The sequence below is a fragment of the Heloderma suspectum genome, chromosome 4, assembly GCF_057233095.1.
Source record: "Heloderma suspectum isolate Gila_16-S chromosome 4, 16-S_ref, whole genome shotgun sequence".
Lineage (NCBI taxonomy): Eukaryota > Metazoa > Chordata > Lepidosauria > Squamata > Helodermatidae > Heloderma > Heloderma suspectum.
Window position 1 is genome coordinate 286,470,121 of NC_139461.1, and position 72,089 is coordinate 286,542,209.

A 72,089-nucleotide genomic window follows, 5' to 3' on the forward strand; every position below is an offset into this window, starting at 1 on the left:
GGTACTACATTCCAGAGGTTTCACTTCTGCTTGGATAGTTGACTCCAGAAGGTGGTGCTTGCAGGCTATTGCTCAGCCCCGTGGATTCTTCAGAATGGGGTTCCACAGGGGTCAGTTTTATCCACCATGTTGTTCAACATCTACATGAAACTGTTGAGTGTGGTCATCCAGAGTTATAGAATGTGTTGTCATCAGTACGCTGATGACATGCAGCTCTATTTCTCCTTTTCATCTTCAACAGGTAAGGCTGTGGATGGGTTAGATTGGTGCCTGGCTGCTACAATGGACTGGATGAGGGCTAATAAACTGAAGCTCAGTCCAGACAAGACTGAGATGCTGTTGGTAGGTGGTTCTTCTGATCAGATGGAGGGTGCTCAACCTGTTCTGGATGGGTTGCACTCCCCTGAAGGAGCAGTTTCATAGTTTGGGGGTTGTCTTGGAGTCATCTTTGTCACTTGAGGCTCAGGTGACCCCAGTGGCATGGAGTGCCTTCTTCAACTTCAGTTGGTAGTCCAGCTATGCCCCTATCTGGACAGGGATAACCTGGCTTCAGTCATCTATGCTCTGGTAACCTCCAAGTTAAAGTACTACAATGCACTCTGTGTGGGGCTGCTTTTGAAGATGGTTCAGAAGCTGCAACTTGTGCAAAATGTGGCAGACAGATTGATAACAGGGACAAGAAGGTCTGAACATATAACACCAGTCCTGGCCTGCTTGGACTGGCTGCCTGTATGTTTCCGTGTCTGATTCAAGGTGCTGGTTTTAACCTATAAAGCCTTACATGGCTCTGGACCGCAATACCTGACAGAGCGCCTCTCCCGGCAGAACCTACCAATATACTAATGCTCATCATCTAAGACCTTAATCTGAGAGAGGTTTGGAAGGTGGCAACAAGGGAGAGGGCCTTCTCGGTGGTGGCCCCCTGATTCGGGAATGATCTCCCCAGGAAGGTCTGCCTGGCACCAACATTGTTATCTTTTTGGTGCTAGCTTAAGACCTTCCTCTGCTCTCAGGCATTTGACAGCATATGATAAGGGTTTTGATTCGGGGCCTGGATTTCTTATTCCTGCATTCAACCCCTGGCATCCCCATTTAAAAGATCCACAGGGAGCAGAACTGAGAAAGACCTCTGCCTGATGCTGGGAAAAGCTGCTGCTAGTTGAAGGTGGGCAATACTTGGCTAGATGGACCAGTGATGTGACTCAGAATAGGGCAGCCTCAGTGGAGGCTGGTGGCTCCGAGGTCAATGGCGCAGTGAATCCACTCCAGGTTTCAGTCAGAACCAGTCAGAACTCTAAAGGAGCCACCCAAGGTGCGAACCCAGAGTGGATCACTGCCCCACTGACATCAGAGCTACTGGCCTTCACTGGGCAGCCTCATTGTGTTACAACAGCCTTCCCCAACCTGGTGCCATCCAGGTGTGTTGACTACAACACCCATCATCCCCAGATGATAGAGGGTTGTAGTCCACTACATCTAGAGAGCACCAGGTTAGGGAAGGCTGTGCTATGGGATTGGGGTTGGACAAAATTACCTCCTGGAGTTCCTTCCAACGTGATGGCTCTTGATTCTACAAGCCAAACTAGACTTTCTCCTATTCACACATAGTGGAACCATGCGTGATTGTTTCTTCTACTCTCCTGCAAGCATGCATGGCCCCAATTCAGATTGGGACCATGTCACTTCTGAAGAGGACACTTTACGTTCCCCTACCTTCCCACCCAGTTTTTTTAAGGAGGGGGGAGGAATTTTTTTAAAAAGGAAAAAGTATCCATGGTTAGGTAAATTAGAGGTGATACGTTGCCATGGGACCTAAAAATGGGATGCCTCTTTCCCTCTCCCCTCCCAGCTGGGGAGCCTGTGTGCAGAAACTGCAGGAAAAGGGGGCATGCGCAGAACTCAGTGTGGGTGCTGGAGTGGTAACGGCTCTTCCCCGGAAAGACTTGATGTGGGAGCAGCTGACTTTGGTGTGCTTGCTGGGGTGTGAAGCTGTGAGCCTCCATCTATGCTCAACCTATATATTTGTAAATAAACACAAGTATACAGAATGTCACTAAATTTTCAGTGACCTGTCTCCAGATGGGCAAAACCTGGGTAGACACTGCACTCCTGAGACTTCTCATCCCTCAGATGACACAGAGATCAAGGCAGTTAAGATCAAACCTTAAGAACATAAGAACGTAAGAACAGCCCTGCTGGATCAGACCAAGGGTCCATCTAGTCTAGCATTCTGTTCAAACAGTGGCCAACCAGCTGTCGACCCACAAGAAGGACACAAATGCAACAGCACCCTCCCACCCATGTTCCCCAGCAACTGGTGTACATAGGCATACTGCCTCTGGTACTGAAGGTACCACTTAGCCATCAGGAATAGAAGCAATTGATATCCTTCTAACCCCCTTTTAAAGCCATTCTTCATGAATAGAGAACTGTGAGAAGGAGGTGAATTTGAGATCTGTCTGGAATTTATTAACGGATTAAGTAAAAGTGCACAGAATCTGTTAGATCAACAAAACAAGCCCTCTATGGGATGTAAAGTTTCCTCTTTCAAAAGGAAAACCCTTCTTTAGGAAACATGCCTCAGATGCAACAGGTACAGAGAGATGTATTTTATACTTCTCTACAACAATGTGCAAGAATCTGGACCAAGAATCATCAAATTATTCTTTGGGTTATTATATTTATATCCCATCCTTCCTCCAGGCAGCCTGCACAGCATTCCCAGACAGTCTCCCATCCAGGCACAGACCACTCTGCTTAGCTTTATCAAGTTGCTGCATCATATACCCTCAGACCATGCCCTGCCCCAAGCTCATGACAGAACAAAATTCTAATGTTCTGCTATCTTCGTTGCGGATCTCAATGCAATAAATAAAAAATATGCAGCCCCATTGCCCTAATTGGAAATCATCTTTGTTTAGTTCTGCTCTACTAATTTCCCAAGCTCCAATGATTAAGAGCTGTGTTTTATTCCTCCTTGAAAACATTTTGGTGCATAGGTATGCACAAGCTGTAGGTTTGCACAAATTAAGAAAATATCAATAAATGATACCTAATGGATCTGGGGCTGAGAGAAAAACAGGGAAATCCTGAGATGGAAAATCCAAACTTCACCCTACCACCTATTATTAATTAACATGGCATTGCATAAAATGCTAGGTAGATCATCCTGTTCAAGCCACATTCATTCACTACATTTATGCCCCACCTTTCTTCCATTGTGGAACTCAAGGTGGCCACATGTGGTTCCCAGGTGGTCTCCCCTCCAAGCACTGACCAGACCCAGACCTGTTTAGCTTCAGCAAGGTGGCTGCCTCGTGTGCCTTCAGACTATGCCCTGGGACATTGACCAGAACAGGAGCCAGAATCCATTGCTGCCTGAATGCTGGCTCGACCCACGGAGATAGTGGTTCTGAAAACAAGTGGTAATGAGTGCAAACACTTGTTTCTGGAATGGGGCCAGTCAGTGGAGCTCACAGATGGGAACTCTTCTGATGTCCTGATCCAGAAACTAGTGTTTCCACTCATTTCCAGGCAGTGGAGGCTGGTGGCTCCGATGTCAGTGGGGCGGTAAATTTGTTCCAGGTCTCAGTCAGAAACAGTCAGAACTCTAAACCAGTTCTGACTGGTTCTGACTGAAACTCAGAGTAGATTCACCATGCCACTGATATTGGAGCCACCAGCTGCCACTGTTTCCAGGGCTGCTTAAGGAAGTACTAACTCCCCATTGTGCGAGTGGTGGGTGCCGCAGGTGCAACGGAATGAGTGGAAGCTCAGCAGCAGATCCTGCCTATGGCCTGCCTAAGACATGGTATTGTTCAAAGATCCTTGAGCTGCAGAGAGCCACATTTTCTCTGTGCTGAGGCAAGATTCCCCTTCTCATGTCCACAGATCATAGAATCATAGGGTTGGAAGGGGCCTACAAGACCATCGAGTCCAACCCCCTGCTCAGTGCAGGAAGCCTGATTCCCAGGCAGTCTCCCATCCAAGCACTAAGTGGGGCTGGCCCTGCTTAGCTTCCAAGATCAGACGAGATCAGGTGCATCCAGCCCTGTCAAAGGTAAGGCACAACAGCTGGTTATAAAGTTGGCTACTTAGCAATGCTGCATAGAGCTGTGCACAAATGGCCTCTCAAAATCCTCTGGACTATGTGTGGGCAGAGGAACTGGGGGGACAATTTCATTGAACTTCTCCAACGGGAGGAGAAATTCTCCCATGGTTTCTCACAAATAGGACTCTTTATTGGCAGGGGTTGTAGCACAGCTTTTTTCTTTTTCCCTAAAGCCCCCCCCCCCCCGCCACTACAAGTGGCAACACTATCAACTGTGTTGAGGCTTCCACTTTTCTGCCTCATTCTCAGGGCATTTTATAATTTATTTTGAATTTCTTTTGGTGGTGTTTTTGAGCTTGCCTAATCACTGTGAGATGACGAAGGATGCTGCTCATGTGTGTTTTCTTTCTATCACACACCGCTCCATTGCTCTGCAGCCTCCCAGGCTACCTGCATCTCCTGGATGGAAAAAGTACCATGGGAGGAATTACCTCATGATGTCTTCCCCTGGACTTTCTTTCTTTCTTTACAACATTTGTATACCACTCCACATCTAAACAGATGCTGGAGCAGTGAACAACAAGAGATAAAATGCACAAAAGATAAGAAGAATGAAACATGTTATTAAAATTATCCTTTAAAAAATGGAGTGCCAATAAAACCAAGGCTGGTTAATCCAGGAAGGCTTCCTGGAAAAGAGCTGTTTTCAGGAGGTGCCAAAAACAACCCAATGTTGGTGCCTGTCTGACCTCCAGAGGCAGGGAGTTCCACAGTAAGGGAGCCACCACACTGTAGACTCTTCTCTGGGTGGATTCCAGTCAGGCCATAGGTACAGAAGTGCGGGAAGCCAAGGAGGCTACAGGCTGCACAGAGATGATTGCACAATGAAAGTCAGGACACTCATAGGCACTCCTTGGCCACCTCTTAGGTAAGGTAAGCACATGAGCCCTAGACCCAACCTATGAGAATTTCTCCAAAATTTCTTCTCTTTTGAATTTCTATTTGAAAGCAATTTCTTTTCTATCAAATTGAATAAGAATGGTACAAAGAAAAATGGTAGAAATTTTCAGCACAATGCTAATGCTGCACTCCCACACAGCTCCTACTTATTTGGAGGTGGAGTGGGGGGTTGTGCAGGAGAACATCCCAAAAGATTGTGCCCCATGCATCAGATTAGTCTGTCTCTCCTACTCTGCTCACCCCCTGCTCCAATCTGACATTTCTGATCTACCACTGGGCTACCTCTGGTCACCATCCAATTTGCTTTCTTTAGCGTGGACACATATTTCTTGTACAGCCCCATAGCCAAGTTTCTGAAATTGTAGAATTTCTCCCAGGTAAATTTTCCCTGCTGCCATTTCAAACTTTGATTCGAAAGCAACAAGTATGGTCATGGTGGTGGCAAGGCATCTCTGTAAAATCAGGCTGGCCAAAAATAAATCCAGGAGATGAAGTTTTATTTCTGATAGATTACGTCAGATGTGTCCGCTTTTATGGTTATGCCGAAGCCATTTGTAAGGTGTTCATCCATCACTTCAGCTATTACAATGAAAGGCATGTCTGAATCAGAGTGATAGATGTGCTGCTATCATTAACAGTAAGGTACGCTTACTGCAAAGTAGTTGCGGAGAAACAAGGAGATTTGTCAATTTTGCCATTGAAGGGAGACAATAAACTAGGTCCTTTAATCTCACCTTGCACTGGACATAGGTACATCAAGGAAAGTTATATTCATCTTCCTGCAGAAAATGTTAAATAAAACCATTCAAGTATTTAATGTGCCAATTCTGCTATGTGCCCTTATGGTGGGGATTTATTTTTATTTTTTTAATGAGGAGCAGCCACTGCACATTCCTTTCTGACTGTTTTATGCCCTCCCCCTTTAAAGTGCTCATCCCACCTTCTCATTACCCTGCGCATTCAACTCACCTGGAAATCTGCTGGGAGAAATCAAATAGGGCACAGCCCTTGTGGGGGAACTGACCTTGATGTTGGTGCAAAGTGATGGAAATGGAGAACATGGTCAGAAGGCCTTAGGCCAATGTGCCTCTCACCACCACCTTTTCTTCATCCAAGCAGATAGATCCAAATGTCATTGGTTTATTTTCCTCCATAAATAGAATTGCACAGTGCTTCTGCTGCTAGCTACTGTTAAAGCGCTGACGTGTGTGCCAAGCATGAAGCTTCAGAGAAAGCTTCCTGCTGGATCCCAGAGTCTTCAACTTATGGCACATTAGCCAAAGTTCATAGACCCAGTGTGCTGTAGTATTTAAGAGCAGGCTTTTCCAATCTGGTGGCCTCCAGTTGCCTTGGGCTGCAGCTGTCATCATCCATAGCCAATGGCTATAGCTCAGCGAGAGAGGACATGCTTTGCATGAGGAAGGTTCAATACCCAGCATCTCCAGATAGGGCTAGGAAGGAATCCTGCCTGAAACCCCAGAGAGCCGCAGCGAGTCAGCACTGGCAATACTGGGGTAGATGGACCAAGGAACTGATTCAGTCTAAGGTAGCTTTGTCTGTGCCTAACCAGCATCATTCTCAGCTAGCATGGCCTTTGGCCATACAAATAAAAGTGTCAGAAACAAACTCACTCTCAATGGCCATGCTAGCTGGGAATTATGGGAGTTGCAGTTGGACATATCTTGAGGGCACCAGGTTCAGGAAGGCTGGTTAAGAGTGTCCAACTAGAATGGTGGAAACCAGGATTCAAATCCTCAGCCATGAAACTCACTGTGTGACCTTACATCATCATCTGACCTTATCTGCAGCAATGTTCATATACAAACTCTCTTGTTTCTCTCTATGACTGTTTTTTGCCTACCAAGCAACTTCTGTGTTTCACCTAAGGGTGGAGAGTAGAGACTTTTTGAGTAAGCGCTGGATTTTATATTGTCAAAAATTGCAGGGGGTTATCAACCATTGTTAGTTTGTTTCTTCTTCCCAGCAACCCTTGGGAGGCTCCCATGTGCAACCTGAAACCATCTTGGTATCCTGCAGAGCCTAACCTGAGTGTCTGCAGCCTCCTCCCACTTTCCATCTTAGGCCTGTAACCAAATGCAGAGTCCACAGTTTGGACATCAGCTACTTTTCCCATCTCCTCTCTCACCCCGCCTTTTTTTTTTGCTTTATTTACCATCTTGCACAGTATTTTGTGACTTTTAAGCCGGCCTATGGTGATCATGGACTTTGGACATTTTCTTCTGGGATTTTTCACTTGGCCAACACAGCTACCTTAGGTCAGTCACTTTAAGTCTTTAAGGCTACCCTAGCTCACATGCTGTTGGGGGGATAATGAAGGCAGGATAAAATTTAAAACAGAGCAATAATAACAAAGACCAATTTCCTTTCAATAGTCTAGCTGAAATGAGTCTGTGTGTATAAGTGCAAGTCTTAGTTCATATTCCACTGGGTGCACAAGATCACAAAGGCCAGAGGCAGACAACATTTCATAATGATGTTGTTATTTTTCCAAAGACCTCAAAGCACTACATATACATTGTTTTAGAAGCTTTGCAACAGTGCTGCGAGGTTGTTTCTTAATCCTTATACCAGTGGAGGCTGGTGGCTCTGAATTTGGTGGAGCTGTGAATCCATTCTGGGTTTCAGTCAGAACCAGCCAGAACTCTAAAGGAGCTATCCAAGGTGCTTTGCAGGATTCCTAACTTCTTTCACAATTCTGTATCTGGACCTCTGATTCATACTTTACAGTCCTAGCCACTATATAATGGTGCGTGCTCACCAATTTGAGGAAGAAATCAAACTCTGTACTCCTTTCCCACTGCTGCCATCATTTTTTTGAGATTTTTAAGACACTGTCTTGCCCATCCATGCAATAGGACTGTCTGTGCAGCACGCCACCCTGTTACAGAAGCAGTATGCACAGCTAATACCAGTGCTTCTGTATCCAGTGTGTCTTCTCCTAATATGAAATGTATGCTATGCATTTGGCAGTTTGAACTGCCTGGAAAACACATACACACACATTAAATTCTAGCAACCTTTAATGCTCTATGGGTAAACTCATTTTTCACCTTCCTTATCTAGCATATAACTGCTCCCATTTAAAGCAAAAACAAGACAATGCACAGCACAAACCTATGCATGTCTACTCAGGAGTAAATCCCACTGAATTCAATGGGACTTACTCCCAGGTTAGTAGGTACAGGATTGCAATGTACCCTGCAAATGTGCAAATTTGCTGATGGATTTGATTTAACTTCCTTTGCTCAAAGCGGTTGCATGAAGCGATTCACAAAAGCATTTTCCCCACCCACCTCTCAGTCTAAACACTTAAAAAACAAACAAAACCAAGATGAAGTTTTTCAAGAAGCCATAACTGCAGCTATTATGCTGGAGAAGCTACATGTTCTGGGATTGTGGTTGGCTTCCCAAATCTTTATCTTGGCATTCAACACATACACATGCATTCAGACAGAGTGCACCATCAATTTTGACAAACCATTCTGTGAAACTGGCGACTTCAGCTTTGTGACCAAACTATCTCCAGGCCCAGAGTTTCACAAATCATGCCCCAAGTTTGTTTCCAAACCACTGAGCTGAAAAAAATGATACTCAGTTCTGAAATTTGGCAGCTGGAATCTCAGTTTCATCTCAGCTTAGAATGACAAGTATCTCTAAAATGGGAGCAAGGGGGCAGACAGGGTCACTGATAAATCTCAAGTTCTGTCTTTAATAGAGAGTGATTTCAGTGCCCCTAGGCAGGGGAAAGAGGCCATCATTCAAGTGGGAGCAAGCACTGGTTTTGCACATAAAAGATTTTATGTCCAGTTCCAATATCTTTTGTTAAAAGGGTAGTAGGGCTAAGAAAGATACTTGTGTGAGAGCGCCACCTAGAAACGAGCTGCTGCCGGTTAGAATACACAGCACTGGTCCACAAAGACAAGTGGTCTGATCAGAAAAAAGCATCTTCATATAAGAAGAAGGATCTGCATTATGGTGTGACATGTCTACATAAAGACAAGCAATTTATGAGCACCCTATCTCTCCCAGGAGAATCCACCCATTCAGCTAATGACAGCTATTCTCTGGAGTGCTTTCTTGCAACAGTAAAGTCTGTCTACAATAGACCTGCAGCACTGAACAGTACACATACACAAACACAATGGACATATTCCACCCACCCAAGTTAAGATTTTTTTCTTCCACAAAAGTGTATGTTGAGGAGTAAATCTTGTTGTAAGGAGGACACCCTGGTTCTAGGAAGAAAGTATAGTGTGAGAACAAAATATCTGGTCTGGAAGCCCTTCCACAACCTGAAGCCTTCCAGATGTTTGGACTACAACTCCCATCAGCCCCACCCAGCATCAGATAATGGGAGCTGTAGTCCAAAATATCTGGAGAGCACCAGATTCAAGAAGGCTGCTTCAGTTGATTACTATCAACATCACATTTACATCTATTTGTCTTGAAAGTGTGGCATTCATGGGGGTAATGGCATTTTATTCCAACAACAACCCTGTGAGGTAGGATGGGCTGAGAGAGTGTGATGATCCCAAGGTCACACAGTGAGCTGTATGGCTTAGTAGGAATCTGAACCCAGCTCTCTGTGTCCAATGTCCAAACACTCTAACTAACTACACTAGTTCCATCTGATTAATTGGTAGGGACTAATTTCAATCAGTATGGCAAAATGCTGATCAGTGGATTTGATGAAAAGTGCACACATTCCTTTTGTGGAGGCTATTTGGGTAATGGTGTAATGAAAAAGGAATGAAAGGGAATGAAAAAGACAATATTAAAGATAGTTTCCCTTCTAGCAAAGAGTGGTAGCTTTTGCTCATTAAAATTGCAAGTTCTCTACACTCTTTTTGATAGCTCAAAAAGAAATACCTATACTGAGGTTTTAATAATATGTAAATTTAATGAAATTTAATCAGTTCATGAATTGATTAATGACAAGGCAGAGGATGAACCAACTAATATTCTTTGATCAATTGATATCCCTAGAAAATACACGGACAACCCAAATCTGGGGGATCATAACACAAACATATTAGTGACAGACAGGTGCAACAATTCTGAACTTTGGATCTTGCTATGTACATGGAACAGGTGCAAAGATGGAGAAAACTGAATGGATCTTTCTCTGCATACTTTTAAAGAAATGCTTTCAAAGAAAAGTGCCATGGATTAAGACCCCCAAAGAGTGTACACGTATATGCCATTACCATCTCTGGTAACACCCACTAGAGCAGGCTTCCCAAACCTGGTGGCCTCAAGATGTTTTGGACTTCAACTCCCATCAGCCCAAGCCAGAATGGCCAATCATCAGGAATCCTGGAGGTTGCAGCTGTAAACAACTGGAGGACACAGAAAGCTGCTCTATAATCTCTCTCTCTCTCTCTCTCTCTCACACACACACACACACACTTAAGATAATGGTATCAGAGCTGAAGTCAAACTACAACATAACAATCTCCCTGCCCCCGAGGCTGATTATGTATTGAGGAATAGCAGCAAACTCTTATGCCACAATGAAAAATCTACAGATTCTTGCAGGGAAGAGAAGTGAGCAGCCTCTATTCCTGCCGAGCCTATGTGGATTTTTCATTCTGCCATGACGTTTTCAAAATATATTCCTCCAAAACATTGCGTCAGAGCTGGCCCTGAGTAAGCCTCCACGTCTCTGTCGCATGGGGGGGGGGGTGGAGAAGAGAAGGGAACATAAGAGTTTCTGAGACACGCAACCCTTGCTCTTGCAAAAAAGGTGTCTGACTGAGGAATGTATGTGCATACACAAACACAATGTGGGTACCGCAAATGAACCCACCATCACCACACTCACACAGACGCACACACACACTTAGCCTTTGCTTGGGGATCTCTCCCACACACAGCTCCTTCTCGGAGGGGGAGTATCATACATAAAAACAATGTTAAGTAGTGTGTTTCTTCTGATACATACTTACAACTTTCCAAGTGGGCCTCATCTTTCATCCATATCTCCTGCCTTTAGGGTAAGATTTCTCAGTCTTGGGGAAAGCTGCCCTTCTCCAGTGCAACTCCAATTGTGAGAAGGAGGTTGCTGTCCCACAGGTATACAATCCTGGGTCTGTGTTTTCTCTCCCAATTCTAACTGCCAAGGGTTGGAAGGAGGAGGCTTACGCAGAACTTTTCATAGCCTCTGATATGCATTCGAGATGTGTGCAACCTCAAGCATCACCATCACCATTCACCATCATTTAATTTATATGCTGCTTTACCACAAAAGTGCCCCAAAGCGGCTAAGAAAACAGCAATACAACAACAAAAAAGCATATGAACACATCATTATCATAGGACCACATTACAATCATAAACAGCTCCTTTCGCTGATGCTAACATAATAACATTTCAGATTAATTACAAAATAGGCAAAATCAAACTTTGCAACACAATATCAATTATCAAGAAGCATTGTTGCATCTCAGGGGGATTCTGTCATACAAAGGAAAATCTTGACAGGAAGTGCATTCCTGAGGTGATGAAGTTGTTAAGAGTGTCAGACTGGGACCAGGGAGACAAAGGCTCAAATCCCGTGGAGCTCACTGGGTGACCTTGGTCCAGTCACTACCTCACAGGATTGTTGTGAGGATAAAATGTGGCCTCAGGCTCCTTGGAGGAAATGAGTAACAAACTAACATGGGATTTTAGTGAGGAAAGGCACGATTATATATACACACACACACACACACACACACACACGTGCGCACACACATGCTTGCATATATAGAGAGAGCTTCAGCTATTGGGTGCTATAAAAATAAATAAATAAATAAATAAATTCCAGGGGAGATTCTGTGTGTGTGTGTGTCACCACACGTACCAGCCTTGAGATGTCTTTCTTAATAAAATGCAAGCTGTTTCGGAATGCATTCCATTGCCCCACTGAGGATCCATCATATTCACCCCCTTTCTCTGACTGGGTCTCACATACATACTGCTCATGTTGGGTATAGTACTACACAGCCTCTGATGCGGGGTTCTCCGATGCCACAAAGGGAATTGGAGGGAGATTTCACACGTGCACTTCCTGCTTGGTGAAGTATAACCTTTACACTTGGACAACGCTTTGTCTGACATGTTTGTGAGAGAGCAGGAGGGTGGACTTCTCATACACACACACACACACAATTTTGGAGGAATAACAGCCACACAAACCCTACTCTGAAGGTTTTGGAAGAAAGCATCCACACAGCCCTTGCTGCATTTGAGGTAGTTTGTGGGGAGTGGGAGAAAATGGCACAACACCTCCTCTGCAAAGTCTTCCCCAATCCTCCAGGTCAAGAGTCCTCTTAAAGGCATCTTGCCCTATCCTTTCACAGCAGGAAACTTATATACATGCACCCTTGACACTGTAGGATGCAGTATCAGCTTTCAGCTCCTGGTGTAAAGAGGCTGGGGAGTGGGGAGCACATAGTCCAGGCTGGAGGGCTTGTTTGTTTGTTACATTTATGTTCTACTTTGCTTCCCAGGAGCTCAATGCCATGTACATGGTCTCTCCCTCCCCACCCCGCTAATTCCATCCTCATAGCAACCCTGTGAGGTAGGAGATGCTGAGAGCTAGTGACTGGCCCAAGGTCACCCAGTAAGCTCCATGGCTGTGCAGGGATTTGAATCCTGAGTCCTGGTCTGACACTCTAACCTGGGGGTAAGCAACCTGGAACCCCTCCAGATATTTCAGACTACAACTCCCATCATCCCTGATGGAAGGTGTCCTCAAAAACACCTGGAAGTCACCAGGTTGCCTCCCCTTGCAGTCTAACCACAATATCACACTGCTCTCGATATCCCCTCCCTTGATTGGTGGTGTTGTGGGGGCATTGTACACAGCCACTGCTCTCGTGTGGCTTTCCCCACCCCCTATCATCCCCAACCATTGCTCATGCTGACTGATGGGATTTGTATTCCAAAATATCTGGGCAAGTTCTGACGGAAACCCAGAGTGGAGTCACAGCCCCACTGATATCAGAGCCACCAGCCTCCCCTGGCACCAGGTTGGGGAAAGCTGCCAAGAATTGTCCAGTTTGCCTGCATTATATGCCTCCTCTTCTCTTGTGTGTCTGAAGAGATTCCTAGCTCACAGAAGTCTCCTGATTTGAGGGTGGAGGGCTCGCTCACACACAGCACCTGCACCACAGAGTCTTTCCCCCCCCCCGCCCCCATATGCACACAAAAGCAAACTTATTCTAGCAGGATGCACTTCTTCTCCTTGTGGTTCCACACCTGGAGTTTTTCTGCACACACAAAACTCCTAACTTGAAGGCAAATAACCCTTCCTCTTCAGGACGAGTTACCAAAACTATCGTGGTGGCGGTGGAACAAATCATGCCATCTCCTGAGTATTGGGGAGATTGGTGGTGGGCAGAGAAATATACCCCATCTCTGCTTCGCCTAGTCTTCCATCCACCCTGCTCCCTATCCCAATCGCTTAGCAACACTTTAGCTCTCTGTCACATTCAGGTGGCACAACCTTCCAGGCAATGCATACAGAAACTTATGCTCTGCATTCCGTCGTCTCCATTCACTGCTGCGTGCTGCCCATCGTGCTTCACACACCCCTCGGAAACCCCCCCTCTCCCCCCCCCGCATTAGCCTCCATTGAAAGGCAGGGGGAAATAAACCCACCTCTTTGCCCTTCTTTAGCCATCTTGCGCGGGAGTCCTGCAAGGCGGCTCAAGGCATGAGAAACGCGGGGTAAGCGATTTGGATGACTACGGCGCCCCGCACTATGCGGGTCTCCACTGCCCCGCTTTCGTAGGGCTTGGAGAGGTCACAGTCGGCCCCTCTCCTGTTCGGGGGTCGCCTCTCTCTCCGCACGCGAAGTATTGGGCGCACGACCCCCTCCTTCCAGCTTCTGCCGTCCCCCGTCCCCCCCCTCTTTCCCGCCACCCCCAGCTGGGCCAAGACGACCCCTTCCTCCTCCTCCTCCTTCTTACCTTTTCCGCGCGGACTTCTGGGGCTCTCCCTCCTCTTCCTCCTCTTCCTTCAGCTGGGCTCCGTCCTGTGCACCGGGAAAGTTCGCGGGGCTGCCGCGGCGCCCATGGCAGCGCCCTCCCGCTCCCCCTTCCCTTACCCCGGGGTGGGAGAGTGGCAGCGCGCCCCGGGGCGGATCAGCACCAAGAGGGGGAGGACAGCGCCCCTCGGCAGCTGGCTGGCTGGCTGGCTGGCTGGCTGCCGCCACCACTGCGGCGCCGGACTGCGCGTCTGAGGAAGGAGCCGAGTGGCGCGCGGTCCTGCCTCTGCCTGCCGCCCACGGAGAGCGGAGGGTGAGTGCCGGGACCACGAGGGGGAGGGACGAGGCGCGGGGGGGGGGTGGAGGGGGCAGAGGGGGAGGGACGGCCCGCGAGTGGGGTGGGGGAAGACGAGAAGGGCCCGGCTGGGACGTGCAGCGCTTTTGCTCTGGTTTCTCTTTACGCACGGTTAAAGGGGATGAATCGCATTGAATCGCTTGGTTCATCGACGGAATCAGCTTAGGTTTTCCTGCACGCAAACCGTAGTTCTGAAGGAGGGGAAGCGACTCGCTTGGGGTTTAGACAATGCCCGTGGAAGGCACATCGGCAACACAACCCCCCCCGCCCGCCCGCCCGCCCCCATCACCGTTTGGGAAGCAGGGTTGCTTCTAACTAAGGTGGCACATGTCCGGGTTTTTGTTTTTTAAGGATTTGTACCCCGATGGACACCGCGTTGCGGCCCTGAGCAGTGGAGGCTGATGGATCCTATGTCATGGGGAGGTGAATCTGCTCTGGGTTTCAGTCAGAACTCTAAAGGAGCTATCCAAGGTGCTGAGCCCTAGCCCCAAAATAGGTTCAGCACCTTGCATAACTCCTTTGGAGTTCTGACTGGTTCCCACTGAAACCAAGACCGAATTCACTACTCCACTGATATCGAACCCTTCAGCCTCCAGTGGCCCTGATTGACAGGATGAAACAACAGAATGAAATTTAATAGGGATAAATGCCAAGTTCTGCATCTAGGAAAAAGAAACCAAACACACAGTTACAAGATGGGCGATACTTGGCTCAACAAGACTACAAGCAAGAAGGATCTTGGAATTGTGGTAGGGTTGGCGGAGAATTTCTCCCCGAAACTTCGGGAGGCAGAGTGCCAACGTGTTTGGCCCCCCGAACAAGTTTCGGGGAGAAATTCTCCGCACCCCTCCGCCCCCCGCACACACCCCCGGGACGGGACTTACCTTTGGCGAATGTCCCTCCCGGCGGCGGGTCCGGCCGGCGGTTCGTCGGGTCTTCGTCTGGGGCGGGAGCGGCAGCCGGTCTTTTGACCGGCTGCCGCCACCGCCATTCTAATAAAAGGAAAAAAAAAATGCCCTCGTGATAGGCTACGTGACGATTAACGTAGCCTATCACGGCTAGATTTGCAAAGTCAGCTGTGATAGGCTACGTTAATCGTCATGTAGCCTATCACGGGTGACTTAAAAAAAAAAAAAAGCACGTACGGATAATGGCGGCCCCCATAGGGAGCCGCCATTCCCGTTCCTTATTTGGTCGCTGTAGTCTACGTAAATCTTTACGTAGACTACGGCGAAAATAAGGGCAATGCAAATAGCGTTGCCCTTATTTTCACCGTAGTCTACGTAAAGATTTACGTAGACTACAGCGACCAAATAAGGAACGCGAATGGCGGCTTCCTATGGGGGCCGCCATTTGCATACGCGCTTTTTTTTTTTAAAGTCACCCGTGATAGGCTACGTGACGATTTACATAGCCTATCACGGCTGACTTTGCAGATCTAGCCGTGATAGGCTACGTTAATCGTCACGTAGCCTATCACGGGGGTGTTTTTGTTTTTGTTTTAACTTTTTAGTTCGCGGCCGGGCGAGGCGAGGCGCCTCCTCCCCGGCCTGAATTTCGGCCGGACGAGGCGGGAAGCCTCCCCCCCCGGCCTGAACTTCGCGGGGGGAGCAGCGAAGTGCCTCCCCCCCACCGCGAAAAGCTTCGAGGACAGGTAAGGGACTTTCGTGCACCCCTAAATTGTGGTAGATCACAAGCTGAATATGAGCCAACAATGTGATGTGGCTGCAAAAAAAGGCAAATGCTCTTTTGGGCTGCATGAAGAGAAGTATAGCTTCCAAATCCTGGGAAGTACTAGTTCCCCTCTACTCAGCACTGGTTAGGCCTCATCTGGAGTACTGTGTCCAGTTTTGGGCATCACATGTTAAGAAGGATGCAGACAAACTGGAGAGGGTTCAGAGGAGGACAACAAAGATGATCAGAGGACTGGAAACAACGCCCTATGAAGAGAAACTGAAAGAACTGGGCATGTTTAGCCTTGAGAAGAGAAGACTAAGGGGAGATATGATAGTGCTCTTCAAATACTTGAAAGGTTGTCACAGAGAGGAAGGCCAGGATCTCTTCTCGATCATCCCAGAATGCAGGACACGGAATAATGGGCTCAAGTGACAGGAAGCCAGATTCTGGCTGAACAGCAGGAAAAACTTCCTGAGTGTTAGAGTAATACAACAATGGAACCAATTACCTAGGGAGATGGTGGCTCTCCCACACTGGAGGCATTCAAGATGAAGCTGGACAGCCACTTGTCAGGGATGCTCTGACTTGGATACCTGCATTGAGCAGGGGGTTGGACTCAATGGTCTTGTCAGCCCCTTCCAGCCCTACTATTCTATGATTCTATGACAGGGCAGGAGCCAGCCAAACTCTTCTGGTTCTCTCTCCCTGACCCCCTTTTCAGATTAGGCTGAGATTAGTCACTGGGCCAAAGAGTTGATCCCAAATTTTCAGGGTGGGTCAAAGATACTTTGCTGCCTGAGGCAAAGGACAAAATGGTCTCCCTGCCCTTTTCCATGAACAGAAGCTGACCAGACTGGCAGTTGAATCTTACTTCCACACTGATGATAAGTCAGTGTCTTCCACCCCACCTGAAAAGGCTAGCTTAGGAGTTGTAGGGCAGGCTGTATGTCTTCCCACACCTCACCACCACTCCCTGCCCCCTCCCCAGCATCTGCCGCCTGAGGCAGCTGCCTCACCCTGCCTAATGGTAAGGCCATCCCATGCTGTGTCCAGCACTCTATCTACTTCTCCAACCTCACAGTCTCCTGATGTGTTGGACTACAACTTGCATCATTCCCATTGGCCATGTTGGGTTGGGTGATAGGTATTGTAGTCCAACACATCAGGAGGGTGCCAGATTGGGGGAAGGCTGCATACACTGGCCACACTGTCTGTCCTGCAGTTGACCAGCACTGATACATTCCTCAACAATGTACCAAGGAACAGGGTATTTTGTTTGTTTGTTTGTTTGTTTGTTTGTTTAAAATGTTTCTATCCAGTATTTCTGCCTCAATACGAGGCATTCTAGGCAGCTCAAAATTGATCCAAAACCATTTTAAAACAAAACCACAGGTATAAAAACATACAAACTTAAACCAAAAGAAGAAGGAAGACAGCAGGTAGTGTAAACTATGTAATAATGAGGGAGATGGCAAAAGCATCCAGAGTAAATATTCAAACATCACATGGGCCAAAGGCCTGCCAAGTATGCAAATTAATAGTTAAAAAAAAAGTCATGGAATAAGTGGAGAGGAACAAGCAAGTACAGAGTACTGACAAACCATTACATCCACATTTGCCACTAAGCTTAGAGCACAGTATAACATTTTGAAAGTTCAGTACAAATACATCACCTGCTTCTCCTAAGAAGAGGACCACTGAGCATTAACAGAGTGCCTTCTCCATACCAGAGGATAACCGCAACCTTCCCCCACAGATCTGGGATTAGGGGTAAGGGGCACTGAGCAAGAGTTTCAGGTAGCTTTGAACTGCGGAGGTGATCTTCATGACTCCTCCTTCCCCCTGCAGCCTCCTGAAAAGCTACTCTGGCTGGGTGGGGTAACCTCTGGAGCAGCATGAGAGGTGATGCAGGGGAAGGAGAATTGTCAAAGATCGCCTCCCTGTCCCATTTCTCCAGTGGAGAGCTCCCACTAGATCCCAGTGCCTTCCAGGATCAGAAGGAGCCAAATGGCCAATCTAGATCCAACTCACTTTTTTAGTTTCTGCTGCCATTTTTATAGATGTTTTATGCTGCTTAGGTATTGTTAATTGAGTTTTTAAAATGTTTTATTGTTTCATGCTGATGTTGTTAGCCACCTTGGGCTGTAATCCTAAACCCTCTTATCTGGGAGTAGGTCCCATTGAATTGAATAGTACTTACCTTTGACCATGTATATCTGGGACTGTGCTGTTGGACTACATCCAGATGAGGTGGGATATCAGTCAGTCAATTACACAACTAGTCTATATTTATTTGCAAAGAAAATAAAGATGTATGGAAGATGCTGCATCTCAGGACACTCTGCACATCATCATCATAAATTAGAGCAAGTTACTCCCTTGCTCCAATCATCATGTATAGTCCATGTCCAAATCAGGAAACCACTGGATTATTTGAATATGGGTATCATATTCAAGAGAGATCCTGTGTTGAAATAACTGTGAGATCTCACTATTTGGATGTTGCATTTCAGTTGTGGTGAGGAAGATAGGGGATGTAGTTTGGAAGCCCCAAGACGGCACCAAATTTCACTGCATGTAAACTCTATATTAATGGTAGTAATTGTGAACAGGCCCATAGGCTTGGATCTCTCTCTTGCTCTGTCGAAAGGCTTGGTGTATGCACTGTACCATATGGATAACTGCAAGCCCACAGAAACTGAATTTGTGTACTGAAATTGCTTTTTAGTTATTTTATTGTTTTACATTTTGTGCCTTAAAATTTTTTAGACCATGTTTTATTATACTGCTGTCTAATAATGTTTATAGTGTTGTAATTTTTGTATTTTCTTGTGAATTGTTGTGAACTGCCCTGAGAGCCTCAGCTATTGGGCAGTATAGAAATGAAATAAATAAATACATAAATAAATTGCTAGCCATTTTACAAAATTCAAAAGACAGGGCCTGACGGCAGGCTTACATTCTAAAGGTGAACAAAAAACACCTTAGGGAGGAAAGGGGAGAATCAATTGGCGAAAAAAAAAGAGGGGGGAGATTCTTGCTCCGGAAGACAAAAGTGTTTAGTTAGAATCTCAGAACCACCTAAACTGTCCCTTGAATGCTGATTGCTGGTTTCTCTTCAAAACAATTGCTGAATCTTCTAAGAGCACTTGATATGAATCTGACTTGTACTGAATCAGAACTAGTCCATCTAGCCCAGGGGTGCAGAACGACAAGCCCAGGGGCCAAATCTGGCCCTCATGGTTCCCCAGACAGGCACGCCACTTTCCCCTGTCCTCACCCTCTTGCCCACCAAGTGGCTTCCCAACTTTTATGCAGTTGTTTTCCCCATTCTAAAAGGTTGAAATGCCTCTCCTAGGGCTTCATTACTGGCAGTGGGAGGATTACGCTAAAACATGCTGGCATTTTTGGCCCCACCAGTTTTGCCTTCAGCCCTGACAGCCACTGGAATGCAGTCCCCAAGGGCTTCTCTGAAGTGAAATTTGGCGCTTGGGCTGAAAGAGGCTCAATGACATACATGCACGCACACATGCACGCACACACACACGGGCACATACACACACACACTCCAACATACAAAACCAAGATTTCCAAGATCCTGTAACTGGGGATGCCAGGGCCACATATTATTTTATCCACAAGTGAAAAACAGCTGGAGGGAAATGGGTTATTTATTTATTTATTTATTTGATTTATTAGCCACCCATCTGGTCAGCTACACGGCCACTCTAGGCGGTGTACAATACTAATAACAAATTTACCTAATCAACTGAACAACAACAACAAAAAACAACAAAACAACACTGCTCTAAAAAAAACACCTAACCCACCCCAAATGCCCACCTGAACAGCCAGGTTTTTAAAGCCCTGTCGAAGGTCATCAAAGAGGGGGCATGGCAGAGGTCACTAGGGAGGGAATTCCACAGAGTGGGGGCCACCACAGAAAAGGCCCTGTCCCTAGTCCTCACCAGCCTAGCTGTCCTGGCTGATGGGACAGACAGAAGGCCTACCAAGGTTGATCTTGTTGAGCAGCATCGCTGGTGTTGTTGGAGGTGCTCCTTAAGATAGACTGGGCTGGAACCATATAGCGTTTTAAAGGTCAATGCCAATGCCTTGAAGTGGGCCCAAAAAACAACTGGTAACCAGTGCAACTCCTTCAGCACTGGAGTGATGCGGTCTCGTCAAGGGCTGCCTTTAATCAGGCAGGCCGCCGCATTAGGCAACCCTTCTCCTTCCATTCTTCCAATCACACTAGCAGCCTCTTGCAAGTGCTTTTCATTAAAAATAAATAAACAAATAACTGGTTAGGAAACCGTTAATGCATGTCTCTGGTGTAACAGTACTTTAGCCTTGGACCCAGGAACTTAGTGCTCTGCATATCATGTGCTCTGCAATCTAACTGTGCCCCTCCCATCATACCTGATGGAAATCCAATGGAGCGTGCTTCGCACAGGGGTAGAGAGACAGTTCCTGTTGTGAGTTGCTATCCTAAAACAGCAGCAAAGTACCTGCTCAAACATACCTCATGGTGTTCCTTGACTTACCTGCCCCAACCATGTATTTCTTGCAAGGTTGCTTGTGATGCTGTAGTAGCCAATCTATGCAGCTGCATGTGCCTCTGGTATCCCCCTCCTTCCTACCACCAAAGCCTCACTCCTTTTTTCTGCCAGAAATTTATCTGAATGATAAAGGGAGGCCGTTTGCACAAGAAGCACACTGATTTGGCACTTCCCCGCATCTGCACAATGATTCCACAGCAGCCCATCTTATGCATGCCTGCATGCATTTCTGTGGGCTCTTAGGGCCAAACTAGACAGGGCAAATTGTGAACTGGGAAACGTCTGTGGGGTTTGGGGGTAAACAGCAGCTGTACAGGTGTGTGTGATCTAGATCAGGACAGCAGCAGAGGCAAAGGGCTAATTTCCCTTTCTCCCACCATGGTCTCAATCCAGATCCCACCTTGTGGCTGCTCTTTACTAAACAAACACATGTATGCAATTGCCAGTTGTGCGATCATCTTATTGTCATGTCTAGTTTGTCTCTTAGGGTATCAAAATGTAAACAAAATAAGGCCAAGCTTGCGGCAGCAAAAAGAGAGAGATTAAAATAGCTGTTTTCTTTAAACATGCACACACACACACACACACACACACACCCTAACACTTCATTTTTCCATCTTTGGAAAAGATGTTCCATCTTTGGAAAAGAGAGGCCAGAAGTTATTGCAAAAATGTCTAGAGGTGACTGCTAAAGTGAATCTTTCACATTTATTTGTTCTTAAGAAAAGGAAGATTCATGACAGCCTTTTAATGGGATGGAGGGAGCAATCCTATGGCTGCTAATCAGCAGCTAGATGGCCATAGGATACATCGGTTTCTGGGAACCGACCTCGGAGTCTGTGCTCCGAGGTCAGTTCCCTGAGAATCAACGTTCCTCCCACTCCAGTGCTGCCTTGTAGGCAGCATGGAACGGCCCCGCACTCCGCACTCAGAAAAGCAACGCAGAGTGGCGTGAAAGGGGCATTCCCGGGGGCAGGGTGGGGAGGGAGGAAATGCTGGTATGACACATCCTATGTGTCATCCGGCAGCCACTTCCCCTGCTCCACCTTCCCGTGGCTAGACAGCTAAAATTGGCTGTCTAGCCACAAATGCAGGGCAGGAGAAGCGTGGAGGAGATGATCCCCTCCGTGCTTCTCCTGCCCTACACTGGGTAGGTGGTTGCCTCCAGGTTCGGAGGTGGCCACCTATCCCCATAGGATTGCACCCTAAGTGGCCAACTTTTTCCTGAGATTTGCATGCTTGCTAAAGGTCTTGACTGCCAACTGACTAAGATCCAGTTGAGGCCCAAATCTCACTTAAGGCTTTTCACATTGGGAAAAGACTGTTCGACTGATATGTTAATAGTCCATTCTTCTAGATTTTCTAGATTGTATCCATGCATCAAGTCAGATCATCAGAAAGGCAGTTATTTGGATCTCATTACCCCAGCTCCATGTAGGAATGCTTGCACAGAAATAAGATTTAACACTATGCCTTCTGCTTTCTTATAAGGCCATTATGAGACATTTCTACATGAACAGCAGTCTTGTGTGTTTTGTAAAACTGTTACTGAGGATATCATCCATGATGTTACCTAATGTCCCCTATTAAGGAACCACATGGAAAAAATATTTGTCTGAGTTTAGGCTCAGGAAGTATTTGGTTATATTTCATGAACTGGTAGGGTTTTTTTTGTTTGATAATGAAAATTATGTTACTGTGCGTGTTTCCTTATTTGTGCTGGCAGCCAGGAAATAGAGAGCTAAATTTGTTGCTCAACTCTGAATGTCCCTTCTGTTTTCGTTATAGCTTATAGCTAAACAATAAAATTACATTATATAGCTATATCTTCCATGGCATGCTACAGCTCATAGTACATTGTTGGTGTCAAATGAATGTTAAATAGGAGAAGAAGGAAGAATAAAATATTCAAGATTAGGAATGCAGCTAGTTACCTCTTTGTTGGCCACTCTGTTCAGTTCCTTTTGGGAGATGGGTTGTGTGAGTAGCTTCAGTGATGGGATGTCCTCAGACAATGAAGAATGCTATTGCTAGTCCACACCGAAACTTGGCCTAGTTTGTGTTTATTAAATCACATCAGTTGTTGGCTCTGCCTGGCTTGGCAAGTCTCCAGTCACGACCATCACTTATGTATGTATTGTTCATCCCCTCCACGCAGAAATATTTTCTTTGGCTGCCAGTTAAATATAAGAAGGGTATTTAATTTTAAAACACATAGACATGCACCCTTCTGAGGGTGCTGCTTACTTTTTTAGAGCCACATGCAAATTCAATAGGCATGGAAATGTACAGTGTCTGCTCAGGTTAACAAGAACCAGACCGAGACTGACAGTGCAATCCTATACATTTTGACTCATAAGCCCTACTGAGTTCAATGGGACTTATTCCCAGGTAAGTGGCTACATAGGATTGCTGCCTTAGTAGTTTACTTTATTTGTTTATATCACACCTGTCCTTCACTAAAACTGCCATGCTGTAAGCAACAAGCCCAGACATACCCAAGTTTCCAGACACTTTTCAAGGGCAGCCCCATGTACAGCATATTATAGCAGTGCTGTGCCAAATCCTGCCCCCTATTTGGGGGGATTTCTTCTCTCTCCCTGCTGCAGAGGCATTGTGTACAACTGGTCTTAGATGGGGTTGCACTCCTCTGAAAGACCAAGTGCGCAGTCTGGGAGTCCTCCTGGACTCTGAGCTAACTGGGGAGGCCCTGGTGGCTGCAGTGTCCAGGAGTGCTTTTTACCAGCTTAGGCTGGTACACCAGCTGCAGCCCTATCTGGAGAGGATGGACCTTGCCTCAGTTATCCATGCACTAGTCACATCCAGGCTGGACTACTATAATGTGCTATACGTGGGGCTGCCTTGGAAGACGGTCCAGAAACTCCAGCTTGTGCAGAATATGGCCACCCGAGTATCAGTGGCGGCGAGGCGATTTGATCACATTATGCCTATACTGCACCAGCTGCACTGGTTACCAGTGTGTTTTCAAGCCCAGTTCAAAGTGCTGGTTTTGACCTTTAAAGCTTTAAAAGCTTGGGACCAAGTTACTTGAAGGACCACCTTCACCCATATCAGCCTGCCCACACTTTAAGATCAGAAAGAGAGGCCCTTCTCATTTGCCCACCTGTGTGAGCAGTCGGGTGGGTGATCACATGTGAGAGGGCCTTCTCTGCAGTGGCCCCACACTTCCGGAACAAGTTGCCAGCAGAGGTCTACCATGCTCCATCATTGCAGACTTTTAGGAAGGCATTGAAAACATATTTCTTCACCATGGCCTTCTCTTGATATGACTGCTGTTGTTGCTGTTACTGCTATTGCTATTGTTGCTGGTTTTATTGTTGGCTTTTATTGTTTTTTTAACATTGCTTTTATGTTTCTATTGCTTTTAATGTTTAAACTGTTTTTTACCTTATTTATTTATTTCATTTCTATACCGCCCAATAGCCGAAGCTCTCTGGGCAGTTCACAGTGTTCTTTCTATTTTTTTAATTTTTTATTGCTGTGTGCCACCTTGGGAGGGCTTCTGTTCTGAAAGGTGGCCAAGAAATGTTTTAAATAGATAAAGAAAGAAATTTTGGATAATTTTCTCCTTGTGGAGAGGGATAGGGTTTCCACATATGTTTTTAGGTTTGGGAGGTGGCTGAAGGATCTTTCTATTTTGGGGTGTGTTTACTTGAAAAATGCCTCTAGCCCACCAGCACTTCTTGAACTCCCATGAGACCACCTCACCTTGCTTTCTCGAATAGGTATTCAGGAAGGACTCGCAGGTTGCAGAAGCTTCTTTGCAAAAAGCTTCTTTGCAAAGAACAAATGGGACTTTTGGAGCTTTAGAAAAATGCTTATCTTGATTGCTCTGTGCTGCTGCAAGGAAGAGCAGAATGCTTCTAAAATTCTATAAAAAAAACAAACATTGCAAGTGCTTTGCAAAGAAGCTTCTGAAATGCCAGAGCCCTTCCTGAATGCCTGCTGGAGAAGGAGAGGTCATGCAGTCTCCTGGGAGTTCAGAAATGGCTGCTGGGGTGGAGAAGACTCCTGGGCTCCTGCAAGTGCAGGGGATTTTTTTTAAAAAAAATTAAAAATAGCAAGAACACCCCTCAGCCATCGCCTGCACTTAAAAATGTAAGCTGAAATCCTGTCCTCCTCCCCAAGGAGAAAGTTATTCAAAATTCTCACCTCTCCCAATGTCTTTCACCAGAGTTTTTGTCCCCCCCACACACACACAAAATGCCAAAAATGGAAGAATTGGATTTTTTGCCACAGCACTATATTACAGTAATCTAAACACGAGGTGAGTAAGGCAAAGCTGGAGATTAATTTTAGGTGGTATACTAGGTAAAAAGTCAATAGAAGCCAAGTAGGATAGCATTACCTAGCAATTGAAAGGCAGCTAACTTTCCAAAAGTTGAAACAAATCAAAACCTTTCTTTAGGAACTTTAGTGTACTGGAGACGAGACTTCAGCATAATTCTTATAATAGCCAAGTGGCAGCCTGCACACTTTCTTGGGAGCAAGCCCCACTGAACACAGCTTGACTTACTTCCAGGTAAACATGCTTCAGAATGCGCAGTTGCCATTGCATATGGGCAGTTGGGAAGAGACATGTCTGAACTGTCATGTTGACTGCTTGTTTAAGATTCCATGTCTACCAACTTTTAGAAACAGATTCAAGCCATCTCATTCACTGTGGTTGGTGCTTTTGTATGGCAAAGATGTTGGGATTATCCATATTGGTTTTATATGCTTAAGGGCTTCTTTAAGTTCTTAAGGAAACAAAAGCATTTTAATGACATTTCAGTTATAAATCCTAGAATGAATAAAACCCCTTTCACTGAGCAATTACAGCCTTTTGAACATGTTACAAAGACAACAGTGGATGGGACCATACAGTAAATTAAGGGCACAATCCTATGGCCGCTAGTCAGCGGCTAGACGGCTATAGGTTTGGTCAGTTCCCGGAGAATGACATCCATCCAATCCCGCGCCACCTCGTAGGCAGCACGGATCGGCCTCGCACTCCATGTTCAGAAGAGCAGCGCAGAGCGGCAAAAACAGGGTGTTCCTGGGGCGGGCCAGGGCAGAGAAGTCAGAAGTGCCAGTACGGCACATCCTATGTGTCGTCCGGCCACCCCTTCCCGTGCTCTGAGGTCCCATGTCTCATGATGACTTCATGAGGCTGTCTAGCCACAAAAGCAAGGTGGTGGGAGCAGGGAGGAGATCCGCTCCTCACCATTCCTCCTGCCCTGCACTGGGTCGGTGGTTGCCCCCGGGTTCGGAGACAACCATCGATCCCGATAGGATTGCTCCCTCCATTGCCGTTTCACATCACACCTCCATAATGTAAACTGCCCAACTGTTGTCAAGTGGGACAGTTTAAATCAGGAGACCCACCAAGCATGTTCCAGATAGTCCGTCAGAAGCTGATGCTCTGCACCTTAACTCAGTGAACATTGCATTAGATCCAGCATTACGCTAAACAGAAAAATGATAAAACTTGCCATTGTCCTGCGAGCAGTTGCATAACTAGCGCAAACAGCACCGAGCCTCATGAAGTCATCATGAGACATCCAAGGGCTTGCAGAATGCCTTTGCAATGCCATGTGCAACACCTAGTGCACATGGAATCCAAAGTATTGGATTTGACACTTGCACAAGGATGAAAATGGGGTTTCTGCAAGTGGTAAGACGCTCTTCTACTATATGGGTGGGCTGGGGTCCATTTTCCACCACCCCCAGACCCCTCTGGTGGTTGCACTCCTGCTGATCCTGCTGTCACTGCAACACTAAGATTTATCCTGCAACACTGCCCCCCCCCCCGTGGTTTGACACCAAATGTTGGCAGCAAACCCCAAGGCTGAAAAGAGAAAAAAGTAGCTTGTTTTCATGCTAAATCTGTCCCTTTTTAGCCTCCATCACTATTTGCCATTGAAATTCAGTGACAAGCAGCTGATTTTTTGCTGCTGCTGCACTGCCGAATTTCAGTGGCACAGCAGTGGGGGCCATACTAGAAGCTGGTGGGGGCACATGCAGCTCCGAGGCTGTGTATTGGCCACCTCTGTGCTAGCGGAATGACACCGTTGGATACAACCCATTGTTGTATCCTTTCAATCACAGAGCCAGTGTGGTGTAGTGGCGAGAGTGTTGGACTGGGAGCTGGGAGATTTGGGTTCTAGTCCTCACTCAGCCATGGGTGACTTTGGGCCAGTCACAGACTCTCAGCCCAACCTACCTCACAGGGTTGTTGTTGTGAGGCTAAAATGGAAGGATTATGTAAGCCACCTTGGGTTCCTGAAAGAGGAAAAAAGGCGGGATATAAATGTAAAGAAAGAAAGAAAGAAAGAAAGAAAGAATTAAAAAATGCTGTGATTTTCATGCACCTGGGAGCAGATGTGGTCTGAATAGATGGACTTGAACTCCACAGATCAAGAACACAGAACTCCATTTCAATACAGAAATGGACGCATTTGGTTTGCATGATTGGCAGACAGTTAACTAGCCACAGTGGCTTGTTAACTATGTGGCACGTACTGGTTCCATGCCAGGGGAATTTGCATAATTACCCTGGCCAGCTTGGCTTTTGGTGTCATGCAAAGCCAGCCAGGGTGGCTTATTATCCTGGGTAACAAGCCACTCAGAACCCTATAAAAGCCCATGGGTTCTGGGTGGCTTGTTGCCCATGGCAACAAGGCACCCTGGCTGTGTTCGCATGAGACAGAAGTCGCAGTCAAGGGTAATCATGCAAATCCCTTTTGCACGCAACTGGCACGTGCAGCCGGTCATGCAAACCTGGTCATTGCTTGGCCAGTAAACTCCGTGGCTGTGATCCAAAGGAGTGGCACATGTGTGCGGAAATATGCAGCCAGAAAGACCCTTCTACCTCTGCTGGAGTGGCTGCTGCTGAGGACCTCTGTCTCTGAGGTTTCTCCCAGGCTGGCCCCCAAAATACATTAGAAAGCTTCCACTTGCACAGTTCCTCCTGACTGCGTGTTTACACAACACTTAAACAGTGCATGACAAGAGGTTGGGCATCTTTTATGTGCTCTCAGCCATCAGGATGAACCACATGAGTGGATGTTTTGACATGCTCCTGGGCTGGCATGGGAGTAGCCTAGTGGTACCTTCAGGGCAGGACTTTGGGGAAGAAACCAGGGCCCCACTCAGCAGAAAGAACAGGAGGGCCTCCAAAGACAGTAGGGATGGTGTGTCATATTTGAAAGTAAGTGAAGTAGTACTCCAGCCTTCCCCAATCTGGTGTACTTCAGAAGTGTTGGATTACTGTACCCATCATCTCCATCCAAGGATGCCCATTGGCCATGCTGGTTGGGATGATGGGAGTTGTAGTGCAACACACCTGGAGGTCACCAGGTTGGGGAAGGCTGTAATACACATTATTGTCCCAGTCAGACCAGGAAGTCCAGAGTCCAAACTCACCTAACTACACACTGACACAATCATGAAAGTGGTAACAGCCAACCCAGTACAAGTCCATGTAAAGGGATGGGGTGGGGTCTTTTTCTGCCACACAAGCTGCTGTTCAAGAAATTTGCCTGTTCTTCAGTAGTGAGAATTTCTGCAGCACAAACAGGAAATTACATGATGACCTGGTGTTCATTTCTCCCTTGTGTGTCCATGATTGGGTTGTGGCCACTCTCTCTCCACCTCAGTTTCCCTTTGGTAAATAGGAACGTTAAATAAACTACCTCATAGAATGGTTCTAAGGATGAACAAGGGGTGTGTCTGTGTTGTGTGTGTATTGTGAAGGTTTGAGGCCTGCAGAGGCGTGTGTGTGTGTGTGTATACACACACACTTAAAAGGTTGTAAAGTCTGAATCAGAAAATGTATAATGCAGGTTTGAATCGATTCCTGTTATGAACTATGAAATTAACTTCCATACGATGTAGAGATGGCCACCACTTTGGATGGCTTTAAACAGGGATTGGACAAATTGATGGAGGAGAAGGCTATCAATGGCTACTAGTCCTGACGGCTATATGCTACCTCCAGTATCAGAGGCAGTGTGCCTATGTACACCAGTTGGTGGGGAACATGGGCGGGAGGGTGCTGTTGCACTTGTGTCCTGCTTGCGGATTTCCCATGGGAAGCAGGTTGGCCACTGTGTCAACAGAATGCTGGACTAGATGGGCCCTTGGTCTGATCCAGCACAGGTCTTCTTATGTTCTTATGAGTAGGAATGAGTAGGAACTTCCTGATTAGACTACTGCAATGCACTTTACATGGGGCTGCCCTTGAAGACAACACGGAAGTTGCAGCTAGTGCAAAAAGTAGCAGCTTGACTGCTGACTGGAACATCTTGTAAAGGCCATATAACACCAGTTTTAAAGGAATTGCATTGGCTGCCAATACACTTCTGGTCAGAATTCAAGGTTCTGGTGATGACATTTAAAGCCCTAAGTGGCTCCAGACCTCAACATTTGAGGGAGTGCCTCTCCCTATATATGCCTGCCAGAGGACTGAGATCTGTTGTAGGGGCCCTCCTCTGTGTCCCACCAGTGGAAGACATACACTATGGTGGCACGTGGGAGAGAGCCTTCTCTGCTGTGGCACCCCGGTTGTGGAATGACCTCCCCTTGGAGGCCCAATTGGCATGAACATTGGTTTCATTTTGGCCAAGTAAAAACATGGATTTTTACCAAAGCCTTTGAGGGCTAAATACATTCCCTAAAGTAGCACACTGTTTTAACTTTTTATTGACTTAGATTTTAATTGTTATTAACTTGTTTAACGGCTTAATGGGTTTTTAGCTGTTTAAGGGTGCAATCCTATGCATGTTTAGACAGAGAAAAGGCCTACAGCTTCCAGAATTCCCTGGGCTGCGGAATGCTGGGCGTTGTAGGCCTTTTCTCTGTCTAAACATGCATAGGATTGTACCCTAAGTTATTTATTGTTTTATATTATTTAAATTGATATTTTCTGTACGCTGCCCTGAGATCTTAAAGATATAGGGCGGGATACAAATGTTTTAAATAAATAAATAAATAAACAAATAAACAAAATTCTACTTTCTGGGACAAAGTAAATGTGACAGAGAGGAGATATGTGAACAGATTCCCAACCTGCATTTCTTCCCTCCTTCCTTCTTCTGTTTTCTTTCTGTTACTGAAATGCAGCAGCAGGGTGGCTGTGGGGTAGCAGCTTGGTTAGGGTGATTTTGATCTAAAAAACTGCTCTGTATAGAAAGGGTTAAACACCCCCCTTCCATGGTCTGATCTATTGTAGAATGTCCTACATCTGCATTGCATTGTAGTTTAAAGAGGGGGGGGAGTTGGGAGATAGTTCTTGCGTCTCCACTGTCACGTTTACTTTGGCCCTTATCAAAGCAAACATTTCCATACATCCTTTAGATTACATACTGTTCTTTCATACAACACAGAGGTGACCGGCCTCGACCTGCTTAATGTAGCAGTCCCTGGGGCTACTTTCATGACAGATTCATTTAAGCAAGATGGCAAACTTGGCAGCAGATCATCAGCCAGGATCAGGGCGATAGTGATGGTGACAGCAGAAGCAGGAGTTCTCTCTTTCAGTACCTTGCACTGCAGGGCCAGCCCAACCATTTGGCACCTGAGTGAATCCCCTGCTTCAGATGGTGAGATGTTGGAGGACAATGTTGTGTGTGCCAAGCCACCTGCTCTACATCCTCCCAGGTAGCCTGCTGCCCCTTGGTGCACTCTCTTGTTGTCAGTTTTAAAGTAAGATTCAGCTACCAGTCTGGTCAGATGGGGGTGGGACCATCTCGTCATTCACCCAAGACAGCAAAACGTGTCAGGCTGGCCCTGCTGTGCTGTAAAACCATCCAAAAGCAATTTGGTGGTGGTTGCTTCCAGACTGCGGTCTTTGAGTACTATCCAGTCATTTCTCTTCCACTGTAAGCTCCATGCAGAATTACAACTGACTTTCCAAGCTTTGGCAGGCTTAGTGATTTATTGTGCATGTACATCCTGCTATATTACATCCATAGTAGTGGGTGTGACATAGGCATATGAGCAGGGGAATGAAACCGTTCCTAAGGGTGCCATTTTAGCAGCATGTTAATTTTTTTATCAATATTTTATTTTGTGCTAAAATGCTTTAAAAATATTAAGCAGTATTGAGCAAATCTTGTAACAAATTTAAATGCTCATCTTATTTTATTTATTTTTACTTGTGTGGAAGAAACAGAAGAAATGAACCATTAGGGACAAGAAGTCAAAATATATCATTTAAAGTTTAACTCATGGGTTGGATCCAAGATCGGTCTTCTGCAAGGTGAAGGGCCTTCGTTCTGCAAGAGGGAGGGCTCCACTTACAGAAGGCCCCTCTGTCCAATTCGGGGGGATTCCCGACCCCGCACATACCACAGCTCACCACATTCAGTAGGGTCTCCTGACTCTCTATGTAGAATTTTCAGGGGGCTAAAGGGGCTCTCATGGGGAAGGTGGGGAAGATCACTTCCGCTAGTGCAGTTCATCTGGCATAAATCTGGATCCAACCCCATGCAAATAAGGACATACATTTCAAATAACTGCAAGAGAATACCAGTGAAATAAATGTCAAAGTACATGGATGAAATGCTAATGCTAATAGAAAATGCTGAAAGGAAGTTCAAGAACATAGGTGTGACAGGTAACCTGTTTTAGGAGATCTATATCATGGGCCCTATGGAATGCAAAGTTTCAGTACTCCATGTAAAAGCCTTTGCCAACCTGGTGTTCTCCAGTTGTGTTGGACTACAAGTCTTCACTCTAAATCCCCTGATGGTGCAAGGAAGACAATCACCCATTTCTGTAAGCTGTTTGAGCCTGTTTTTACAATTTGCCTGTGCAAGATTGCCTGTGAAGAAGGACTCTACTTTTCCCAAGCACATTTAGCCACACTCAGTTTTGATTGCTGGCACTTTGGAGAACTCATTGCTCTTTTTGTATGCTTTGTGGTTTGGGTGCGCCCCCCCCCCCCCGCCCCGGTCAGGTTTTTGTCTTCTGACACTCTAACCTTCATGAGGAAATGGTGTGACAATGACAATGGGGTCACAGAAAACTCCCCCTCTAATTCCAGACCTCCAGTCTCAGACCTAGTTGAAAACAGCAGGTCAAGAGTACATCCTAGAGAAAGTCTTGGGTTGCTGAACTACTGAGGCAGCCCCATCATTGTCTGAGCAGACAGTGAGTAGTAGGCAGCAGGTAGAGCAGTGAGTGAGCAAGACGTTGGAGGACAGAGCTGTGTGTGACACACAGCCTGCCATGCACCCACAAAGCAAGGTTGTTCCCCTCAGGTGTGGTGGAAGATGTTGTGCCCTTGCCAGCGTTGAACTAAGATTCAGCGCCAGTTTGATCAGCTGGTTGCATGCAGGCTGCAGTTTTTGCACCCCTGCTCTCTAGAGACAAACAGAAATCCATTACTTTCACAATTGTCCCTGTGGTCTCTAAGCAAATATATTATTCTAATGTAAACGTCATGTGGGCTGTATGACAAAGGTTGTTGATTATGGAGTAAAGTAGCACAGAGTTTCTTTTTTGTTGCAAACTAATATGTTTTCATTATACAACTAAACAGTATGCACATTTCTTTAGAAGATGCATGAATTACAAGCTGGAAAACTTGATTTAAACCAGGGGTGGGTAACCTCAGTCCTCAGGGGCCAAATCTGGCCCTTCTGGGGTCTCAATCTGGCCCTCTGGAGTTCCCCAGATGGCCATGCCCCCTTCCCTGGGACCCACCCCCTTTCTCCCAACCACTGACCATTTGGTGGTTTCCCAGATTTTGTGCAGTTTTTTCCCCCATTCTAAAAGGTTGAAATGCCTCTCCTAAGGCTTAGGCTGGATCTACGCTTACCGCCTTTTTTCGCTTCCAATGAGGTTTCACCGCCCGCCTTTCACACTATGCAGTAGCCACCTCAAATTGGAACCGGAATTTCCCATTTCCGTGCTCCTGCTTTCAATACCCTGATATCCCGGTATTTCCCCTTAATGTGCTCTGATTTTCCACCTTCGCTACCATACCCGGTTGTAGTCCCCTCCCCTGCCTGTCCATATGCGGCGGTGTTTGTATTTCCCTCCTGTCCAATCACAGCTCTCAACGGCCCCATGTCTTCTTCCGGCTACCAATCATATAGCAGCCCCCATTCCCTCAGCAACAAGCAAAGGTCTGGATGTGTGTGCACTTGTCTGATCTCGGAAGCTAAGTAGGGTCGGTCCCAGTCAGTGCTTAGATGGGAGACCACCTGGGAATCAGGCTTCCTGCATGGAGAAGGGGGTTGTTGTATCCCTTCAAATGAGATTAAGTTTTACCCCCTCCTATCCCCCACTCTGGATGTGTGTTTTTTTTAATTAAGATGTTATCCTTGCAGAATCGAGGCTTCTCCACCATGTTTTTTTTCTAACTGAGGCATGATCTTCGAAGCTTCAAAGTTGTGAAGCTACCCATCCAACTACTGACTGGGGCCGGCCCCACTTAGCATCCGAGATCAGACAAGCGCGTACAGGAAAACAGCAGGAAAGCAGCACAGTGCTAGAGTGTGAACTGAGCTTGCGCATTCGATGAAGCACTGCAACGGGGAAAATGGGTGAGTGTGAATAATCACGTTTTAATGTGAGAGCGTTTAACCCGACGGAGCACCGAATTCATTGCGATGGCGGGTGCAATGTAGGTCGGCCCTTAGTTACTGGCAGGAAGAGCTTTAAGCTAAAATATGCTGGTATTTATGGCTTCACCCCCTTTTGCCTTTGGCCCCGCCCAACACTGGAACATGACCCCCGAGAGCTTCTCCAAAATTCAGCCCCCAGGCTCAAAGAGGTTCCCCACCCATGATTCAAACAAATCATGGAAATCAACTATTTGTTCATGGCAATTTAAATCTTGATTAGAGGCAGCAATCCTACATGCATTTCTTAGGGAGTGGTATTCATTAAACACAATGGAATACAGCACAGTCCTATGGATCAGCTTTCCCCAACCTGGTACCCTCCACATATCTTGGACTTCAGCTACCATCAGACTTAGCCAACATAGCCAATGGTCAGCAATTCTGGGAGTTGTAGTCCAAAAATCTGGAGGGGAACAGGTTGAGGAAGGCTGCTTTGCATGGTTACTAGGGCTGTGCACAGACCCCCCAACCCAATTTGGAGGCTGATTTGGGGCTTTGGATTGGGCCCCCTCTGCTTTGGACCAATTAGGACATGATCTGACCCAAGTCAGACCCCAGATCTGAATCAAGATCCAGAAACCCGAATTATTTTTATGTTACATTTTCCCATCAACTTGCATTAGAAAACAGAAATGGCCAGAACCTTTTTAGTTTTTATGATAAATTCATAAAATTCAGAGACCTGGCAGCCCCTATGGTCATGATTGAACCTACCAAGTTTCAGACAGATAGGTCCAGGGTTCTTGTGGTAGCCACAGGTAGAATTTGCTTTTTTCAAGAAAATCTGTGAAAGCAAAGAGCTATAATTTTTCATGTTTCCACATAAGTGCATGGAATTTGGAGACATGGCATCCCCTTTGGAGGGGACTGAATCTGCCAAATTTCAGACAGTTAGGTCCAGTGGCTTTCGTGCTAGCCATGCACAAAGTTTTATTTTCTCAGAAACAAAAACAAAAGGTAAAAAAACCTGTCAAGCCACACAGGAGATTAGAGATCCTAATCAGAAGGTGTTTAAGGTGACAATTAGGAGGTCACTATCCCTAATCTCTGGTGTATGTTTTTTTTTGTTGTTGTTGAAGTGTATAATAACCCCTGTCCCCTAATACTTTCCTTTTTCTGTCCTGAATCTGCCACTGTCCAGCTTCACTGGATGACTTGAGGCTCTTCTCATTAAGGGAAGAAAAAAGTTATACCTCTCTTTGGCTGCAATACACATTACCTGGGAGTAAGTCACACTGAACTTATACAAACTTATTTATTGCACTGCTCCACTTTCTCTACTCCATATAATTTTATTAACCTCCCCACCCCTTTATTTGTCTTTTTTCTAAATTAAATAGCCCAACCATTGAAGCCTTTCCTTATAGAGGAGTTGTTCAAGTGCCCTGATCATTTTTGCAGCCCTTTTTCCCATTTCTAAAAGGAAGGGTAAGATGAAGCAAACATTTTTTAAAAATGCATATAGCCTAGCCTGATCATATTCTTCTTATGCTCATTTGATGTACACAAGGGAAAACAAGCGACAGGCAAAGTGTCTTGGAAAATCAGCAAAAGTGAGTAGGTGTAACTTCTTTGTTTTTTAATATAAGGACATGCACCTTGGAGACATGGTGGTAGCCCACACCCCTGGGGATCTCCTCCTCCTGACCCTCCACCATGCTGAGGACATCTGACACATCTGACATGACATCCATCAGTGGGCTCCCCTGTCTCTCTACAGAAGAAGGAGGAGATGCCCATCCTGCCAGGCTGCTGCTGCTGCCAGCACCTGCTTCCTGAAACAGTGACCTCTGGGCACTGCTCTGACTGGGCTCTGGCTGCTGCTGCTGCCCAAGAACAGGACACACTATCCAGACTGGGGGTGAACCAGCCTGGCTACTGGTTCTGCTGGTCCCACCAGCACCTCACCTATGCCCACCTCTGCCCCTGTCAAGAGTAGCACCATGGGTGGTGGTACCCCTAAGATCATATTGGGCGGTTTATTAGTGTACCGCTTTGGCCACACAATGTTTGCTTGTGCACAATAATGTGTATGCTGCACTCACACAGCCCACACACAGGACCAAAAGAAAAGCAGATACAGAAAGAAAAAACTACCTACACAAGCTGGGGTGGGGTGAAACACTAACCATCTAAAGCCTAACAGAAGAAAAAGTGTGGTGGTGGTGGTGGTTGTTTTTTGTATTGTTTTGTTTTTTATAAGAATATAGATGAAGAGTTGAAAAATGGGAAGGGAAGGAATAGTAAGCAAGGAACCAGCAGCAAACAAAGCACAATCCAACAAACACTCAGCAATCAAAAAACCTCTCTCTCCTCCTACACTTCTACCAACTCTCTCTCACACTGGAAAACAAAAGCAGCATCTCCCGTTATATACAATCCCTCCTCCACCACTGTGATTGGAGATTGCTGGGTTAAAAGTTCAGCCCTATTGGTAGCTAGAGATGTCACTTGCCAAGGCTCAGTTCCCGCCTCCCTAATCTTAAACAAATAGTTACATTTCCCAGACAGGCTGTCTGGGCTTCAGAATCGTCCGGATTGGTCCAAATCGATATGAATCAATTCGGATCAATCCAGCGCGATTTGGACCAATTCGGACCGAATCATCTCGCTTTGGTTCAGAATTTGGATCCAGAACCACAGCGGTGCACAGCCCTAATGATTACATGGAAGTTAGGTCTACTTTGATCAATTGAGTTACACTATATTAACTTTGTGCTGGACTAGATGGATCTTCAGTCTGATTCAGCAAGCCTCTTCTCACGTTCTCATGACTTGTGCACCACACTCACGTAACACCCAATAAATCTGATGCAGTATCAAAAAATACTGTCATATATTGACAACTAGGGCAACTCAGCTGTCAAATATTTATTGCTACTGCATGTGAACTACGAGATACGATCAAATACTGAGAACTGTTCCATGTCACTATCAGATAGTATCATTTCTGAATATTATTCATCAAAGGCTTAAACAAAATATCAATTGTTGTCAAATATGCATACTGAGCATCCAGTATTTGTAGTTTATTTGAAGAAGAATATTTGCTTTTTTTAAATAAAGAAATATTTGTATAATCGTCATCAATATTTGCATTTGAATTCTGAAGAGACTTTTAGGAAGGATTTCAGTTATAGCAACTGCAGTTTGAAATATACAGCTATCTATAGGCTTCAGTCCTACACACACTTAGCTGGGACTGGGAGTAGGTGTCCCACTGACACTCAGTGGGGCTAATTTTTGAATAGACATGTATAGGATTGCACTGTTACAGAGAAATCCTACCTATGTGGGCAGCAAGAGAGAAGAGATCTGCAGCAGAGTATCTGCTGCAGCCAAGGCCCTGTCAGCTTGCTGTTGCCAGGATGGGAGGTGGAGGCCAGCCTTTTCTCTTTTTCCATTCCAGGGATGGAGCACCTCTCCTGGTATAAACCTACCCATACACTACAATCAACATCTGAGTTCCTCCTTTGAGTGCCTCCTTCAAGGGAGTTTTGGAAGATGGCAACAAGGGAGAGGGTCTTCTCAGTGGTGGCCCCTCGATTGTGGAATGCTCTCCCCAGTGAGGTCTGCCTGGTGCCAACATTGTCATCTTTTTTGGAGCCATGTTAAGACTTTCCCAGGCATTTGATGGCATATGAAAGGCTCTTTAATGCATCTGTGGAGTTACATTATGGTTGTCACTGATGTTTTATGTGGTGGTGGCATTTTAGAAGATAAGTGTTTGTAGCTCTTTGCATTTTGTAGGTTTTAATTTTGCTGTAAGTTGCCTCGAGTCTTTTTTGAGAAAGGCATCTAAGAAATCATCATCATCATCATCATCATACAATGGGAGAGGATGAACTACACCAGCGCCAGGGCTGGCATAGTTTTAGGGCCTTACTGGAGCGTGTCAAAGCAACAAGGGTGGGATTCGATCTTGTGGAACTGTGGCCTCTCCTGACACACCCTGTTCGTGGCTCCACCATTGGTGGCACAGCGAGACTAGTGGAGCATTCTCCCACTGCCGCAAGGAGACCTCTGGCAACAGACCTCTCTCTCTGACTGCATCTCCTACTTCAACAGCAGCAGAGAGCGGTCCATGGCATCCCACAGCCCCCCAGTCACTCTTCTAGGGAGCATAGGGTTGCTCCATTAGTGTACTTTAAATTATATTTATAATGCAAAGGGGATAATGAGGGGCGAGGATTATTGCCGCATTGACATTTTACAATTTGACCCCTTGTATATGTGTGGGTTTAATTCGGTACTAGACAGAAGGAATTGCTTTCTTCTAATAGAACGTGTTCTTCCAATATCTTTTAGAGGCTAACCATTAATCACAACACGTGGTCTTTTCCCACCATATAACAGAGATATTTGCTGATGTTTAATGCCAATGAACTCTTAGGGCATTTCTGAACAGTCCAGTTTGTTTGTGTGTGTGTGCAGTAATTGTACGTGTGTTTCTCATTTATTGTGCATAATTAGCATATCTTTCCTCAAAATCGAGCTTTTGTTGCAGGGATATCACATTTCCCAAGGACTGCTCAATTTGCAAAATTTTATACCTGGGAAGATGCAATATTTCTCCTAGACAACACATGCATTGGCATTGCAACAACTCTGTATGTTTCAGAAGAAACTGCTGGATTACATTTGGGCTATACCTTAGGGATGAGCAGCACAGCTACTCTTCCATGCCTGTGCCGTTTCTTTTTATTGTTAAAGTAGATCACAAACAGAGAGTTGATTTGGTCCATTAGGAAATTCATAGGCACAGAACACTAAACTTTGCAGAAAAGAGCAAGCAAAATGACCAAGGGTCTTGAGCAACTCCTCTATGAGGAAAGGGTGTGACGTTTGGGGCTTTTTAGTTTAGAAAAAAGCGGAATGAGGGGAGGAATGTTAGAGGTGTATAAAATCATGCATGGAGTCAAAGTTTCTCTCTCACACACAATACTAGAAGCCAATGAATCTGAATGGTGGAAGATTCAGGACAGAAGAAGGAAGTAATGCTTCACTCAGCATGCGGTTGAACTGTGGAATTTGCTACCACAAGATGTAGTGATGGCCACCAAGTTGGATGGCTTCATGGCTACTAGTCATGATGGCTCCATGTTAACTCCAATATTAGAAGCAGTCTGCCTTCTGTATAGCAGCTGCTGGGGAACATGGGTCGGAGGATGCTATTGCATTCATGTCCTAGTTGTGGGTTTCCCACAGGCAGTTGGCTGGCCACTGTGTGAACAGGACGCTGGACTACGTAGGCTTTTGGTCTGATTCTCCATGGCTGCTCCTATGTTCTTAAGAGGGTGATTGTTTGGATAAAGATATAGTAGAAAAAACAAAATTGTCTTATAATATCAACAGTTGAAAGTATACCTCAGCAGGTACAGTAGTTTTGAGAGTAATTTAAGTTAAGTTAACTTAAGAAATTTTGTGGAAAGTTTCCTGTTTACTTCCTCTCCTCCCCCCCCCCCCCAGCCCCAAGGGCTGTTTCCAGATTTTGGGGGCCCATGGGCAAGTCCCTCTCAATGCCCCCCTCCCTGAGTGTGCCCAGCTAGTGCTCCATGCTGCTGTTTCCCATACACTTGCCTCTCCCTCTGGGCACTACCTAGGGTGGCCACGTGTCCTATGTTACAGAGGACAATCCTCTACTTGAAGGTCTCCTCTGTTTGAAGGACTGTCCAGTCCAAGCTGGGTTTAAAGGTAAAGAACCATCCGAAGGAAAAGTTGGGCCTTGGAGATGTCTGTCAGTACCCTGGCAGCAGACTGAGCAGGTGAGTCTCTGATAACACTACAAGGAAGCAAGGAACGGCTAGGAAGCAAGCAAGAGGGGAAGTGGGTGAAAGGGCCAGCAGAACTGCAAAATATGAGTGTATGAGTAGCAGTCGGTTAGGATTAAAGTTGGGTGAATCTGTCAAGCTTGGTTTCACTCAGGTTCTCATTTTTCTACCGTTAAGTTCATTCTGTTCTGTTTTTGCATCAGATAGCATTTTGGGGGGTTATTTTTGTCCACATAAAAATTCCACATATGTTCATGCACATTTTTCTAACTACATGCATTTTTGTATGCATTTTTTTCCAGAGGTACACATTTCTGTGTGCACATTTTCAAATGTATGTATTTTCCCATTAAACAAAGTGGGTTTGTTCGTATTTCCCCAAATATACATATTTTTTGTATCCACTGTTTCAAATGTACACCTCCTTGTGCACATTTTTTTTCAAATGTATGCATTTTAGGTATGGGGGGTGGTAAACTGCATCACAAACTTCAGGAAAGTATGGATTTCAACATCTAGTTGCATTCTTGCTCGTGTTCAGGTTTAAGAAATGTGAACCAAATTAGAGTGCAAGCCTACCTTGACAGTCAGAGGCTGCTGAGTATCCAATGCACGGTGGCTGGAGCAGTCCTCACCTCTGTGCTCTGGTTGCCCTGCATTTTCCCTAGATGGGTGATTTTGCCCATCTAGGCATAGTTTTGGGGAGGGAAGGAGGCCAGGACACACATAGGAAACTGTGTAAAGCAGCTTCCGTAGTCTCCTCCCCTTCTCGCCCCCAGAACTGTCCCCTTTTCTATATCTCCACAATCCACTCCTGAGCACAGAGACATAGCCAGTGCAGAGAGAACCACACTGGCTACAAGGGCCTGGGGGAGGGTTTGGAAGCATGGTTTCTGGGCTCTGAGGTTGGAGCCCTGGATCCAACCTCAGATCTCAGAAACCGAAATATCCTATGTCCGCCAGATGCTGTCTAGGGGACACGTCTTACCCATCCCTAGTTAGGACCCAGAGACTAAGGCCCTGTTTCCATGACAACAGAAGGAGAAGCTAATTGAGGAGTACCGGATTTTTTAAAAGGAATGAGCTTTGCTGCGAGCAGGGCTGCATGAGCAGGTTCTCCGCAGCAGTAAAAATTGCTTCACAGAACATAATTCCTGGTGGGAGTGGGGGTTGGAGTGAACGTCATCTGACTGGCAGGGGCTGCTCAACCAGTAAGAGAGGCTTTCCCCCTCTCCCCCCCTTTCTCCTTTCCCCTTGAAGTCCAGATGCATCTGCATTTCAGGAGCAAGCCTCATTGAGCACAATGGGAGTTACTTCTGAGTAGACATGCTTATGCTGGGAAAGGGTAGAGGGAGACCACAAAGACGGAAACCAGCCCCCAATTTAACCCACAGGACCTCTATAATGAAGGGTGGAAGTAGTTCCTTCCTAATGCAATAAACCAAACAAAGGAGAATTGGAGCCTCAAGATCACGCTTTACCGCACTAAGGGAACTGGGCTTCAAACTGCCATGTCAATTTAGGGGGATCTCTGTAAATTCTGAGGGTATTCAGAGGGCAAGCCTCATTGACCACAATGGGAGTTACTTCTGAGGAGATACCAATGGGTTTGTTGTGGGAAAGGGAGCAGTAAACACAAAGATGGAAACTGGCCCCCATTTTAACCTACAGAATCTCTGTACTGAAGGGTCGAAGTAGTTTCTTCCTAAGGCAATAAACCAAGCAAAGGAGAATCAGAGCCTCGAGAGAGATTGTGCTGTGGCATGTCAATTGAGGAGGATCTCTGTAAGTTCTGTGGGCATTCAGGGGGCAAGCCTCATCCAGCACAATGGGAGGAAACACCCCTTGACAGTCACAGTGAAACGCACACCCCTGGGCAAGGCTAGCATACCCAAGGTAAATGCAGGGTATTGGGGCCTACGGCAAGTATACCGCAGAGAACCCAACTAAACGAAAAGAATCAGACTTTAAGCAATCTCAGGAAATCTGTTTTTCCCCTGATAAGCTCCGGGGTGGCTGCTGGATGGCTACGACATCCTGTATCCCTAATGACCTCAATACGTAGCCAGCTCAGAGTAAATCGCTGGTGGAAACACCCCCCAGACCTTATGGAAAGATGAAAGGGAGATACATCAAGGGCTCTTATCCAAAGGTTTCTGATGGTGGTTGTGGGATTGGGGAAAGATGGAAGGTGTCATAGAGTAGTATCCGATGACAGAACAGGCCATGCTAGTGCAGTGTCATTAGTGCTTGCTAGTGCAAAGGGGGAAGGTGGCAATTTGGGATTCATTTCCTTTCATGTGTATGTTGATGTTTGTTTGGCCATGGGGTGGAGGACGCCCATCTCTATAGTGGCACCCACCACGTAGAGTGATCTCCCCATTGAAGTCAGGCAAGTTCCTACTTTGAAGTGTTTCTGCGACAGCTGAGCCATATTTGCTTGCCCAGGTGTTTCCCTGACTGTTAGCATTCCCTGATTGTTTTAATGAGACAGTTTATTGTTTTCTTACTGTTTTATTGATTGGTTTCATGGCATTTTATCAAGAATTTATCTTGTGAACCACTTTGGGATCTTTTAATGAAATTTTCTGAAATCAATCAATCAATAGCATACTTCTGATAAAGGAGGCATTTAGAGTAGGGCCTCAGCAGAAGATCTTAAGACATGAGTAGGCTGCCATGGGTAGAGGTTCTCTTTCAGGTATATAGGGCCCACTGTTGAGATCTTCAAAGGTAAGTACCAGTTCCTGGAATTGGGCTAAGAAGCAAACAGGCAATGGCTTGGAGCCAGGTTCTTTTCCACCTTTAGGAGTATTGCCGGAGTGGAGTCCTACTCCAAATGCTCCCACTAGGGGAAAAGGGGGAAGGCAATCTTTGCTGATCCCTCCTCCCTTGCAGCCTCCAGCGCAACTTCCCCACTGTTCCGAGGAGTCCCCAGGAACAGTGGAGGGGCTGTAGATCAGTGGTAGAGCAGCTGCTTTGCATACAGAAGGTCCTAGGTTTGATTCCTGAACCAGGGGATCTCCAGGTATGGTTGGGAATGAATCTTGCCTGGGACCCTGGGAGCCGCTGCCAGTCAGTGTCAACAATACTGGGCAAAATGGATGGTCTGTTTCAGTATAAGTCAGCTTCCTATGTTCCTAACCCCCTGGCACAGACTGGGGGGGATGTCTGGGGACTTTAGGGGGCGTAGGTAATCAGTGAAGATCACCTTCCCTGTTTCATCAGTAGAAATACACCTCTGAATTGGAAGTCTCCCATGGTTGGTAGGAACCCTTCCATTTGTGAAAGAATCCAATCCAAAGAGTGCAGTGCTTTTAAGATTGGGGTGATATGAACCAACCTAGTAGTACCATCAAAACTCTGGCAGCTGAAGTCTGCACTCATTGCAACTTGTGAGTCATCTTCAAGGGCAGCTGAATATGTGAACTGACTCCATTGCAAAGCCTCATAATATATTTCCTTCCTGTGGCTTGCAGTATTGTTAATGGTCCATTCAAACATGCAAGTCACCACTTGAGTGTGCAGGTCACTGAGTTACCAACCAAGTGATAAAGTATGGTGGAACACACTGAATGAGAAAGTGGTTTGTCTTCAGGCAGTAAGCAACTGGCGCACTGGGGGCCCCTAAAAGAATATTTAGAGAGCGAAAGGTGCATAAGACTCTCAAGTCTCTCATAGCTTTGTAGCAGCAGACCTTTGCAACACTGAGAAAGATCAGCAGAGAGGACAAATGGTACATCCTTTTGGGGTTTCTTTCAGAAGATGTGAAGGAAGATGGGAATTCTGAATGGCTTCACCTTTCACAGTCCCTAGAATCACTGTGCATTGATTTTAATTTTGTTTGCACTGACTGGTATCTCTTTCTGATTTATTTATTTATTTATTTATTTATTTATTTATTGCATTTATACCCCACCTTTTTTCCTCTTGCAAGGAACCCAAGGCAGCTTACATTATCCTCCTCCTCTCCATTTTATCCTCACAACAACAATCCTGTGAGGTTGGTTGGGCTGAGAGTCTGTGACTGGCCCAAAGTCACCCAGTGAGCTTCCATGGCTGAGTGGGGACTAGAACCCGGATCTCCCGGCTCCCAGTCCAACACTCTCGCCACTACACCACACTGGCTTCGGCATCTGATGAAATAATCGACTTCTTCCTAACCTTTAATACAAACCGAGGCACTGCAGTGGACAAGTCCATTCATGGAGAGAAGTGGCTCCAGCATTTATCCCCCATAAGTAGGATCATTCCTAAAATGTACAAAAGGCCTTTTAATGTTAATCTGTCATCCCAGTCTTTATGTTGGGGAATGGGGCTTGCTTCCTGGATTCCACCATATGTCTCTTGAACTGGAAGACAGCTTTTGTAATCAAACTCCTGATAGAAAATGATTAAATCTGGATGGTGAGGCTAGAAACTAATGCACAAGAGTTGTCCATAAATGGATTTCAAAACATATTAAGGTGAAGTACGGTAGATCTTGCTTGTTGTGTATAGGACTAGATTAGATGACTGTATCTCGTCTCATTGTAAGGGGCCATAGCTCAATTGGTAGAGATCATGCTTTGCTTGCAGAAGGTCCTGGGTTCAATCCCTGGCATCACCAGGCAGGGATGGAAAAACTTCTGCCTGACATCCCGGAGAGCTGCTGCCAGTCAGTGTTGGCAATACTGGGCTAGATGGACCAATGGTGTGACTCAGTATTAGGGATGTCCAGATTGTGTATAATCCATCCCATCTCTGTTTCATGGGTTGTCAGGCACTTTTCGTTCCGTCATCTGCCCATCGACAGAATCAGATTTTCTTTTCGTTTCAAATTTGTGCAAACCCGCAGGTACAAAATTGTGCAAATTCCCACAAAATGTGCACTTTCACACTTTAGCCTATTGGGGAAATGTGCATATTTAGCCAATTTTTTTATTTTTGCATATTTCTCAATGCCAAAATTTGTGCAAACTTCCCAAAGGTTAGAAAAATGGTCCACAAGTCCTTGGAATCTGCCTGACAGGCAAACAACTGGTCCACTGCAGAATCTGTGGGTTGGATTCATCAAAATCCAAACTCATTTGGTTCCATTCCAGATTTTTCCAACATCCCTACTCAGTATAATTTTCCAACATCCCTACTCAGTTATATGTTGTTTGTGTATATTGTCTGTGTGTTTTTATGTAAATGGCTTTTAAACTGTTTATATTGTATTTAATGTTTTAGCTTCTGTATACTGCCCAAAGAGCATTGGCTATGGGGCGGTATAGAAATATAATAAATTATATGATTGATATGATATGATATGAGGCAGCTTCCTGTATTCTATGATAGTGGTTTCGGCACTGGGCCAAGTCTGCCCTATTTATTTGTTTGCTTGTTAAATTTATATACTACCCAACTGGCAAATGTCTGAGGGGCAGTTTACAATCATAAAACAACAACACACCCAACAACAGTAAAATAACAAAGGAAAAAACAACAACTATACAATATTAAACACTAAAAAACATTCAAAATATTTAAACCATCAAAGAGCCAGCAGTAACATTAATAATGAGCGCAGCAGATTAAAGTTTAAATGCCTGCTGGAAGGGAAAGGCCTTAACCTGGTGTCTAAATGTATACAAGCAGAGCTCCCTGAGACAGGACCACTACAGAGAAGGCTCTTTCCCTAAGCCACCCATCTCACCACTGTGTGGGGAACCACCCAGAAAGAGCCTCTGAAGATGACCTCAGCCATGTGGCAGGAACATATGGGAGAAGGTGATCCTTCATGTAGAAGTAATACAAAGTACTGGCATAATTCTCTTCTTCCACTCAGACACAGGCCCGTGTAACTTCACCATGTGTAAGAAAGGAGATAATTGGCTTTAATGCTGACACCTAAACCCTGGATTAAACACAACACAGAGATTTTGCCACAAAGAGTTGGGAAATAATGTGGAAACCTCAAAGCAGGCATAACCTGAGACAGAATTTAAGCACCCCTCTTTCATTCTATTTGAATACTGGAAAAACTTTCATGTCTCACCAGCCAGACAGAGGTGAGCCATCTTAAGCATTGTATGATCTACTTTGGTTTTTTTAGTAGAACCCTCAGGTCCACCAACCTGTGACAGCCATCAAATAGTGGGGGATGAACCTAAAATTAAGGGAAAGGTTGCCTCTAAGCATATGCTTAGTCCAGGAATTTGTATTCCAGTACTGGGCGCACAACTCTTTCACACACAAATCCACTCTGGGTTTCCCGTCACCACCACTACCAAGCTGTCTTTGTTTCAGCCATATAATTTCAAAGAAGTTGAGATGGAGAGCAGGGGAGAGAAAGGCCTTTTTTGTTGTTGTTCTTCAACAGGGAGTCAGAATTCCTGTGGATGTATTGCAAATCATCCAGAGATCCAGGTCTATCTTCTGCCTATTGCTATTGTAAGATATATTTAAAGCAAGAAGCACATGCAATACCAGAAAGACAAGGTTAGAGTAACCACAGAGCAGAAATAAGGTTTCATATTGTTTCAGTCAAAATCTTGGATACTCAAAGCTTTTCTACGTGATGCATTTATTGTGCGCTCATAACCCTACTCACAGTTATTATTGGTCCTTTAGACAATGATGTGACCCTCCAATTTCACTTCTATTTTTAAAGAGCACTTTCTGTGAGGTTTTTTGAGCAGAGAAAATGTATTATTTGCAAAAGCAAATGCTTTTTCCAAATGTGTATTTGTGCTGTTCCTCTATACCACAGTGCCACCTAGAGGTTATGTAGCAGAAAAGCAGGAAAGGAAATGCTCTTCATGTAGTACTCGGATCTCAATTCTGTGATGAAACCAGGATACAGTGGATTAACAGTCTCATGTTGAAAAGTCTTCAGATTCTTATGATCCATTATGATGGGTTTTGTGGTTGCCAGAACATCATGAATCATTGTGGAGGCTCTTGACCTCTGTGAAAAGACTAGCGACAAATATATAGTACTGTAAAGTTCCTCTGGCTTTAAAATATAAGTTGGCTAAGTCATGGAGAAGTGCAGAAATGGGAGTGCTGTTGGAATACGAGGGATGGTACAAAATAACAGTCATTTCAAAGATCATGGTTCCCTTTTATTAATTTAATGAGAAATAAGTATAATTGAGACATGTATTTGTCTAGACCTTTTGCATTTATTTAATTGCTCTTGGTTTTGTGGTTGCATATTTATTTTCAATTAAAAATGCACACAGAGAGAGCAGGATCTTAGGTATACTTTGACAAGAGAAGCATTTATTATGATGACACAGATGAACATAGACATTGTTCTGGCAAAGAAAAACATATTGGATTCAATCCGGATTTATGCTGAATCAACAGTACTGATGGAAGTGGACTTCCCCGCCCCCTCCTTCTCATGGAATCCCCTCCAGCTCCCCCAAAATGCTACACAGAGAATCAGGAGACCCTGCTGAATGGGGTGAGCTGTGATGTCATGGGGAGAGCGGGGACACCCAAAAATCTGTTGGAGGGACCTCTTGTGAGCAGAGCCCTTCTAACATAAGGCCCCTTCCTCTTGCAGAAGGAAGATCCTGGCTCCAACCCATTGGCTCCAATCCAGTGAAAGACGGTCATGACTAAATTCCATTGAAAGTGATAGAACCTAGTTGGGACTTGTTCCATTGGCTTCAGCTGGACTTTGCTTATAGAGGAAGGTTCTAATCTACAGATATTTATAATGACAGCATTTCCCTATTTCCCTTTCCCACAGTCTCCAAGAATGAAACTAACATGTTCTCTTAAAGGTGAGTCACCTAGGGAGCAATCCTATGCTCCCTAGGAGGGCAGGCAAGGGGCCATAGGATGCTTTGGACCTCCCCCTCTGAGGGCAGAGAGATAGAAGTGCACAGGCAGAGGTCTCCTTCGTACAGCAGCAGAAAGTTGAGCCACCATTGCTGACCCGCCCACAGTGTTATGAGGGTGGTGGGCCAAAACAAGGGATTCTGGGGGTGAATCACAATAGGCCATGCTAGAGTGGCCCTGTGTCCTCTTTCACAGAGGACAGTCCTGTATTTGATAGGCATCCAGGGGACTGTCCTCTATTTTGAAGGTGTTCTCTTGTTTGAAGGGTTGCCCAGTCCAAGTCTGGCTTAAATATAAAGAACCACCCAAAGGAAGAGCTGGGCCTTGAAGTTGCCCAGCCACAGTCCCAGGAAGGCAGACCAAGCAGGTGGGTCTCTGATACACTACAGGGAAGCAAGGAAGGGCTAGGGAGCGAGCAAGGGGGGAAGTGGGTGAAGGGGCCAGTGGAACTGCAAAACGTGAGTTGTCACCCAGTCATAGGTTACCTGGTCACAGTCTTCCACACTATGGTGAGATGTAATCCATGTCTATTAAATTTATGATATTTATTTCTGAATTTGCATCTACCCATAAAAATTAGCAGATATAAATTTTGTGCAAAGTGGGGTCCTCTTTTTTGGGGGATACATTCCCTCTGTTTTTCACAATTTATAAGTGAAAGCAGGCCCTGAAACTGTGCCAGGCTGGGTGCTCGCCTAGTCAATTCCCACTCATTGGTTTGGAGGGGAAAGTTTTATTTAAAAATTGGGGCTGGCAGGATTCTGGCTGCAGTGATGACTCCACTGTGGATATCCCCAGTCCAGGTTCTTAGGACTGTTCTGTCCATTGTGTACATTGCAGCTTTCCCCCAATGAGATGTCCCAATATGATTTGGCTGTTTTAAAAATAATCATAATAAATCTTAGAAATGATGATATATGAAGACCATAATTTATTCCTATATTCAGTCTAAACATTTAGCTGACCTGGCTAAAAAAAAATAACTATTTTGTCATTCATTGACTGTGGCCTTTCTCTCCTTTTTTTTTGGCTCCATAATTAAATAAGTGGGACTTGGGACTTGTGTATAATCCGTTCTGTCTGTTTCGAGGATTGTCAGGCACCATTCATTCTGTCATCCGCCCATCAACAGAATTGGATTTTTTTTTAGTATTCACATTTGTGCAGATGCAGATTTGTGCAAATTTCCCCAAAATGTGCAAATTCCCCCCAAATGCACATTTTCATGCTTTAGCCTACGGGGGAAATTTGCATTTGGGGGGGGCAGTTTTTAAAAAATATTTGCATATTTTTCTATGACAAAATTTGCACAAAATTTGGGGAAGTTAGAAAAATGGTCCGCAAGTTTGCGGAATCCACCTGACAGAGGAAAAGCCGGTCCACTGCAGGATCCACGGGTTGGATTCATACATATCCGAACTCATTTGGTTCTGCTGTGGATTTCTCAGACATCCCTATTCTTTGGTTTCTTTTGTACTTCTGCAAAATTCAGAGATCCCCCTCGACTGGTGATTCCGCCCTCTTATGCTGCCATTGTGCTCCCATTTTGGCTACATAAGCAACATCATGTAGAGAACTGAACCAGGATTAGAATATATGATACGATGCTCGTGGAAAGCATATCCATTCCAATCCATTCTATGCTTTGCCACAAGGGGGTATTTTCTCAATCAAATCAAGCCACTTCGTGCTGGCTAACAGCTGTGCAACAGAGCCATTCAGCGTAACACATGAGCACAACTTGGCCATAACTACCTTTTATCTCATTTTCTGTGCAATACATTGAGCCGGATTTTTCCTGGTTGCCTTCTGCAGACAACCCTTTATGCTTTTTTCAATTGAACAGAGATATAAGGTTGGATCTACCGATGCCCTTCTGTGAACAGGTGAAATCCAGTTATGTTTTCCTGCTGCGGGAACTGCTTCCATCAGCAGAATTGGGAGGGGGCAAGACACCATCTCCTCCTGCAGCCAGTGCAGGCTGGTAGCTCCGATTTCGGCAGGGCTGTGATTCCATTCCGGGTTTTAGCCCAAACCAGCCAGAACTCTGAAGGAACTATCCAAGGTGCTGGATCCATTTGGGGGATAAGGTTCAGCACCTCAGATAGCTCCTTCAAAGTTCTGGCTGATTCTGACTGAAACCCAGAATGGAATCACAGCCTCGCCAAAACTGGAGTCGCCGGCCTCCACTGCCTGCAGCACTGCTGTGTGCCCTCGGATCCGTTCTGGAGAGTTGCGGGACCCTCCAAAGCAGATTTTGGGGAATTCTGGGAGCTGCAGTAGGGAGTAGGGAGGAGAAAGTCCCCCTGCTCACAATAAGGGGAGAGGCTATTTTCAATTAATCCTCCTACCCCCTCCAGGTCAACTTACCACATCTTGCCCTCTTCTGGAAGACCCCCCAATCCTCCAGAGCAGGAAGGGGGATAGCTCTCCCACCCTTCTATAGGTGAGCGCAGTGGAGACTGGTGGCTCCTATATCAGTGGGGTGGTGAATCCACTCTGGGTTTCAGTCAGAACCCATCAGAGCTCTAAAAGAGCTGTCCAAGTTGCTGAAGCCATTTGGGGTATGGGGTTCAGCACTTTGGACAGCTCCTTTAGAGTTCTGGCTGAAACCCAGAGCAGATTCATTGCCCCCACTGGGTGAGAGCGTCTGCTGGATCCAAGCCCCTTCCACAGACAACATTGGATCCAACCCAACAATCTGGAGTGCCATAGATATAAAAAAAAGTGTGGGTGAACAGAAATACTTGTTTTCGTAATAGCAACTATTCCTATCCAGGAATTATACATTTTGACCCACCTGTCAAAGCTTTTTCATGTTCTTAAACAAGATTTAAGGTACAATCCTATGCATGTTAAGACAGAAAAAAGTCCTACAGCTCCCACCATTCTGCAGCCAGCATCTAAACAGGCATAGGATTGCACCCTTAGTGATTATTGTCTAGTATTTCTTTCAATAAAAGAAGGCAAAGCTATGCCTAGATATTTTATACTTTTCAGTACCATCCACTGCATTGAAACTCATCACTACTTATTTCTTCTCATCAAGTTTGTAGCCAGATATTCTGCTAAAGCTTTGCATTATGTCAGCAGTTGCTTTGAATGATATGATCTGGGCGATTCCCCTCTGTGTATAAAAGTCTGTTGTGTGAGTAGTCCACCATGATCTTATCAAGATTCATTATGCTGTGAAAGACAAAAACCACAGCAAAACAAATAAACAAATACAACATAAATAGTAAATAAATGGTGTTGGTTCCAACCCTTATGTGAGTGGACATCGGCTTGCACAATGGGAATCCACTTGCATGACAGGACTTCCCTGTCCAATCCTTCCCCCTGCAGCCCCCTGAAAAGTGCCTCAGATTCACTCTGGAGGGTCCCTCAACCCTCTGGAGCAGGTTGGGGGGGTGGCAGCACAGGAGGCTTCAGGGGGAAGGGGGAAATCCAGAGTAGTTCCCTCTCCCTGGCAGAATAAATAATAAGCATAAAAGGCTTGGAGGTGGTTCTGAGGGTTACATTTGCATTTGGTAGCTGTTCACTGGAACCCCCAACGTGAGGTCCAAAGAGGTGTCCACGCAAGTGAAGGAGGCCATCATTAGGCTGAGGAAACAAAATAAACCCATCAGAGAGATAGCAGAAACAGTGGGAGTGGCCAATACAGCAGTTTGGAACATCCTGAAAAAGAAGGAATTAACTGGCAAGCTAGCAACAGCAAAAGGCTTGGAAGACCATGGAGGACAACTAAAGTGGATGACCGCAGAATTCTGCTCATGGTGAAGAGGAACCCTTCCACAACATCTAGCCAGGTCAAGAATGCTCTTGTGGAGGTAGGCATGTCATTGTCAACATCTACAGGCAAGAGATGGCTTTATGAGTGTAAATACAGACCCTTCACAACAAAGTGCAAACCACTGGTAATGCTCAAGAACTGAAAGGCCAGATTAGCCTTTGCCAGCAAACACCTAAAAAAGCCTGCCCAGTTCTGGAATAAGATTCTTTGGACTGATGAAACCAAGATTAACTTGTACCAGAATGATGGGAAGAGAAAAGTATGGAAAGGAAAGGAACAGCTCATGATCCAAAGCATACCACATCATCTGTCAAACATGGTGGAGGCAGTGTTATGGCATGGGCATGTATGGCTGCCAATGGAACTGGGTCACTGGTGTTTATTGATGACCTGACTGCTGATAAAAGCAGCAGGATGAATTCTGAAGTGTATAGGGTTATACTTTCTGCTCAGATTCAGCCAAATGCTGCCAAACTGATAGGATGCCGCTTCATATTGCAGATGGATAATGACCCAAAACATACAGCAAAAGCTACCCAAGAGTTTCTCCAGGCAAAGAAGTGGGATGTTCTTCAATGGCCAAGTCAGTCACCTGATCTCAACCTGATAGAGCATGCTTTTCACTTACTGAAGGCAAGACTGAAGGCAGAAAGACCCACAAACAAGCAGCAGCTGAAGGCAGCTGCAGTAAAGGCCTGGCAAAGCATCTTGAGGGAGGAAACTCAGCATTTGGTCATGTCCATGGGTTCCAGACTTCAGGCAGTCATTGACTGCAAAGGATTTTCATCCACGTATTAAAGGCGATCCTTAAGTTTGACATGATGTTGGTTTGTTCCATTACTTATGAGCCACCAACGATGGGTGTGTGTGTATGCCACTGGCTGTACTCCCTGAATAGTTAGTGCCCCACTTTTGTCACACCCCTTGAATTACAGCTGAAAGTCCTGACTTCGCTCCCATCTGGGTGTGTTTCCTTTCAACTTCAATGTGGTGGTGTACAGAGGCCAACTGCCAAAACAGTTATCCTTGTTCCCATATAATGTCTGGCCCTGACTGTATAAACTTTGTATGCTGTGCAACTTATCTATAATAAAAATTTCAAAATAAGACCTAGTATAAAATGTAATATCTTTTTGGGCTGTGTGATGCATTGTTCCTTTAAATCAAAGGTGGGCAGGAGGTAGATTTGGATCTACTGATAGGTCTCTGAGTGATTTGCATTACATTGGCAAGGATTTCTGGCTCCCCATTGTTTAACAGCAGCAACAAAATGTTTCCCATCCTGCTCTAAATTGTACTCCTGAAATGAAGACAGCTTGGAGTAACTAGGTGTGGATTTTTCTGGTGGAAGAACTGTGAGCATCATTCAGTTTTGGTCAGTGGAAGCTGGTGGCTCCGATGTCAGTGGGGCAGTGAATCTGCTCCAAGTTTCAGTCAGACCCAGTTGGAACTCTAAAGGAGCTATCCAAGGTGCAGAAGCAGAACTCCTTTAGAGTTCTGTCTGGTTCTGACTGAAACCCAGAGCAGATTCACCACCCCACTGACCTTGGAGCCACCAGCCTCCACTGGTTTTGATAGTCAGAACAAAGTCCTGGGCTCAGAATTCTTTAATTCTAGGAGTATGTTTTTTACACCATGCTCTGGTTGATGGATCTTGGGGTTCCAGTAAACCACAAAGTAGATGCTGCAATCCTGAAGTCTGCCCACCCCTATGTTAAATCTTATGTTACTTTGAGGTTGGTTTCCTGTTTCCTGTTTGATTCTCAGTTCAGTAGAGAAGTTTATAGTGGCTGCCTGTTTGCTTTGAGCTTCTCTGTGCTTGGTTTCTCAGCTTGAGGAGCCGTTACATTGATCACAGGCTGTTTATGTGTCATCATGCAAATGACACAGGTGAGAGACAGAACAAACAAGTGACCTATAAATACTTCACAGGGTTGTGTGCACAGCTTCCCCCTTCCACATGGATTGGGACTGCATGTGCAACACCAAACAAATATTGACCTGGTTGGCATGACACAGCAGGTTATCATGAGTTAAGTAACCCACAATGAGTTGTGGTACATGTCGGGTGTGTGCGGCCACCATTTTGAATATGCGATCCCCGATCAGGGTGATCAGGGGTTGCGCTGTGTTATGTGAACCCAGCCACCACGGGTTTTTCAAGGGTTAAACAACCTCACGTAACCCTTGATTAGTAGTAGGGTTATGTGATGGTTTGAGTAACCCACGGTGGCCAGGTTGGCATGACACAGCACAACCCCCGATCACCCCCATTGAGAGGCGCATATTCAAAATGGTGGCCGCATGTACCCGGCATATGCCGCAGCTCATCGTGGGTTACTTAACCCATGATAACCTGCTGTGTCATGCCAACCAGGTCAAATATCCCACGATGGCCCAGTTGTGTCTTGCGAAGTGGCCTAATAGGTGCAGCTTTGTAAACACCCTGTTTGAGGGGTGGGAGGACTGAATCTCAGACAGGGAGGCCTCTTACATATTGACAAAAGAGAGGAAATGCATCACCAAAAAAGAGGCCACAGATCTGCATAAAATTCATATATGCTAATTTTCTATGTATAGATGAAATTTCATAAATCATTACTATAATTTAAACAGAAGTACAGTACATTTCAACATAGTGGGGAATACTGTCAGTAAGTGACTGGTGAGCATGCTCAGCACAGATGGTATCCTTTCTAGGTACGTCTCTACCCGCAAAAGCTATATTATAAGTACTGGTCCTGTAAAACCCCATGCTTTGTCTTCTTTTCTTCGATACTAGGTCATTTTAAATTAAAGAAATTGGTGGACTATCAACCATATAAAAGAGCAAGTCACTTTACCCTCTTCTCCCTCTCTCTCCCTTCCTCATGAGTTTCCCCCTATTAAATAATTATAGGGCAACATGATGCTAAGAACGGATATGGAATTTATTAAAAATAACATTGGCCAGGTTCCAAGGAGCTGCTTGGTCTTACACAAGCCTCAGCACAACACCTACACTTAGCCTTATCATTATGCACTTGCCTAGATTTAAAAAAATAAATAAAAATCTTTGAATGGCTGAACCATCCACCTCACTATCACCACATCATTTCAAAAGCTGCTTCTGATTTTCCCTTGAATTCTAGAAACCACTTGTTATTTGAGAAAAATAACTCTAAAGCCCCTGATGGACTCATAGCAGTAGTTGCACAGAGTGGATACCAGCCATGAACACTAGTTGTTGAAACAAGGAGCTCTTTGCATCTAGACAAGCGACACATTTCAAATTAAGGAAAGGCTTTCTTTCTTTTTCTTTCTTCCTGGCATGGAATTTTTCAGGTAGAATATTTCTTCAACTTATTGAGCAAGCGCGGGGATGTGTTAGCATTAGCAACCAGAAAATACTGTTTACGTTGAATGTACTAACTCTGAAGGCCATTATAAAATGCAAGGTGTATAAAGTAGCATATTTTTTAAAGCCTCTTAAAGTAATTACAGGTTCTCATTTTATTTTTAAATGCCATATTGCTAGTCCTAGGAGTGGCCTTGAACACACTTGCAAGATATGGGTTGACGCTATTAATGTAGCTTAATTCCTTTCCAGCAAATAGGCCCTCTTTAGACACTTCTCAGTGTAATTGTGAAAAGAAAGGAAGGAGAGCAGTTAAAGGCTAGCAGTTTGCTGAGCTGCTCCATGGGGCCAGATATTCAAAGGGACACAGGGCGCAATCCTATGCATGTTTAGACAGCCAAAGTCTTACAACTCCCAACATCCCCCAAGCAGCTATGCTGGCTGGGGAATGCTGGGAGTTGTAGGACCTTTTTCTGTCTAAACATTCATAGGATTACACCCTTGATGTCCATTTACCTATCGTAATAAGCAGGGCTGGTGTCAGGAGTTGGCATTGTTGGGCAACTACCAAGGCCCACATGCTAGTATGGGACCAACTGGCAGCCCCCCAAAAGCTGTTCACCTGCTCAGCGTGAGCAACCAGTGATAGCAGCAAGGAAAAGTAGCAGCAGCTTCTGCTTGCCTCACCTGTTCCCTGTAATAACCAACCTGCCCAGTCATTGAGGTCATCAGAGAGCATGTTCCCGATGGTTCCACATGGACTTAAGAGCCTTCAGTGTGGTGGCCCCCTTCCTGTGGAACTCCCTGCCTTTGGAGGTCAGGCAGGTGTCAATGTTGTGCTGCTTTCAGCACTTCCTGAAGACATTGTTATTTTGAAAAGCCTTCTTTGAGTGACCAGTTGTGGTTTATTAAATTCAGTCTTATCAGAACTTGTTTCTTTTTAAAATGTTTTAATTGTTTTAACATGGTGTTTTATTCTTTCATCTTTGCTGTTCACCACTCCAAAATCTTTTAGTGTGGAGCGGTATATAAATATTGTAAATAAATCAATCAATACAGCAGTGTGGAAAAAGGGGCCTTGCTTAAGTTCCAGGTTTTGGTAAGCGCCTCTTTCCCAAGAACTCACCAGAACCTGGAGCCAGCACTGGTGAGGCCCTAAATCTCTCCCTTCTTATGGTTCTTTATCTTTAAGCTGAAATTGGTTTGGACAGGCCTTCAAATAGAAGAGTGCCCTCTGACAGCTTTTCAAATAGAGGACTGTCCTCTGTAATGTAGGTCACCCGGCTACTCTAACTCCATTCTGTGGTGTTGCTGAGAAGCAGAAGCCCATGGATCCAGGTTATGAGAGGAAAGAAAAGTTCCTTTCATCACCATCGTTGTCCGTTTCCTTTTCCTTTGACTAAATAAGCAAATGAGTGAAGGCAGCAATTCCCAAACTGTGTGCCCTGAGAAATACATTTTGCAAGCAAATCAAAGCTCCTGTGAGCCAAAAGTGGGAGGCTGCCTGCTGTCTCTCTGCATGATCCGGCCATGCCTGCTTCCAATTGTGCAGTCACAGCCTTCTCCAACCTGGTGCTTTCAGATGCTTTGGATTACGACACCCATCATATCTGACCGTTTGGCCATGCTGGCTGGGCTGATGAGAGCTGTTTGCATAAAATGTGCATGTGCTCATGTATATTTATAGATGCATATTTAGAGATAATTATAATAATTCAAATATAAATACAATACATCTCACCATAATGTAGAAGACTGTGACCAGGTGACCTGTGTGCCTTGCTTACTCTTGGTGCTGTTTATAGGCAACAAGGCTCAGCTCTAGTTCTGATGGTTCTTTATCTTTAAGCCAGACTTGAGCCAGACAGCCATTCAGATAGAGGACGCCTTCAAAATAGAGCACAGTCCTCTGGCAGACCTTCAAATAGAGGATTGCTCTCTGTTTAAAAAAAAAGGACACATGGCCACCCTATTACCATATTATGAAAAATGAACAATGGTATGGTGTTACACTCAGGACATATATTGAAGCACTCATAAGAGTGGTTCAGTATGGCAAAATCCATTTTAAAAAATCTATGTGCAGTGAATCAGCCAAAGCGACCGGAGGTCTCATGCATTCAAATACTGTAGCTCCCATGAATTAACAACATAGGTGCCACTCCCAACAAGTGGCTTCCCATGCATTTAGATGCCCATGTAATTTTCACTCCAGTTGTGGGATGGAGTGCATGCACGGAGGTATTTGGCACATTATCTCTCCTGCTTGGGCACTAGAAGTCTAGGTGCACAAGAGCTTTGGCACATGCATCACAAAACACGAGGCGTTGAACTGGGGCAATGGTATATAGAAACCAGAACCCACAAAGTCTAAAACATTCTCCCAGTGCAGAGCTGGAGAAGATCTCTTAAGGCGTGGGCTTAAAATATGGAGCATATAAATGGACTGTGTTAGCAGCCTTGCGGAACCAACTTCAAGAATGAACTGAAGTCCTAACAGGCTCTTTATGGGTTTTGTTGCTGAGAAAGTGAATTAATCAGCCATTACAATACACCTGGGCTGCTTAAAGCAGAGGTGTCAGCTTCTGCCTCTTGAACTGAGAAACCGGCATATACATCACCCACATCCACAAGCAACTCCAGCTACTGTATAAAAATGCTGTTAGGCTTCTGAATGCTACTGACCCCTCTATGAGGCAGCCAGGACTGGCTTTATTGCACATACCTCCCACCTTCCTCCCAAGTTCCATATTGGATTTGTTCCTCTTTTTGAAGAAGGGAAAGGGAGAAGGAGTCCAGAACTGCATTACAGTGTTTTATAGTGTTACGGCTGGGAGATAATTTGTGAATTTATTGGATTTCAGTGGTTCAGTTGTACGCATGTTTTATTTTTAAATTAGATGAGGTTATCTAGTACTCCTCTGAGCACACTTTAGTCATTGTTAAAAGCATTGATTCATGGCAAGTTAGAACAGGCTGCATGTTTGCACTTGATGTGCTAAAGTGAGATTGGCTTAAAACCTATGGATTTCCCATTTCTCGGGGGAAAACTCTTAATGGCTGGTTAGCGTGTACTGATGATATTTGATTAATCGCTAAAGATCTTTCAGCTGTCATTCTTTATTCCCTCTTCTCACTTGCCATAGGCTTGTTATCCTGCCAGTTTAAGACCAGAGTTAAGGTTATCTCATGTTGGCTCAAGCTCCACAAAGCCAGGAAATGGGAAGCTGACAGACGTGCCCCATGATCAGTAATGATGTTGTGAAATGTCACAACTTACCCTTCCATGCACCATGCAATCCAGATGGGGAGGACAGAGTCCCTGGGAACAAGAAAGACTCCCTGTGCTGTCCTGGTCTTGTATGGCTTTATGAAACATCACAACCTTACTGTACTGCTAGAGGAATGCTCGTATGTGTTGACCCATGCCTGTTTGTTCCTTGAAAGCAAGCACAATTTGTGACATTGAATGACATCACTGCTGATCGTGGGACATATCTGTTAAGGCACCAGCCTTAGCTTCCAACTCCCTGGCTTTGTGACAGTTGAGCCAACTCTGGTCTTAAATCAGACCTCCAACCTAGCATCCTCCCCTCTCTTATTTGGCAACTGTAACTTCCCCACCACCATCCATCTCTCTCCCTCTCGGTCCACTTCCTAATTATATAACTAACTGCAGGTCCAAGCTTAATTGGGTTAATCTAACCAATCTCTCCATTGTGTTTCGAAGTAATATATTTGGGTCACCTTGTATACTTTGTAATAAAGTTTATAGTCATTAAGAATATAAGAAGAGCTGTGCTGGATCAGACCAAGGTCCATCTAGTCCAGCAATCGGTTCATGCAGCGGCCAACCAGCTGCCTCCGGAAAACCCACAAGTAGGACATGAGTGCAACAGCACCCTCTCACCCATGTTCCCCAGCAGCTGGTGTACATAGCCACACTGCCTCTGATACTGGAGGCAGCATATACCCATCAGGACTAGCAGCCTTTGATAGCCTTCCCCTCCAGGAATTTGTCCAATCCCTTTTAAAGCCTTCCAAACTGGTGGCCATCACTGCATCCTGAGGTAGCAGATTTCTTGGTTAACTCCACACTGTGTGAAGAAGTATTTCCTTCTATCTGTCCTGAATCTCCTACCAATCAGCTTCATGGTATGACCTGGGGTTCTAGTATTATGTTTATGAGGGGGAGAAGAACATCCCCAAGATCTCTTTCTTGATCAGTCACTGCTAGCTCAGATCCCATCAGCATATACATGAAGCTAGGATCCCCCCACCCCCACCCCATGTACATCGCTTTACACTTGCTTACACTGAATTGCATTTGCCATTTTGATGCCCATTCTCCCAGTTTGGAGAGATCCTTTCAGAGCTCTTTGCAATCCCTCTTTGTTTTAACCACCCTTTGAGTCAAGACTTAGTCTATGTTTAACAGCCAATATTACTGTGGTATAAAGAGTTAAATGCAACCTTCCCATGGAGCCCAAGATCAACATTTATATGTGTCAGTCCATTACACGTCTACATGTGAATGGCTAGGAGAGAAACAGAGAAAGCTGCCTTATAATGGCTCAGACCACTGGCCCTTGTAGCTCATTATGGTCTATACCAGCTTTTCCCAACCTGACACACCCACCCATATGTGTTGACTACAATTCCCATTACCCCAAGCACTTGCTGGGCTGGCCAGAGCTGATGGGAGTTGTAGTCCAAAACCTCTGCAAGGGGCAGGTTGGGGAAGGCTGGTCTTTACTGACTGGGTGGTGGCTCTCCGGGGTTTCGGATGGGGGTCTCTTCCAGCCCCATCTGGAGATGCCTTGGACAGGACCTAGGAATAACTTGTATGAAAAGCATATACATTACCAATAAGCTGTGAGGGTCAGCCTGTTCAGAGGCATTATAGCACTGAACATGAGCTGCTGGTAAGCAACCACAGTAGAGGGCTATGGTGTCCTTTGTGCTCTCTTGTGGGCTTCCCATTGGGGCATCTGGCTGGCCACTGTGGTCAACAGGATGCTATACTAAATGGCCTCTCAGTTTAATCTAGGAGGGATCTTCTTATGTTCATGCTGGGGCATGCCATTAAACAGGGGTGGGCAACTTTGGGTGCTCTTGGGGGCCAATCCCCCCCCCACACACAGTACTCTTGCTGCTGCTGCCACCACAGTGGCAGAAAATAAAAACATTGAGGGTTTACCACCAAAATCTGGTGGTGCACAACCATGGATATCACTGAATCCCCCTCACTTTTTTTTCTGATCTTGGGGGGGAGGCAGCAGGGGGCCCACACCTGTCAGAAGGACACACACTCTGCCAGTAACAAAACTAACCTTTCTCTAACTTTCGAAGGCTGTGCACTTTGCTAGCACAACTAGATTCTCTGTAGACTTCAAGGAGACTTTTCTATCCCACACATGACAGATGGATTTGAGTCCGCATAGTTCAAAACTCCACATGACAAGAGCCTCGTGTGATCAGGCGTTTGGGTTTTAAAAAAGGAAAGTCATTTATTTCCATTAGAAAACTGTCAAAAGAACAACCCCATTCTCCATGAGCAAAAAAAAGAGAGAGAGAGAGAGATCTGGAAATTAACTCTTACCCTACCTGCTGTCTTCTGATACGTGAAAGATTTGGACACTATCTACATGGGTCATTGTTTATCAGGGTTTTTCAAAATGCCATTCTTGCTTCTAAATGAGAAAAAAAGGGCTCCAAAGAAAATACGAACCACCACTTCTGCTCTTATGACAAAGCTTCAGAAGCTATTGGAGACAGCAAGAGTTTGGAGAGATGCTGTAGGGATGGACAGACCCATCTGTTTCCAGTCCATGTCATTTCTGCATGTGTTTTTAAGCCTATCCTGTCCTGTTTCCACATTAATCTGAATTCTTTTTAAAAATCTACATGAAAATTCACATTTAAATAGCAGCCTTCCTCAACCTAGTGACCTCCAGATGTGCTGAACTACACTTCCTATCACTCCCAGCTAGTATGGCCATTGAGTATGATGGGAGCTGCAATCCAACACACCTGGAGGGCATCAGGTTGGAGAAGGCTGATCTATAATATTTATTGACCACTGTACAGTTCCCAAACTCAAAATGCAAAAGATAAAAATATTTCAAGTATAGCCTTTTCACCAGTGAACTCATGGCTGGGCTTTCAATCGGGGAAAGCTTGTTTAAATAAGAATGGCTTTAGCAGATGCTGAAAACAGAGCATGCTGAACATCACTTGGCAAGGAATTCCACAGAGAGGGAGCTAATACAATAAGGGTGCAATCTTATGCAAGTTGAGACAGAAAAAAGTCCTACAACTCCCAGCATGCCCCAGCCAGCCATGGCTGGCTGGGGCATGCTGGGAGTTGTACGACTTTTTCTGTCTCAACTTGCATAGGTTTGCACCCTAACATGCTCCACGACTCCAACTGATCTTTAATTGGATCTCAGGCCCATGTGGACCACCCTTGCCACTTCAATTGCCCTTACATGCACCTTCTTCAATTCTATACTATCCTTTTTGAGATGGAAAAGTAGTGGCACTGTGATTACACAAGATAGCGATTTGAGCTCAGAGAAGGAAATCTGCACCTGAATCCTGTTGCCACATCCAGCTCCCCTTAAGAGCTGTGCTCTTGACAACTGCACTGGTGTTCTCTTCTACTCTAGCCACAGCTCTTCCTGCAGGGCGCTGATTTCCTTACTTATGCCACGGTGCTTCTTTCCCACCCACCTTCAGTAAAAGCTAAATGCTGCTCTCCCTAAATGATTGCACAGTGACCCATTGCAAACCTCTGCGCCTCTGGCAGCGATTTTTATTTTGCAATAAGAAGAAACAAATAAACAGAACAGCAGCTTCTCCCTTCTAATGCCCCCCCCCCCACACACACACATGGCCATACAACATTAAACCTAATTCTCACAATCTCCCTCCTGGACATGTTATTAAAACTGTATTTGGCAAGTGGGGAAACTGAGGCATGTGGAGACGTAGCAAACATTGCAGGTGCCGCCACCCCCCCACCCCAGTATTCTATTAGTCCACCCTGAAATTATAAACAGAATTGTACATAGAGTTTATTGTTTGCATTACATTGTATTTTATTCTTTTAAATATTTGCATTGTATATTTTTAACTGTGTTCTAAAATGGTATTTTAGGGAGCAATCCTATAGCCCCTAGGCATTGTCTGAGGGGCCATAGGATACTGGGGATTCCCGCTCTGGAAAGAACTGTGCTGGCTGCCCTCTAAGGTCAGAAAAGCAACCTCAGGGAGGGAGAAAAGGGAACATTTTGGTGGGTGGGGAGGGGAGGAAACCAGAGAGGCCAGGATACAAACTACCCTGAGCCTCTTCCAGCCTCCTTCACTCCCTCCCTCTTTGAAGCACCCTCGCTAGATGGGCTAAAAAGCTTGTTTAGCAAAAACTGCAGGGTGAGAGGACAGGGAGGCAAAGATCGCCTCCATCACTTCTCTCACCCTGCACTCGATGATCGGATGCCTCCGAGGTCGCCCTCAGTTTCTTAACTGGTTGCAACCCGCCCAGAGAACATTAGTGAGTGGGCAGATTAGAAATGTAATAAACAAATAAATGGTGCCCTGTGATTAAAACAAACAAAAACACCCCAAATTCTGTGCCAAAGAAACTCAGATTGTTACAACACAAGCAGGTTCTTGGGGTCATAGTGGAAAACTTACTGAAAACTAGGCCTGTACATGGACCTCCTGCTTTGCTTTGCATGCTGATTTGGACCTCCAAAGTAGCCCTGCTTCACTTCAGACTAATTTCAACCCAATCTACTTCACTTCAGATTTGGACCCGAAGTGAGATTCAGATCTCCGAATTATTCGGATTGGATGTTTTCCTATTGACTTGTATTGGAAAACAGAAACACCCATACATTTTTCCGTTTGTATGGTATATTGAAATTTGGGGAACTGATGGCCTCCATGATGGGGATTCTACTGGCGAAATTTCAGACAGTTCAGCATAGTAGTTTTTATGCCAGGCACAGGTGAAATTTGATTTTTTTCAACAAAAACTCTCAAAGCAAAGAGCTATAACTTTTTACTGTTTCCACAGAAGTGCATGAAATCTGAGGACCTACCAGCCCACATGGAGAGGATCCCATCTGCCAAATTTCAGACAGTTTGGCCCAGTAGTTTTTGTGCTAGGCACAGATAAAATGTGCTGTTCTCAAAAACTCAAACCAAAAGTCATAAAGGGATTATCAGAGAAGTTGGGTGTTTAAGTGGTGGTTAGGAGGAGGTCACTATCCCTAATCTCTGCTGTGGGTTTCTTTGAAGTGCAAATAACCCCTCTCCCCTTTCCTATTCAGCTTCACAATGGATGACCTCAGACTCTCATTGGCTGAGTGGAATACACATTACCTGGGAAAACAGGCTGGCTGGCAGGCTGTGCTTTGTTTTCCAAAAACATGCTGGGAGTTGTAGGACTTTTTTCTAGGGGTGTACGAAACCCTGCTTACCTGGCTCTGCCAGGTTCCGCTGGGGGGGAGGCGCTCTGTCTTTCCCCCCGGAATCCTTGACGGGGGGGTGATCTGGCCCTCCTCCCCCCCGGAATCCTCAAAAGCCGGCTGTGCTCCGTGGCGGCTCCACAGAGCAGCCGGCCAGGGCCAGGCCAGGGCCATCCGCAGCTGGAATTCCGGCCATGGAGGGCTCTGGGTAAGGAAAAAAACAAACAAACCGCGTACAGAAATGGCGGCGGCTATGGCCGCCGCCATTTGTGTTCCTTATTTTTCTTCATCTTAGTCTACGTAAATATTTATGTAGACTAAGATGAAGAAAAATAAGGAACGCAAATGGCGGTGGCCGTAGCCGCTGCCATTTGCGTACACTTTTTTTTTTTTTTACCCAGACATCTACCCAGATATCACATCTCTGTAAAAAAAAAAAAGACAAGACTGCAAATGGCGGTGGCATTTGCAACCTGCGGTGGCAGCAGCAGGTTGAAAGACCAGCCGCCGCAGCCGCCGAAGCTGCCGCTGCCCGGAACATCCACCCCAGGTAAGTCTCGTCCCGGGGGGGATCCAGGGGGTGGCAGGCTGTTCTGCCACAGATTTCGGGGGATTTCTCAGATTTCTCACCAAGATCCATGGCGGAATTCTCTGACATCCCTACTTTTTCTGTCTCAACTTGCATAAGATTGCAGCCTTATTGTATTAGCTCCCTCTCTGTGGAATTCCTTGCCAAGTGATGTTCAGCATGCTCTGTTTTCAGCAACTGCTAAAGCCATTCTTATTTAAACAAAGCAAAGAGCTATAACTTTTCACTGGTTGCACAAAAGTGGATGACATCTGGGCAACAGGCAGCCCCATGCCAAGACCCCAGAGATGCCTCATATTGGGCTTGCTTTGCCACACACTGTTTGCTTGACTTCAACATAAGCACATGTACATGCACATTCACACACACAAGCAAAAGAAAAGCAAATACAGAACTACCTACAAGCAAAGAAAGGGGTGTTTTCTTTTAGGGAAAAGACATAGAGTTCAAAAATGGGAAGGGCAGGAATACAGGAATTGAGAAGGGGGGCAAAGAGCAAGGCAAGGCAAGGAAATTAAACTACTTTTTAAATTTTTCTCATTTTTTTTTAATAAAGAATCTAGAAAGGAAAACTAATAAGAGTGGTTGAATAATTCAGAAGGGGGCAGAGGAAGAACAATGCAAAGAAAGGAGGAAACTAAAGTACTTTTTAAATGTTTTTGGTTTTTTAAATAAATAATCTAGAAAATAAAGAGAATGGTTGAATTGAGAAGGGCTGAGTGGGAATGAATAAGAAGATCAAAGCTGCAGTGCAGTGCAGTGCAGTGCAGTGCAGTGCAACACACACACACAGAGACACACACCTCGCAGATCTAGCCAGCTAACTAACCAATTCCAACAGCAATCCCCAACCACCACCTCTCAGAGCACTGCCTCTCACAATTAAACAAACGCAGGCTGATCTCTCCAATATATACAGTATCCCCCACCCCTCCTCCATCCCTGTCACTGACTGGAGACTGCTGGGTTAAGGTCAGCCCTAATTTGGCAACTAGAGTTGCCATTTGCCAAAGCTCACTACTACTCCTCTCCCACTCCCTGAACTTTCACAAGTTGATCTATTTAGAGACAGGCTGTCTGGGCTTCAGAAGGCATCAGAATAGCTCTGAATTTCCGAGGCGGACCGAGGTGCTGCTTCGCTTCGGACCGCTTGGTGCTGGTCTGATCCACTTTGGATCTCACCGAGGCACTGCCGAAGCCCCCCAATTCACTTCAGTATTTGGATTTGGTACGGAAGCAATGCACAGCCCTACTGAAAACATTAGCTCAGCATGCGAGAACAGCGAAAAGGACAAATAGGCAATGTTAGGAAAGGGTTGTAGCTCAGTGGAGGAGCACGTGCTTTGTAGAAAAAGGGATTGAGCAGTGCCAGCTCCAGGTTTTTAAGGGCCCTTGGGCAAGACACCCTCCATGGGCCCCCTCGCTCAGTGACTCTTCTCACCATGAGTCCATAGTATACTAACAGCACAGTTATTCTACACATGCGTACTGAGATCCCAATGGGACTTACTACCAGGTACATTCGTACAGCATTGTAGCCTTAGAACCCAGTGTTAAGCCCCATTGAAAACAGTGGGCTTTACCACTAAGTCAGCTTTTGCCCACCTGGTGCCCTCTGGATGTGTTCTGTGCTCACAGGCATGGGGCGGCATAGTGCAGAAAGGCCTCTCTTGGGTAGGGAGCTTCCCCACACCAAATCAGACCATTGTTCTTCCAACTAGGACATGTCGTCTGACTGGCAGCTAATCTCCAAGGTTTCAGACTAGGTCTTTCCTAGCCCTACCTGGAGATGCCAGGGATTAAACCTTGGACTCAGGACCAGTGTCAAGGATAGTCATAGCTGGACACCTGACAAGTGAGTAGACACCTGCCTCCATGGTTGGACACCTGCCTCCAGGTTGGAGGCAGTCACCTGGTGGGAGATAGACACCTAGTAGACACCTGGTTGGAGGTATGTATCTGCCTTCAAGTTGGAGGTAGACACCTAGTAGACACCAGGTTGGAGATAGACACCTGCCTCCAGGTTGGATATCTTCCTCCATGGTTGGACACCTGCCTCCAGGTTGGAGGCAGTCACCTGGTGGGAGATAGACACCTAGTAGACACCTGGTTGGAGGTATGTATCTGCCTTCAAGTTGGAGGTAGACACCTAGTAGACACCAGGTTGGAGATAGACACCTGCCTCCAGGTTGGATATCTGCCTCCATGGTTGGACACCTGCCTCCAGGTTGGAGGCAGTCACCTGGTGGGAGATAGACACCTAGTAGACACCTGGTTGGAGGTATGTATCTGCCTTCAAGTTGGAGGTAGACACCTAGTAGACACCAGGTTGGAGATAGACACCTGCCTCCAGGTTGGATATCTGCCTCCATGGTTGGACACCTGCCTCCAGGTTGGAGGCAGTCACCTGGTGGGAGATAGACACCTAGTAGACACCTGGTTGGAGGTATGTATCTGCCTTCAAGTTGGAGGTAGACACCTAGTAGACACCAGGTTGGAGATAGACACCTGCCTCCAGGTTGGATATCTGCCTCCATGGTTGGACACCTGCCTCCAGGTTGGAGGCAGTCACCTGGTGGGAGATAGACACCTAGTAGACACCTGGTTGGAGGTATGTATCTGCCTTCAAGTTGGAGGTAGACACCTAGTAGACACCAGGTTGGAGATAGACACCTGCCTCCAGGTTGGATATCTGCCTCCATGGTTGGACACCTGCCTCCAGGTTGGAGGCAGTCACCTGGTGGGAGATAGACACCTAGTAGACACCTGGTTGGAGGTATGTATCTGCCTTCAAGTTGGAGGTAGACACCTAGTAGACACCAGGTTGGAGATAGACACCTGCCTCCAGGTTGGATATCTGCCTCCATGGTTGGACACCTACAGGGTTGCAGAACCTCAGCCCCCCCCCCCCAGGAGGGGCAAATCCTGTCCCATCTGGTGCCTCAATTCAGCCCTCCAAGGTTTCCCACACCCTCTTTATCTGGCTCCACCCCTTTCCCCCAACCACAGGCATGTGATGGTTTCCAGGCTTTTGTGCAGTTTTTCCTCCCATTCTAAAAGGTTGAAGCACCACTCCTAAGGCTTAGTCACTGGCAATAAAGACTTTAAGCTAAAATAGGCTGATACTGGGGCATTTTTGAATTCACCCCATTTGCCTTAAGCCCCATCCACCACTGGATTGCAGGGCCCCCGAGAGCTTCTCCATCATGGAATTTGGCCCTCGGGCTGAAAGAGGCTCAACACTCCAGTGGCTATGCTGCCTGGGAATGATGGGAATTGCAGTCCAACACATCTGGCGGGCCCCAGGTCAACATCGATAGGCTCAGGCAGCTATCCACAGCCCGGAGAGAAGTTGAGCGCGCTGCTCTCGCCCAGAATTGGGAGGGAATTTCCCAACCGGAGGCAAAGAGGAGCGGGGGGGGGGGGAGCGGGGGGAGACTGTGGCGCTTGGCTCCCGACTGTCCTCTCTGCCTGCCTCCCTCGTAGGCCTCGTTTGTTCCCACTGAATAAAGCATCACGTACTGCAAATTGTTCTCATCAATAATCAAGACAGGAGAGGCAAAACAATGTGACCAAAGAGAAAAAAAGAAGCGGGGCGGGGGGGAGGCGAGACCCAGGCGCTCCACCGGTAAAGCAGCTCTGAAGGATTCTTTTTGGGGGGTCCTCCTTTCGGAGCGATTCGCCTTTTGAAAAGATAGCTCTGACTAATCGCTCGGCGTCGCTGGGAGATGATGGATGCCCCGGGCGGAGCGGGGAGGGGGAGTCGCCCTTGCTTTTCACATTGAGTTGGGCGCGAGGCTGGGAGCCCCCCCCCCCTCCACGCCGCCCAAGCCCGGGCAGGGGGCAAAGACAAGGGAGACGCGGGGACGGGGGAGACAGCCGAGGCGGGTGGCTCCGATGTCAGCGGGGCTGTACATCCGCTCTGGGTTTCGGTCAGAACCAGCTGGACCTCTCCCGGAATCATCCAAGGTGCTGGACGCATTTGGGGGATAGGGCTCAGCACTTTGGAGAGCTCCTTTAGAGTCCTGGCTGGCTCTGGCTGAAACCCAGGGCGGACTGAGAGCCCCAGTGCCATCGGAGACGCCCGCCTCCACCGATTAGAGCTGCTAAGCCACATAGGCATTAACCTGGGAAGGCGGAGGAGGGCGGAGGGCGGACGCGAGGGGGAGCAGGCGCAGTCAAGCCCGAAGGGGTGTGCGGGCGGGTTGCAGCATGCGGAAGCGAAGGGACGGGCATCGAAGGCTGCGATTCCATCCACGCTTCCCTGGGAGTAAGCCTCGCTGAACTCAGCGGGGCTCACTTCTGAGTAGACATGCCTAGGATTGCGCTTTGAGGCAGACGCGCTGTTGCTGCTGTTTTCAGCGTCTGGAATCAGAGTCAGGGTGCCGAGATCCTGAAAAAGATCGCAGAGTCAGAACAGGCAAGGCAAGGAAGTTATAAATGGGTGGGGAAGGAAGGAAGGCGGAGGGAATCCGGATGAGCAGGGGAGGGTGCGTGCGCGCGCGTGCACGCAGCCTCCCCCACCCCACCCCCGCCGCGTTCCCAACGTGTCTTGTCTGTGAGATGACAAGGGACCGATCCATCTCAGGGCAGGAGAAATTAGTGAATGGCGCGTTGTATTCGACTGCTCAGAAGGAGCGCGGAGACAATGGCGAAGAAAGGGGTTGGATCCCCCCCCCCCCGGTAGGATTAATGGGGCTGGAGGAGCTGGCTAAACAGCTGCTTCTGATACTGGGGCTATCTGTAGGTGAGCAACGAGCCCCCCGCCCGCACCCACGCAGCCAGCTCCAAAGCCCCTATCTCTCTCCTGCAGGCCCCATGGACGGCATAGCGGAGAAAGGGCAGCAGAGCGTAGATTCAGCCAGGCTTGTTGTTCGAGTAAAATATGTTGCAGATACAGCGCTGATGGAGAGTACAGTATCATTATTATTATTATTATTATTCTAAGTTTCCCTTTTTAAAAGCCTCTGATGGATAGCCCCGTGGCCGGCCCAGCTCAAAATAGCAACACTTGGCACATATATAACGTCTCTGGATCGCTGAAGGATTTTTAAAAACAATACTTTAGTTGCCGAACATAAATGGATAAAATCTCTGTGAATAAGGAGCTGGGGGGGGGGACACCAACAACACCATGAAACAAGGGAGATAACAGTTTTATTATAGCCCTCCATTGTCTGCAATTTGTGTGATTTTCACAAGTTCTGGCTGAATGGCCCCACCAAAAGAGATCCACGTGAAGTAATAAATAGCAGCTCATGTATTTCCTTATATGTAGTGCGTGCCCTAAGTGTTCACAGTGCGACATGTACATTATCAGGGCTTGCGTCAAGCGTAGGCATGCTTGGACACCTGCCGAGGGCACACACCCCAGCAGGGGCCCACTGAGGAGAGCCCCCTGGACTTACGCCTCACCTCCTCTCCCCCATTGCAAGCAACCTGCTTGCTCACCTGCTTCCCAGACTGGCCCAGACAACAGTGGGGATGTGGAGGAGGAGCAGCAGATGCCAGGGCCTACTTGCTCACTGCCTCTCCAGCAAGTGGTAGCGACGATGAGAAAGAGGATGAGGAGCAATAGCAGCTGCTGACCATGCCGGTGAGAAAGTCAACTCAGTGAGGGGGGGCATGGGAGGGGGCCTTGCCCAAGGGCCCTCAAAACCCTAGAGCAGGTACTGGCCCTCCTTTTCATAGAATCATAGAATAGTAGGGTTGGAAGGGGCCTACAAGGCCATCTAGTCCACCCCCTGCTCAATGCCGGAATCCAAGTCAGAGCATCCCCGACAGATGGCTGTCCAGCCTCATCTTGAGTGCCTCCAGTGTGGGAGAGCCCACTCCCTCCCCAGGTAATTGGTTCCATTGTCGTATTGCTCTAACAGGAAGCTTTTCCTGATGTTCAGCCAGAATCTGGCTTCCTGTAACTTGAGCCCATTGTTCCGTGTCCTGCACTCTGGGATTTTCAGCAATCCTACAGGGCACTGCAGTATTTTTGAGAACATAAGAAAGGCCCTGCTGGTTCAGACCCAAGGTCCATCTAGTCCGGTATTCTGTTCACATGGTTGCCAAGTAGTTGCCCATGGGGAACCCACAGCAGGACCTGAATGCAACAACACCCTCCTGCCCATGTTCCCCAGCAACTGGCATTCAGAGACACATTACCTCTGATCCTGGAGGTAGCTAGCCATCATGACTAGTAGCCACTGATCATCTCCTGTCTGGGCATCTCTAAAGGTGCAATCCTGTGCATGTTTAGACTGCATGGCTGGCTGGGGAATGCTGACAGTTGTACGACTTTTTTCTGTCTAAGCATGCATAGGATTGCACCCTAAGTTTTCCAAAACTCATGCAGCTCAATGAAGCAAGCACACTTCTGGCAGATGGAAAGTCATTCAAGGCTCCCATTGAGGCAAATGGCTGAGCACATTGCACTGCAGTTGGCCAGGGCTGACCCAAGGTATTGTGCAGTTTGAAGTGAACAACTAAGGCTGCCTTTACATTAAAGAAAAAACCCGCAATCCTCTCATTGTGGAGCCTTTCCTTGTTTACAGCTAGCTCCCTGATGGCAACCACATGATTGCTTAGAGAAGTTTTTAATTTTCAAGGTTTCATAGAACTCAATGAAACAGCACCAGCTAATGGCTGTTTTAATAGCACGACAATCCAACTTAGTTTGATACTTCATTATTTCTGGATCTTTTAAAGATGGAATTACCAGGAAATACCTCTGGAGGTTGACAACGTCATGAAAAGGACCTGCAAACTTCTGTGAGTGAGCAATCTCAATAGCAGGATAAAAGCTCTGTGTGAAGAAGCCCAAAATGTTGCACCCTCCCCCTTATTCCACACACAGAAGCCATCTGGCAATGGGACAACATCCTCCACTGCAGCAAAGGGCAGCAGGCTAGCTTAGGGGACACACAGCTCCATCGTCCCAAACCTCACCTCTCCACACCATCTCCCAAGCATCTGCTGCCAGAGGCAGCTGCCTCACTCTGCCAAATGGTAGTGCCGGCCCTGTGCCGGGCACTACACCCAGAGAAGTAGGAGTGATGGGGTCCCTGGTGAATCCTCTCTTACAGGCATTGTTGCACCTACAGGAGGAGAGGGATTATTTCCCCAATGATAAAGACGGTTAGAGTCAGGGTTTGGTTTGGTTTTTTTAGGCAGGAGAAACAAGATATAGAGATGCTGGCTTGCATCCTAACTTCCCTTCCATGAGCAAACCAGAGTTCACTTGCACAGGACTAAGCTTTTCTGTTTCCCTCTTCCCTTTGCAGCCCCTGTGTGCCCCCTCATCTGCATGCACTAGAGGTTGGGGGGCCATTGGGAATAGTGTGGAATATGGTATGGGATACTGCAGTTTGAGGGGACCATTGGCAGAAACCATACCCCTGTGTGAACAGGAAAGCAACTTAGGATGCAGGCTACTGTACTTAGCAAGCTGATGGGTAGCATTATTGCATTGAAACTCATCCACAGGATTTTTTTTTTAATGTATTCCACAAAATGCTATTCCAAAAGCAAATTTTAACATTTTCATTTCATCCCTGTTATGATGTTTGACAGTGTTCTAGCACTGTGCCTACAAAGGCACGCTTGCCATTTGGATGGAGAAAAAGCCCACAAAAGCAAAAGATGCATGCACTTTATATTAAGTGACCCAATGGTTTATTATAGGCAAACCAAATGAGCATGCCTTGTTCCTTGGGGTCTGGCCAAAAAGGACCACAAAGGAAACTCTGAAATGTTAACTTTAAAATTTTATAATATGGGGGGAGACTAGGACAAATCTGTCTGCCACCCACAGAACGCAGTTTAGAGAAGCAGCAAGCAGAATCAGCAGTCAAGCAAGCAAAGCTAGAAGTAGCAAATCAGACTGCAAAGATGCAGCAATCCCATAGGTTTGGTCTACCCTTCATGGGAGTCCATCATAGTCACAGTTGTAGTGGGAATCTGTTGCGTAACAGTGGTAGTGTGGAGATGTATGGGTCTGCTAAAGACACAGTGTTGTTGTTATTGTTGTTCAGTCGTTCAGTCGTGTCCGACTCTTCGTGACCCCATGGACCATAGCACGCCAGGCCTTCCTGTCCTGCGCACTCTCCCGGAGTGTGCTCAGGTTCATATTCATTGCATCGGTGATGCTATCTAGCCATCTCATCCTCTGCCGTCCCCTTCTCCTTTTGCCTTCAGTCTTTCCCAGCATCAGGGTCTTTTCCAGAGAGTTTTCTCTTCGCATTAGGTGGCCAAAATATTTCAGCTTCAGCTTCAGTATCTGTCCTTCCAATGAGCACTCAGGGTTGATTTCCTTTAGGACTGACTGATTTGACCTCCTTGCAGTCCAGGGGACTCGTAAGAGTCTTCTCCAGCACCACAGTTCAAAAGCATCAATTCTTCGGCGCTCAGCCTTCCTTATAGTCCAGCTCTCACAGCCATACATTACTACTGGGAAAACCATAGCTTTGATTAGACGGACCTTTGTTGGCAAGGTGATGTCTCTGCTTCTTACTATGCTGTCTAGGTTTGCCATAGCTTTCCTCCCAAGGAGCAAGCGTCTTTTAATTTCATGGCTACAGTCACCGTCTGCGGTGATCTTGGAGCCCAAGAAAGTAAAATCTGTCACTGCTTCCATTTCTTCCCCTTCTATATGCCAGGAAGTGATAGGGCCAGATGCCATGATCTTCGTTTTTTTAATGTTGAGTTTCAAACCAGCTTTTGCACTCTCCTCTTTCACCCTCAACAAGAGGCTGTTTAGATCCTCTTCACTTTCTGCCATTGGGGTGGTATCGTCTGCATATCGGAGGTTGTTGATAATTCTCCCAGCAATCTTAATTCCGACCTCTGATTCATCCAACCCGGCATTTCTCATGATATACTCTGCATATAAGTTAAATAAGCAGGGTGACAATATGCAGCCTTGTCGTACTCCTTTCCCAATTTTGAACCACTCGGTTGTTCCATCTCTGGTTCTTACTGTTGCTTCTTGACCCTCGTACAGGTTTCTCAGGAGACAGGTAAGGTGGTCTGGTACTCCCATCACTTTAAGAATTTGCCACAGTTTGTTGTGATCCA